Source organism: Leptosomus discolor, chromosome 8, assembly GCF_034619465.1.
Source record: "Leptosomus discolor isolate bLepDis1 chromosome 8, bLepDis1.hap2, whole genome shotgun sequence".
Classification (NCBI taxonomy): domain Eukaryota; kingdom Metazoa; phylum Chordata; class Aves; order Leptosomiformes; family Leptosomidae; genus Leptosomus; species Leptosomus discolor.
The window spans coordinates 31,680,507-31,752,595 of NC_141398.1; the positions used below are offsets into that span (position 1 = coordinate 31,680,507).

The 72,089-nt window shown below is 38.0% G+C and overlaps 1 protein-coding gene across 3 annotated transcripts; it reads right to left on the bottom strand.

The window, feature by feature from the left end:
• Positions 1 to 12,688: 12,688 nt before the first annotated feature.
• On the bottom strand, positions 12,689 to 34,676 carry SLC35B3 (solute carrier family 35 member B3). 3 transcript variants are annotated; one of them, XM_086469028.1, is made up of 10 exons: positions 34,649 to 34,676; positions 29,938 to 30,216; positions 28,481 to 28,602; positions 26,399 to 26,553; positions 24,786 to 24,893; positions 22,296 to 22,393; positions 19,421 to 19,513; positions 18,904 to 19,015; positions 14,479 to 14,548; positions 12,689 to 13,359 (listed from the first exon to the last, which is right to left on the bottom strand). In XM_086469028.1, the coding sequence occupies exons 1-10, from the start codon at positions 34,658 to 34,660 to the stop codon at positions 13,209 to 13,211; spliced, it is 1,200 nt and encodes a 399-aa protein (XP_086325154.1). In that variant the 5' UTR covers positions 34,661 to 34,676; the 3' UTR covers positions 12,689 to 13,208. The 3 variants fall into 3 exon arrangements, with proteins under 3 accessions (XP_086325154.1, XP_086325156.1, XP_086325155.1); XM_086469030.1 differs by lacking the exon at positions 34,649 to 34,676 and adding an exon at positions 32,162 to 32,277; XM_086469029.1 differs by lacking the exon at positions 19,421 to 19,513.
• Positions 34,677 to 72,089: the final 37,413 nt, after the last annotated feature.

Consider the following 72,089-nt stretch of genomic DNA (forward strand, 5'->3'; position numbering starts at 1 on the left):
TGAAGATAAAACCTTGGAAGCCACATACTACTTTTTCAGAACACAGACTTAAAAAGGAAGAATGTTTTTATGCAGTGCAAAGAAGACAAACAGCTATTAAAGAAGATCCACAGTTATAGCCAAATATATTAATGGTGGGGTTAGCTCTTGAAATGAGAATTTATAACATGCCTTAACCTAATCCCTCATTAAGATAATTTATTCCCACCCTCAAGGTCTCAATCACAGCTAGCACTAGGCAAATAATTAGTAACAAACAATTCATTTGATCAATTTCAGCTCCTCTTTTTTAATGACTTGTCAGCCAATGCAGTACAATTTTCTCAAATATATTTATAATTCAACATTATTTGCCAATTTTTGTGATGAATTTGTAGCCTGTTGGGTGCTCCATGGTAGCTAGTCAAGGCATTTTGAGTGGATGCAGAAGTCACGTGGCATAATTGTGTTCTCTGGAAAGTGGGATGTACAGATCACTTTTACCTTGTGAGTACTCAGGCTTTCAAGCTTTGAACATTATTTCTCCTAAATGAAGTTGAGCACAAGAACATTTTAATCCATAACTCACAGATGAGGATGGTTCTTTGCTTTGGGGTCACGATGCCTGAGAGACTCAGCTCCCTTTGCAGCTAGGTGGGAAGGGACCCACTTCTATCTTGCTAGTGTGAGAGAGCACCTTCACATAGAGAAGGCTGCAAGCCTGCGTGCTAATTAAGGTAGCCTTAGGAAGTTACTGTGTCAGCAGCACTTCCTGATGAATCTCCAGCAAGTATCCAAGCACCTGCTGAAGTACTGACTAAGCTCTTTGCTCAGCTGCCCTTCTGCCTGCTGTGGAGAAACCTGTGGGAGTCTACTTAGCAAATGTGGCATCCAGAGAACTGAAAGACTATGAAATGAATTGGGGTCTCTGACACAGCCCTATCTGGGCTACCACAGTAGCCCTCGAAGGTATTTTCAAACTACATTTTTCATGTTCTATCAGCCAGAATGAGAGCAGTTATCAAGCTAATGAAATTCTTACATCTCTGTCAGCTGATGGGAATAAAGCCATGCAACACCATTTCCTAAAACAGCAGCATAAAGCCACCAATCAAAAGTGGAACCTCTAAAACAAAGGAAGAGAAACACAGCAGTTACTGTACAAAGGCACCAGGCTGGGATCCAGCAGGCCCATGTGAGCGTCACCCCGCACAGCATTCCTGTGTGAGACGTCCTCTCTTCTTTTTCTGTGAAATGGGGAGAGATGTTTTGTCACTTCTGATGACTGCCTGCTGATTCTCTTTGCTTTCCACAATGAGGACAACTTTGGACTGCAGGTCTGTTGGGGAACCAGAGAGGCAGAGCCAGGTACATGTTACCCAAACACAAACAGCAGTAGCTACGCAGTTCAAACTCTCTCTCTAAACCAAGTACTCTAAATCCTGAAAACTCAATTACACTTATGAGACAACAGAGAATGTTAACTAAAGCTCTTGGTCTCACCTCAGCCCTGCTATTCAATGGCAGAGAGGCATTTAGCTCCTCAAATGTAGCACTTTTAAAACAATGCTATACATTTTCCTCCAATGTTTTATCCTTTGCATGGCTGGATGCAAGGCAGAGAAAATCGGGGGGGGATTGGGGGCTGCAGGGGAGGGCAAAGTGGCAAACTGTGCTGTTCTGGCTGGGGATAGTTACAACTTACCCATAAAATTTATGTTTTGTGCATTACATTATCAAAACCTGAACTTAATTTTAATTTAGCTCAAGACTTTCCTCAGGATAAACTATTAAAAATCTGTTACACGAATGCCAATTAAGAAACTCAAATAAAGTACTAGCAGTTAATATTCCTGATGAAGACACCATTAAAAATAAAAAAAAACCCTCCACAGTCATGCAGTTGCTTCCTCCAAACAAGTCTAGAGCAAGAGCAAAGAAAAACAAATTTGTATTTTGACATTTTTTCTCCCCTTTACTTACTGTTTTTGAGGACTTTCAGAGTGGCCAGATCTCTAGAGGACGGGTTAAACAGGACCCAATATTTCTCCACATTAAGAATGCACTCTTGACCTCCTGCTAAACTGCCATCCCAGCCTTACTTTGGAGGAGTAACAGAAGTGTAAGGAACAGATTCTCAGGTATTGGCACTCCCCCTACAACACTAGGGAAATGTAAAGAATAATATTGAACAGAATAATTTATAAATGCGTTGATTCAGTTTCGTTTTGTAAAACTGGTAAGATGCAATGCACTTATAGAAAACCTACATAGAAGACCAAATTATATTATTTCACTTCTCTACTAGATACAAAAATGCCCAAGCAGATTATGTTGTACAGTATAGTGGGATAGAGTCCCTCCATCTTTCCATCCTCATATTTGAACCTACTCTATGAATTAGTATTGTCTCTGGCAACATTACAGCCTTCTCAAGGAAAAGGGACTGAAAGAGACCCCAGCAGCCAAGATTACCTGTCTGGTAACTACACCACTGGATAAAAGTCTCCTGTTCCAGCACCTCTGTCAATCTGGCTTGTTTCTTTTGGCTTTTTAATGATACCATTAACCGAAAATGTAACATCCCATTTTAGATCAAACAGTATTTTCCATTAAGTGCAAACTATTCTTCCTTGGGTTTTGTTTTCCTGGAGAAACCTCTGCCTCTCCTACTACCAAAATGCTCCCTACACTTTCCCCAAGGATTAAATCTGCCCTCAGCCCAAGACAAACATCATACATGCAATTGCTTCAGTTTGGCTGTTGAGTTTGAATGAGTTTAAATTGCTGAAACTCAGACCCAGGGAGGAGCTAGTTGATTTTCTTTTGTGGTAATTTGCACATTTTTGGTTTTCAAGAATTTCTACAACTCTCTATTTGTAGCTGCAGTTTAAAAATTGTTGTTGTCAGTTATTCTGCATAAACCCCTAATTTCAGGCATATTAAACACATGAGCTCATAAATAGTGCCCTGTCCTCCATTTACAAGGAAAGGCCTCAAATACCTTTTTTTTTCAGGAAAGATGTTCTGGTTTTGGCAGAACAGAAGCACTAGCTCCACTGTTTCAACAAGAAATCCCAAAGATATGAGATTCTGTTATTCTGAGGTTTCTGTTCTCTGAAGTGTAAGTAGCAGTTACAGTCCCCTTGCAGTGGAATAACAACAGACCTGCAGCCCGTGCTGCTCATAGGTGTCAACAGGCTTTACAGTACATTGTCCAATGCACTACATTCAATAGAATTTGTACAAATTTATAGTTACTGCACTTCTTGCAAACTAACAGTATAGATTTTTATAGAAAACTGTGGAGAAACAGGGAGTTGTCACTGAATAGAACTTTATTAAGCCATTGTTTAAAAAATAATCTGAAGTAGTGTCAGTCACAGGCTTCTGAGTAACAAATCCAACTAAATCATTTGGTCTGCTGTTAGATAACAGCATTCCAGAGGCAAAGACACTGAATTAAGTTAGTCATGAGTGTCAGTTATTCCACAGAGTGGAAACAAAACAACAGACTACACACACTGATTGACAATTAAGAGTCAGGATGTAGCTCACACATTAATCGGGATGAAATTACACCTGTTAGAAAAATGGTTGCTTTTATTTATCAGTAGAATAATATAACAAGGACAAATTCATGCTTAATATTAACTGGTTTAGCAGAGAGAGAGTATGTTCACCCCTATAGCAGTGTGCAACTCATGGGCTACTGCTACTGATGTTTCAATAGTTGGACATTAATAGACTCTACAAGCAATGGGACTTTGCTATGATTTTTCTCCATCTTTTCTTGTAAAGACAGTTCTGAGGTTATGATGCTACTCTTGTATTCAAAGAATCACAGTTGCATCTCTCTGCTCAGTCCCAGATTTTCTTCAGCTTCTTGCAAAATGTGACAGAGTTCAGACCACAGACACATGAACCTTAATTCAAGATTAGGAAGAATGTGATCTTATATATCATCTATCCTACAGTAACAACCTATGTGCTCAATACAGACGAGCTAGATAATGGGGGTTTTTTCAGTAAGAAACATGGGCACATGAGCAGTTTCTACTGAATTTACTGTGTGGCAGCTTTCTGAGTTTCACATCACAGAAGTCTGTGGATGCAAACTCTCAGGTTTCTATCATCCATTTAAAGGAGCAGAATCTTTACATATTTGTTGGAATCTGGTCCTTATTTTTTCAGTAATTCAAGACCTTCTTTGCATAAAGAAACAGTATGTATACCCTTGGCTCAAAAGGATAACAAAAGAATAAGCCTATGAACACTCAATAAGGTCATAATTGTCACAGTGAAAGGAATGCAAAAGGATAGAAAAATTACTTGCATAGTATAAAACTAGTAACTAGGATGCCAGGCTTTTAACTGGTATTCTCCAGTTCTTAAGACTACAGGAATGAAAAAACCAAAAAGGACGAGGGCAGAGGAGCAAATACGGAGATAAAACCATAAGCAATCCAGTGTGGGTTGCTCCTCTGACTAAAAGGAAAAATGTTCTCCCAAAGGCCCGTGCAGCCATCTCAGCTCTTTTTCTGTTGCTGCCCTACAACATCCACATGCAGAAAAATTAAGCTTTTTGCAAGACGTAACAGAGGTAATGGATGTACCTCCAGCCCTCCCTGCTGTGGCAATTTGGAAAGGATGATGCATTGTGCACCATCTTATTTGCTGTTGTGATAAGCTTCAGACATGTACCATTATTTACTACATGAGGCTGAGAAAATAACCCAGGTTACCAATTCTGCTGAAGAGAAACTAGAATAATAGAAATGAACACAGGGAAGAAGAGATGCAGACAGCCCTTACTGTGAGTCTCCATAAATAAACTAAACAGAGAGGAAAAAAAGGTCAATATTGAAAATTACTTACAGAGAATCCCCTGCGCCACAGAATATTAATTAGGAAAAAAAAAGAAGAAAATCAACCTGAAGACTCCCCAAACTGTGCAAACACAGACGAATCTGTCTTCACAGTGGGTCTCCACAGATAGTGAGGGAAGCTTTGCAGAGAAAGGCAGCCTAGTGCTCTTCTGTGTTGGTTGAATTTGGTATTTTCTGAACAGTAAAGCAGTTAAGGCTCAACAGGATCTCAATTGTCTTTCATTGCTTTGAAAAATCCCTGTCCTGATTCGTAGTGCAATTACTGAAACCTGCTTTGTACCTATGGTATCCAATGTTATGTAGCGGAAAAGTAGGATAGCCAAGAGTTAATGCTATTGCTGTCCAATGCATCTTGATTATAATTTCTTTCCTCATCCTGCCACAGTGCAGCAATATAATCTGGTAAAAGACAACACATTGCACCTTTCTGATACACAGCTACACCCGTTCTTCATATAAATTTAGCTTTTAGTAGGAAAAAAAGCCAGCTCTCCCAACTATTTCTATTTAAAAGCCATGTATCATTTGTACACAGTCTGTGCTTCAACTACCTGGAAAAAAAAAAACCCTCTCATCTGAGAAAGAATAGATTATATTGAAGCTGTCTCGCAATGCAGAATTTACCAAGCCTAAAATGGTCAGTTCAAGTCGCCTTTACTTATGTGCCTGGGGATCCAAAAGCTTTAGGCAGTAACTGGTCTCATCCCTGCCACGCACACAAGCATGATCACTTAATCTCAAGCTGCTTTAACCCCAGGAAAGATGGAGTTTGCAAACCAAGCCTGTACAGCCAGGTGTGACTCATTTATTAAGAATAAGGCATCCAGAGAAATCAGGTGTGACTCATAGTCAGGATTAGCTACTTTTAAATCAGTTCTTACCTATGTAGTTATGTAGAATTTGTTTTCTTTTGTTAAAATCAAAGATGGTGATATTACCTAACAGCAAAAATACAGTCTTCATTTGAAGAGGCCAAGCACTCAGATGTTACTATTAGCTGCACTGCACAGGATGGTGTAAACTAGGGATAGAATACTACCAGCTGTTAACTTCAACCGCTTATTAAGGGCAATATTTAGCTTATTTCTCACTAAAATGATTTTCCAGTACCAGGATTTGGATAGTACACAAAATAAATAATCCTAACTGTAGGCTAGAGCAACAAAAGATTAAAGGCATGTATGTTAAAGCCTAAAGAGCTTAAATTCTGCTTAGTTATTGCCTGAAGCCTATATGAACTCTGCTTTATGCATTAAAGCCTTTCAGGGGCCTCAAATCCTATTTGTGGACATAGAATCACAGAACAGTTTGGGCTGGAAGCAACCTTTAAAGGCCGTCTTGTCCAACCCCCTGCAGTGAGCAGGGACACCTTTAGCTGGATCAGGTTGCTCAGAGCCCCGTCCAACCTGACCTTGAGTATTTCCAGAGATGGGGCTTCTACCACCTCTCTGGGCAGCCTGTGCCAGTGTTTCACCACCCTCATTGTAAAAAATTCCTTCCTTACGTCTAGTCTAAATCTGCCCTCCTTTAGCTTAAACCCAGTACTCCAATAGTTGCTGCAGTGCTGTGGAAACACAAAGGAGTTCAGGAATCTATAACGAGGCAAAAGTGAAAAAATAAGAACCGCAGCCTGTCAGGAAAGATTTATTCGTCTACAAATGCTACCAGTAAATGGATCCTCTAAGTGTGTCTGAATTCCCAAAGACTATTTTAGTGGCCTACTGAACTACTCACCGATTGCTTCACAGGCTATAACAAACTACAACCTTTCTCGTATAATACCACCATGCTTGTGCTTCCTAGGGAGAACAGGGAGAGCATCCTATTCCACCTCAATCTAAAAAACACCTTCCATTTTCTTATGAATGCTAGAGGCTTCTGGGATGTCTACATTTCCTCAAGACAGACTTCCCAGGAAGTAAACACAAATTCTCTTCTTAAACCACATGTAAGACTCGGCTTGCTAAATCCAGTTTACTGCTAGCGCTACCTAGAAAATTCAGTAAGCTGAGGACAGATAGACTTGTGGTCTTAAGAGCAAGCAAAGCAGCCGTGCTGGCAGCAGAGAACCTACCGTAGCGCATATCAAAGCCTGCTCTCTTGCGGCCCTTTCCCATGTCTGACGGGGCATTTCACCCTAAACATTTGTCACCAAGTCTATTCCAGGAGACACTTTGCAGCGGAAGCACTTTGTATTCAGATGTGCCATACTAACAGAAGCCCAGGGGATATTTATTTGATCAATTTTCCCTTTACTGCTGCAGTTACAGGTGAAGAGCAGATTACCTTGCGACAGACTGCACAATGGTTAACAGTGGCATGTATTGTGCACGCCCATGTGTGCACGTGTTCCTGTGCTGCTGGGGTTCGCGTGTTCAACCCGACAGCAATTCCGCTTCAGTTTTGCATGGAACTAGGACTGCTACAGCATAGACCACAGATATGCTCACGTAAATGCCTGATACTGCAGATCTGTATTTAATTCGAATTCGTGCCTAGGTTTTGAACAAGTAGGAAGGCATCTATTACAGCTGACCATGTCCATGCAAAACACTGACAACTAACAGGGAGCAAGCTGCGTAGCAACACGTCTAACAGACACATGCAGATCAGATGCTGTACTAAAACACCCAATAACATTGTAAGATCTAAGTGCAGAAAAACAAAAGCAACTTCGAACTCCCTCATGATTACATTCAAATAGTTCTGTGTTGACAGCATCAATTTCATCTACCAGTTTCTTGCATTTGCTCTGAGAGATTCCCATACTCTCATTTCGCATTTTATGAGGAAATGAGAACGTATGTTTAGTGAGCAGCAGTTACCAAATGAAGGTCTCTCGAGGGAACTGTGCTCTGAAGCTACTCCCTGTCCGGCTACCATCACACTATTGATGTCCAGAGGGAACCTCTTGTGTTTCAGTTTGTGCCCATTGCCTCTGGTCCTGTCACTGGGCACCACTGGAAAGTCTGGCTCCCTCTTCTTTGCATTCTCCCTTCAGGCATTTATAGACATTGATGAGATCCCCTGAGCCTTCTCTTCTCCAGGCTGAAGCCCCAGCTCTCAGACCCTCCTCATAGGACAGATGCTCCAGTCCCTCCACCATCTTTGTGCCTCTTTGCTCAACTCTTTCCTGTAGCTCCATCTCTCTCTTGTCCTGGGGAGCCCAGAACTGGAGACAGTACTACAGGTGTAATGAAAACTACAAGGTAAAACTTTACACTTAAAATAAAAAAAAAAAAACACAAGAGGAAGCATAAAACTGAGAAATCTATTTAAAAAAAAAAATTAAAAAATTTAAATTTCCGAGTGTAGAGAAGCAATACATTACTATCACAGCCCAGGAAAAAACAGCAAAACTGCAGGAACTGATCCAGGTACAGAAAAGCAGCATTAAGTCAGCATTATATTCTAACCTAAGTATTTGTGCATGAACGTTCTTTATTGCGTTACCGTCTGTGTTTCTCTATGAGTGAATGGTGAAAAGGTACAGATCCAGCATGACATCATTATGCTCAGCTCCTCACAGCTTTTCAATGGCAGCAGCTCTTGACCAGCAGCAAGGTGATCTAACTCCAGACCAGTCAGCTGAAAGTGAAGGATATTATGCTTCTCCTACGACTGCTACTCTCTCTGGCTTATTTCCATACCAGTGTTCACAGAAATCAGAACAAACCAACAAGACGAAGCACACAATGCAAAGAAGCTCAAAACAAAATACAGGAAACTTATTTTATGGCTGTCTTAATTTCACTTTAAATTATACTAGTATAGAGCACAGAACAGAAACAATACAAAATCTCTAATACTGGGGTAGAAGAAAACTGAGTTACATTGGTGCCATTTCATTTCAGGTACAGAAGGGCTCTGTTGGACTTTGGGCACAGAGTAACTGAGGGTATTAACATCTATTCCTTGCTCATCACAGACCTATTAAGGCAACTTCGGGCAAGTTACCATCTCTGCTTCATCAGTGAAAGAGAGATAGGATTTTTCTGCCTCATAGGCAAGATTCAAATTAATCTCTATAAACTGCCTGAATAGTCAGGAGTTTTATATTAAATATTAAAATTAATATAAAGATTTTTTAAACAGGTAAAATGTAAAAACCACAAACAAACTTCCACTAACAAGTTCTGAGCTATTACCTAAACCATATATAAAATCCCTCCAGAAAAAAAAACATGAGTCCATTTAATGACTTCCCTAACTTGTGAAGTTTACTTATTATTTCCTGCCCTCCAGAGCGCACATGCAATTCTATACCTCCATTCAGAACAGTAAACCACCCAAAAAGTTGCCATGACTGAACAAGCAGTGGTCAAACAAGAAAGAAGGGCTTGTTTGTGCCTGGGAGTATGGGAGGCAGAAAGCAAAGAAACAATTAAGACAAATCAGGTTAGTAAGGAAGGCACTTATTAAAGAAAAAAGAGCACTTGCAGTAATTTATTTCCTTTTCCTTTAGTTCTCAAAGGCAAGCAAGGGAGAAGAGAGATTTTCTCGGAAGATGGAATGAGGTCAAGGAGTTAACTCATACATGTACTCCTCAAGACCTTTCCAAAAATAACAGAAAGTATAAAAGGAAAGATTTTTTCCTGGAGAAAAAAGGATTTAAAAGAATCATCCAGACAGTCATAGCTGATTTGAAGCAGAAAATATGGAATGTGACCGATGTGCCCTTAAATGCATGATTAGAAACCTGAACCAATCCATAGTGCATCAATAGAGCATGTTAAAAAGGGAGTCAGCACCCATCAGACAGACAAGCAGGAATGACATATGCCTATGTTTTAGCTTAAAATGTCTGTTACGTTCAAAGCATGTGAGTTGTAAAACCAGATTAAGAAAAACAGTTTAATGCAGTATCAGGGAACACTGTACGTTTATGGGGGGTTCAGAGCATCGGTTCTTCCACACTTGTAGTCACATATGGGTATCTGAATAACTAGCGGTTTGATGATACTGATGTACCGAAATACTGCAGAAATCCACTGCACAGTCAATTACTTCAGTATTCAAGTGTGCCAAACGAATGCAAAAATGTAATGTGAAAGCAACTGCAAATGCCCACTAATTTAGGAAAACAGAGCTCCCTCAGTCCCTTGAAGGAGGCAGAAGTAGACAGTGTCACAGAGGTAGACTGCTGACATCAGTGGAGACCTTGGGCAGCCTTAAATTTTAGTGTGAACTTCAATCCCATGATAAATAATTCTTATATCACAGTTTTTCTGTAGAGAGGAGAAAGTTGTGTAGCATAAGAATAAGAAGCAACTAATTCACATTATATTTAGATAATAGGTTTTATGGTGACAGAATGCATGTGTTTTTCTGTAGTTTCATAATGCCTACTGTAGAGTCCAGGAGACAATGAGTGTAAACCACACAAGTTATTACTATCAGCCTACACAGCAACATTAGGAAAGGTTAACTGACGCCCCAATATAAGTGCTTTTACACAAAAAATAAAGAATTTGGAGTTACTTTGTGGACAAGCCCTTATTCATATTTCATAGACAACACAAAAACGACATATACAGTACAGAAGATCCTGAAACAAAATTTTGTAATAAGAACACTTGGAGGTTTGTAAGGTTCTCTTACTCGCATGCACTGTAAAACTTACAAAAAACCCCCAACCAACCAACCAACCAAAACCACGAACAGCAATTCACTGAAATGAAGGTCGTCTTAATGTCTCAATGAAAGCATGAAACTGTGCAGACCACAACAGGCGGCAAATTGTAACCTACTCTCACTTGTGCGGGCATTTTCTTTTAACACACTTACATACTGGTGATTTGCAAGTACTAGACTCACATCTATGAAAATAAAAACCTGACTCTTAAATTTATGCTATTAACACTAAATGTATAATATTCATTTGTGTATAAAAATAATTTTTAAAGCACACCTGTAAAACAAAACATACAGTTCTAGAGGTAAGAAAAAGAAAATTAATAAAAAAATAAATCGGAACTTCCCCTAATGTGTGCTCCATTAACTCAGTCTTGTACACAATAGACAATAAATTAAAAGGTAGATTATTGTGCACATTACGCTCTCCAAAGAGAGAAAATAGAGATAAAACTGGATTATATAAACAGTTTGGCAACCTACGTACTACACTCGAATTCTAGTGAGAAACTTTGAGCATCTCTTCTCATCTATTTATACAAACCAGATGCCAAATGAACTATATTTACTATGACTTTCTGCATGTATGGTAGCTTTCACATCATTTGGTTTCCTGAAGTTCAGTCAGTTTAGCAACAGACAGAGTTTACAGATGGCAAAACCAAGACTGAAAAGTTGTCAAAATGATGCTCAAATGCTAATTACGAGTTCCACCAAGCTAGTGAACAGAGCAGTAAGTGTTCTGTAACTACTTTTTCAATGGTTCAAAAACTGCCCCTTTTAAGCTTGATAGGCAACAACCTCAGTGGAAAGAGCAACTTCATTTAGTAAAAGAACACAAGGCAATATAAGAGTTGATAAATATTATGGGGAAAGAAATCTGTATCAATCCCCTTGATTTGGTCAAATGCAGTCTTGCATCAAATTTGAAATTGTGCCCCTTTTTCCTATCTTATCATAAAACTTTGGCTGTGACATGAAAATGAATAGCCATGGCAGGCCATCTTTCTCTTTCAAGGTGTATCTGTTTCTCAAATTCACACCTCTCTACCTTACCTAGGACACAATCAATCATGCAGCAGCTTGGAATTTAAAAAACCAAAATTATCACACACAGTAAATTCTCTTAACTTGGCAACACTGCGTGTGTATGGGTTGAAAGGCTTTGCTGACACATCAGAGCAGCTTGAATGCTGGACACAGCGCAGTTACATTAGCGCAGCTCTCCACTCCATTTATGTGTCCCATCGTGCTAAGATGGCTATGTTATTCCATGTTCTATTTTATAACATGCTTAATATGGCCTATGCTAGCTACCAACTCAATATTAAGGCACATTTTGTGTCTGTGCTTTGATTACAAGCTCCTCGGAATGGCAATTCTTTCTGAATGTCTGAAAAACATCTTGCACACTTTTAATACTTTCATGAACTAGTATTTTTGGCAGAAGGAAATCCTGTAAGATATTTCAATTCTTTGTACATTCTTCCTGACTATACAAATTCTATTATCCGATTTACTCTTGTCTAAGTTGAAAGAACAGACACCAAGATGCATCTAAGGGACACAACAACAACAAAAAAATCATGACCACATGAGAACAATGAGCTGTAAGGTGATTAGTATTTTTAAAGTGCTATTGTTAAATATATAAAATGAAAGAGATGGCAAGCGATTCAAAAGCGAGTTGAATATGAAAGTAAGAGAGACAAATGGACTTAGTCCTCCTAAACTCATGATGAAAAAGACAGACTGGTAGTACATTGTCTCCTCCTGTCATTAAATAAAGAAAATGGTAATCTGTACCCTAATCCTCTTAAGTTCATCACAGGACCACACAAAGACTGACACAATACATATCCCAAATACATTAGCAGATGCTGTTATTCTCCAATACTGAAAATGAAGAGTTTCGATTTGATGATACTAATTTAGAGGACTTCCATGTGCAAATAACAGCTTCTTACATCACTGTTTCAATCATGACTTTTGCATTCTGTGTTCTCACCCTGTTCAGGCCTAAAAGCCCATTCCCACCTTGTAAAAGCACAGGTGTCGACTGCCCAAACTCAATCTCATTTTTGTTACTTGCAAGCAATAATCAAAAAGAGTAACACCATTAAGATTTCCATAAAAATTTCAATTATTATAATAAATACCAAGTTCTGTGATGATCTGATCAACAATTTAAAAAAAAAACCCAACATTTTTATTTAAAGTGAAAAAGAGTGACAACATACCATATTCTAAACCTTCTACCTTTAACATTGCAATCTGGTCAACCAGGTGCTGTTTAGGTTCCATTAAATGTTAACACAGTACTACAGTTAAATTACCCCACCTAGAAAATTAACAAAGAACCACTAATCTCAGATCAGCCACATGGCCGATATTATTAAAATGCCCAAATCAGTCTTCTACTGTGTCCCAGTTGGAGCGCAGCTTCTCAGCAGTTTGCCAGGAGCTGCTGTCCTTCATCACCTGATAATGCCATCTGACAATGGCCTACAACACCTTTTATGACGAACTCAAGTGCTCTGAAGAAAGGGCTCACCAAAATGTGCATTTCAACCATCTGCGAGCAGACAATATGCCTTCAGCTCCTTTGGTTTTAATAATGTTCCCTTTGGAAAGTGAATCAGTTGAAGACTGTTCCCATAAAATAATAATAGTAAGTCATAGTCTAGACAAGGCATAAACCACTGTCTATACAGTTTGTGACAACGTCCTTGTTTTTCTTTCTTCCATGCTTTTTTTCCAAAGACCATGCAGTGAAGGCAGTTTGATTTTATCCATATTCTTACTGTAAACGTTAAGAAATATACCAAGGACAACCAGTAAGCCTGACCACACGTACCTAAAAGGGAGGGAGAGGAGGGGGGAAAAAAGTTACCATTAGCACTTCATCTGTAGCAATTACATACCAGTATTTGTGGATTAAACAAAAACAAAGCCCTTACACTAAGGAGAAAAGTTTAAGGGAAAAAACCCTACAAATCAGCAGACTGAGAAAGAATTTGCTTGAATCTTTATTATTGCTATCCCTCCACCCTTCTTCTTCCCATCCTGGCTGGAGAGCTTATTAAGGTGCATTTATAGTTAAATAATAACTAAAGAGTAGCTGTTCTTTCTCACATGAATAAAGTAGTCCTGAGGGGTTTTAGTATGTTTTTCCTTCCTACGGTTAGGAGAGCTACACGCTCTATTACTGGTCCCAAATGTGTTCTCACTCAGTGCCTTATATCCACACTGCCCAATGTAAGCACCTTTTTGTTTCAGCTCTCCATTATTTTAAGCCTCAAGATTTTTACCTGGAGTAAATTCCATTTGGTCATTTGGCTGTAAGCTTTGTTCTTAAATCTCAAATAAATTTATACATAGCACTAACACAGAATACTATTTTGTCTCAAACCAGAAGCAATTAGGATCAATGTATCAACTTAGCTGTATTTTTCAATGTAAGCTCTTCTTTGAATTTAAAAAAGATGAAGAAACCCAAGCTCAAACTCTTGCAATTTAATATATCAAGAGGAGAGAAGCTTGCAGTTATTCAAAAGGGCTAGCTAAGAACTCACACCTGAGCTCATAAAAGGGGAAACAATACCGTACTGGAGAAAATGCCTTCCTTTAGCCAAATCTTCCTCCCCAAAGGAAGTACCCAAACAGTTTATTCTCACAAGCACTAGATATCATGTAATATTTTTCTTAAAAAAAAAAAAAACAACAAAAAAATGCCAACACATGGAATAGCTTGTCTTCCAGACCTTTAGAAAAATGGAAACTATTTTCCCTAGCATGATTAGCATCAACAGGCCAGTCGTATTTACAGCAGATTGCCAGCATTTGTAGAAGATACAAAATGAAAAACATTAAAGACTGAATATGATTAATTACCGTTGTTCTGTTTCCATGATCAAGAACAAGATTTTTTTAAAATAAAATATATAAAATCCCATTTGAAACAACAAATACTTACTGTAATGTGAATGGCTTTGCAAAGAACAAAAAAGAAAGCACAATGGTCATTGCTTTTCTTCCCGTTGTTACTGCAGAGGAAAACAAACAAATATTCACTTCTTTAAGAATGCAGTTACAACAAAAGAACATAATATAGGCTTCAAGACTAGCAGATGACCTCACTATATAATTAAGTGTCTGGCTAAAACAATGATTATCCTTGGTGCAAGCACAGACTGCAGACGTACCAGTCCAGTGCAAAACCGTGCTAGAACCATACGCTGTTTGGAACAAGTACACCACGTCAGTAGCATCAGCTCCAGTCACAGTATCTGCAGCAGAGGAACTTCCAGAACAAGACTTACTTCTATATATTTAATTTAATAACTTCATGCTAATTAGTTCACAGTGTCCGAAAGCAACAAACAATCCTTGCAAGTAACTGACGATATAATCTAATCTGCTAAAGCAGAAAAAAGTGGTATCACTATCTGGGTCTCTTGCCATTTCCACCTCATGTTACTGCAGTTCAGTGGTGTTTTGGGCTTTATTTTTAAGTGGAATGGGATCGTCATCTTGTCATTCTTTTGAAGTTACTGAAAATTCACATAACATTGCAGAGATACACGATTTTGCTTAGAAACATAAGAGACCGAGGATGTCTGACTTCAATGATCGCATTAGGAAGTTTTCATCAAAATCATAAGAGACCTTCTCAACCTCCAGAAAGAGCAAGGTAGTAAGAAGAATTGAAAACACATTCCTGTTACCAAAACAGAAGTAAGCTGTCTGCTTGGGGTACTCTCAAATGAACTACAGCTCTAACAATCGTAATTGAATAATTTCAATGCTATCTGCTATGAACAAGAATACAGCATTGCCAGCAAATTGTGTACTGGGAAACCTATATAGCACATCACCGAAACAAAAAAAAATAAAAAAAAAATTAATAAATGAGTAAGAGTTATGGAAAATGTTTTAAAAAAAGTAACAATGCAGCCAGGTGTACAAGTTTAGCTATGTATGTTAAGGGCCTGAGAAGGTGTTCTTCTATATGATAGTGCAGGCTTCTCACTTAAGAAAGACCCCAGTACAATTGCCTGCACCTAAAGAAAACGATATTTTTTAATAACAGAAAATATTTTGCTTACCATGAAGTACTTTTTATTATACCACAATGGAAAGCTTTACTTCTATAACCACATCCGTATCAGTCTTACTGACAAAAGGAACCAATGACAGCTGCTGTATTTTCACACCATTTTGGCTGGTAAATCAAGTTTCATTCTCCCCAACCCTCCCCCACAAACGCATATTTACTTAAAAGCATGTTTTGTAGTGGTAGAAACAGCCTTTACTGTTGCTTTATCTGCCTCAATCTCAACTTTGCAGTAACAATTTTCTTTACATTTTAAGAAATTTATGCACATCAAATAAAATGATTTTCTATTACATGAAAAATTAAAGGAGAATGAAAAAGAAAATTGAGTTTTAATTAGAAAACAGTTTACAGATGAATTATTTAAAAAATGGTTAAATTACTTCAGTTTTTCTAATTATGATTATTTCGGTTCTTTCAAATCAGTTATTAATTAAAATATTTATGTAACCATTTCCTTCTAAATTAAGTGCCTTTTCTTCTTTTTCCCAATTAAGTCTGATAATTTCTCATTCTGCTAATAGAAATACAATTTTCATTAAACTCTTTCACCCCACTCCCTGCCCAAGAAGGGGGAGGGTGGATGAGGGTTAGGAGGGAGAGTAATGAATGTGGTGTTCTTCCAAGGCACAATAAACATTTTCACATTGCTACAGGCAAGACAGAAAGGGCTCAAGTGTTGGGACTGTCAAGGTCAGGCATAAGAAAACCTTAGAAGGGTTTGCTATTCCACAGCATTTTTAAACATTTTTTAGCACAGTAAGACTTTTTTTTTTTAAAGAGCTATTTTAATACATGAACCAATGCTCTCATCTGGGCCAATTTCCAGTCAGGAGACGTACTAAACTTCATTAAAAACAAATGCAAAACAGAAGTGCTGCAGAAGAAATAATTAATGGCAAGGCAGAGCATGCAATCCTCAGGTCGGAAAACAAGTGTCGTATCTTTTCCTCCACTACTGCAAATGAAGTAAGAGCATCACCTGACAGAAACCAGCTTTTAGGGATAGATGGAAGAGAGAAAAGTAGCTTCCCCCCACCAGTGCCTTGTGACTAACGTTTGCAGTTTTAAGAAAAGGTAACCTGAGGAAGGAACAAGCCTGGTGTAACTGTTCTTGACAGACTACTGTAACGACTACAGAAATGATATAAGAAGCTAAACAGTCAATGACTGATTTCTGAAAAATATATTCAAATTACATTTTAAGTTTGGAAGCAACAATTTTCCATTTTTACATTCTACAGCAGTTGCATATAGTGAAGAGTAGTAATTCTAGGGGCAGCCTGAAAACAGGTGTACAAGAAGATGACGAAAAATGATCAAGTGTCAGACTTTTCCTTTAGTGTTGTTAGATATATAAAAAATGTTAACATTACAATTAACTGCTGTTGAAACGAACGGCAGGGTCATCTCCCCTTATTCCAATGATTGAGGATATTCTGATACATAAGCACTTCAGTCACTTGACTTTCACAAACTCTAATAATACAGGTTAAAAGCCTTCACCTGTAATCAGTTATGTCATTTGGCTGTAGCTAGCTTTGCCACACTCAGGTAACGCAGCATATTAAACCATGCCATGGCCTCACAAACACAGATGCAAGCCAGAATAAACTAGTGCAAATCATTTCTGAGCTGCAATTTCTGTCACATCTTTCTTACTAGTGATTCCTTTGATTTAACCATATTCTATACTGCTGCTTCCATTAATGATCTCAGGCAGACAAACTATCAAAAGGCTCTGAAAACACTTCCTTCTCTGAAGCTTGTCCTTCCACAGAGTATGTTTAGTTGTAATACTTTCATTGCTTCTAAGGCGTACACCAGCCAACGCATTACTAAAGACCAAGCATAACCGATGACGCTACTTCCCAGCACAGTGCCGAGACTCACTGTGCTCAGTGGCTTCCTCATTCAGAGAAAGCCAATCTCAATAAGTAGGATTTCAGTCTCTCCACATGGTTTTTCCAGATGACTGATTACTCAACGTGAAGAATATGTCCAGTTCCATATGGGAGAAGAGTCAAATCTGAATAACTTAAAGGTTGAAAAATCTACAAAGGTTGTGACTGCCTCTTGCTTCATTTCCTCCTTTTCCTCATCCATCTGGACACATACCTGGTGCACGTCAGTGCAGATAGGTCTGACTTGCATTTATGATAGGAAATTATTATATTGTTAGGTGAGAACAACAGACTACAGAAACTTGTGCGTGAACTAACACACAAGCAGACAAGATGGCTTTTGGTGAACTTCTTAGCCTGGAGAGGATTCCAGTAACTTTTGACACACTTTAGGGACTTACGTTGTTGCACATCCACGTGCAGTTAGCAGTTACACCAGTAAGCGGCCCAAATCTTTTCAACATATTACTCATCAGAGTTCTTTACATTTGTTTCTTCTGACGTGGTTGATACAGTCATAGTGTACTACGCACTTAACAGAAAACATGACTGCTTCCATTATTTGGGGGGCAATTACACTGGAAGTCTAGAACAAGATCTGAAAGACTAGACAGAGTCTGCTTCTGTCATTAACAACAGGCTTGTACCTGTCTCGTGAATGCACAAATTACAATTTAGAGATAATACAGCAGCTGTTACACAGCCCACCAGAAGTTCGTCTAGTTCAAATCCTGACTTCCAAAACCAGTAAGACACCCTTTATTCCCTTCGGTTTAACAAAACGAGCTGAGGAGATCATCACAAAAGTCAGAATTTGTTCCACTTGAGTTCTTTCTGAACAGTCTAGAGTGTACGTTGAACTACTTAATGCTACAGTAGCACTCCACTGAGAGCATATGGACATTCAAAAGCTTTGGGGGAGTTCTTCACAGTTTTTCTGGCAGTACTGTTTCTTGGAAATCACCAGAAATTATGGGCTTAGAGACTATGACACTACCTACTGTGCCTTACTGGAACATCCTTACATTTGCTTCCACATTTCAGGTAATACCTGTCTTCTCCTTACACCCTGCTATACGTTTCCATTGCAATTCCTCTGTTTAGAACAGTGTAGTTTCTGCATTAAAACATAGCACAGGCTATATGCAGAACATTACATAACAGGCTCTTCAAGGTTGAAACTGTGGCACAGAAAGAATCAGGAAGCTCTCAAACACATACTACCAGGGAAGATCCACGCTACACAAGCCATGATCAGTCAGCACAAAGAACAGAAAAAAAGCCAGAGTAAGAACAATTCTCAAAAGCTCTGTCCTAAATAAGAGAACAGGATTACTTTATGTTTTATACCAAAAGCAGTAATGATATAATTTGTTCATACCTGTTACAGCCAGAAGGGCACCAAAGATTTTAATCAAAGCTAGAACAAAGGATATGCCAAAATACCCGGTCAGGGAGAACAGGAATGCATAACCGTAAGTCTGAACTGGATGCTGCAACAACAGAAAAAGCCTGTTAGGAAAATGTAAAACAAACCCTGAGGTATTGCAAAATGACACAAAACTACAGACTTTAATCAACTGCTTGAGCAATAATAAGCTGTTCAACAATGCATTCATGCAAAGATCCTTATTTAATTTTAGTTAAATAACGGGAAAATAATAATGAAATTATAAGCTTGTAAGTCTGGTCCTGTGATTTTGTTTTGTTTTTTAAAACATCACCCTATCTTATACATCAAAGACTGTAACAACTTGCTTAATCTATGAATCACACAAATTAACCAGTTCACATGATGAAAATGCAACTTTGGAGAAGCAAGTGAGATTTTCTAAACCATACAGAGCAATGTTTTCTAATGAGGTTCTTCAAAGGAAAAAGGAAATCTTTACACCTACCTTCGAGCAAAATGTTACTGCAGGGCTTAATCCACTAGTGCACGTTAATCCAAACAAAATATACACAAAACCTATTGAATAGGAATATAAAACCTAGAATAGTTTAAGAGAAAATAATCACCAGGTGATACTATACAAAAGGACAAAATTAAATGCTTTCAAATGCTTGGCCCTATTAATAAGTTCAAATTCTCAGAACTGAATTTGTAGTATTTGAAGATACTTTTACTAGTATTTCTACAACAGCTGATGTACAGTAAAAAGTGAATAGTAAGTGTTAGAGACGTTCTTCCTACCCACAACTACGTAAAAAAAAAAAAAAGTTTTTTGAGCTAGTCAGTTAACAATATCCTGAAGTCAACGCTGACTGTGGTAAATCCTTCAAATTCAAGATTTCACAGCCTAAATAAAACTTCACACTATGTAATTTAATAGTTTGAATAATGTTAAACATATTTCATTTTCTGCTACTTATCCTGCACAGTAAAGATACACATTACATTAAATACGCAAAGGGTAGCATGTAATCACCATGAACTGCCAGAAGTGTCACATAAGTTTCATCTGTGTCACTTCAGTTCCCGTACATAGCACACCTGCATTACAGTTATAGGATACAAGACTTTCAAATATGGCCAGCTCTGGCCTAGTTCAGTACCCAGAACAGATTATACTCAGCAAACAGGTAAGCTCTTAATTTTGTCTGTACACTTATTTAATTCAAAGCTTCATACAAAAAAATCTTCATCCCATCCTTTCCCGTGTATAGGCAACAACAGACGCTGGAGCTGCCCATCCATACATCCTCCCATGCAGTGTGACTGGGCAACATTTAGCAGCCTTTCTTGCGAAAAGGGAGACAGTGAACAGAACTGTTCTGCACATTGCTAGCTACAACACGGCGATCTACTACCCTTTCAAAACTTGGTGTCAATTACAGGCCTGCTTCTTTTGACACAGGTTTCATCAATTGTTTTCTCATTGTAGTACCTCAAATATCTGCAAAAATAAGTCTTAAAAATTGATGAGACAACAGAACACTTAAAACTGCTCTACAATAACTGAGGATGAATATACATTTCAAGAGCAGAACTGCTTTCAAACTCTTAAAAAACAAGGACCTGATCTTCAGAGCTCTTATTTTACAGTGTTTATACACAGCAGTTAGTCTCTATTTCTTCATTTGCCTCTGCATCGAGCTTTTCTCATGAACTACCAAAAGACCTCACCTTTCACAACCAGGAATGAGCACCGCATTGCCAGTTCCTTGTTAGGCAGTGCGACGTAAGTCACTTCCTTAGAATCACACACAAGGTAAAATCAGGTATAACCTTCCAGAGCTATGGCTACTATTTCAGCCCCAAGACATCTTTTCTCTTTTCATAACTGCTTAATCCAGGGTAAGTTCCAAATTCAGCAATGAAACAGAGATCCTGTGGGTGCTAGGTTCCTTTACTATTCCATTTTATTTCCAGATCACTGTTTATTAAACATGATTTCCAATACAGAAGACCTCTTAAATTTTTACCCACAGTCTCAAGTCTACAAAAATTATTTCTGAAATTCTGCTTGTAATTCTGCACTGAATTCACCAAACAAAATCCTAGAGTGTAATCACTAGGTCTCAAACAAACAAAACCTTTATATCCTTAATCACTACACTGCTTCTCTACAAGTAGCATGAGTATACAATAGAAAGACCAACGTTTGTCAGACTAACACATAATAAAAAACAAAGTTCTGCAGAAAACAGAAACTTCGTAGATAAGGCAGTTAACAACCGTCAGACGGCTGTTGGCAAGATGCAAAGCGGGCATGAAAGCAGTTAGACTGTAGTTTGCTCTCAGAGATTACAGCTACACAAGGCTGCACTGGGTCAGCTGAAGTCCATGTAGCTAAAATCTCTGCCTCCAACAGCAATCAACTGTGAATACTAAGAAAAAGTACAAAAATAAAAACAAGAATACAGTGACACTATTCAGGCGTATTCTTTCACTTTCCAGAAACTTGCAGTTCAAACTTCTTGAGCCAGCCTAAATCACTTTCAGCCTTACATGAAGCTTCCTTCTATCTGATTTTTTTCTCCATTTATGAAGTTATTCTCACAAATGGGAAATGAGATTTTCTAGTTAAATGTCAAATATATGCCAAATATGCAACTTAAATTTCAATAATTTTTTATTTGTGGCACATTCAAACAATGCCCATTATAATAAAAGATTTTCTTGTATTTACTTGACTTCAGAGAAAAAGATGCCAAATCCAAATGTAAGTTTTGTCTAAAAAGAAAAATGTCAAACCATACGAACAGATAATCCGCATTCCATATAAGTGTATCAAAAATACTGAGCAAGACTTTTTCAAAATTATGTGTTTCATCAAATCAGAAATACGCATATTCACTTGTTCTGAAAGTCAGAGTTTCACAGATTTCAAAAGCTTCAAGAAAGGCTGCCTCTCAAATGCTAGCACACTGTAGAATCAGAGGTCTAGTAAGTAAGAAAAGCAACGTGTTCCATGTAACACATACTCATCTATACCAGAATAGTACATATTTTTCAGAGATTAAGTGCATGATCATACAGGAAACACTCTGTTGATTTCTGGCCTGCAGGGCAGACAAAGAAATCATTGCTAGAAATGAGTGTTTCTGTAGTTGCAATATACATTTGAAGTTGCACACAGAAAGCAGCACCCTTGAAAGGTTAAAAAAAAAAACAACCAACAACAAAAACCCAGCAAAAGCCCCCAAGAATAGTACACCAGGACCTCTTTACATATACAAAAGAAAAGCAGATTAGTTTTCACGTTTTGTCATTGTATGCCTTGTCGATGATAGAAAATGTTCCTTCAAAATTGCATATCTGTTATTTACCATTTCTGAATTAGAGCCATTGTGCAACTTCATAGCTTTTTCTTGTACATTTCCTATAACTGCATCTGCGCAGAGGGCAAGGGATATTAGGACCACACCTAATATAAGAAACAAACAAACAAAAACCCGTTCAGAATATTTATCAGCAGAGTAGTGACAAAACCCGCTCTGTACTTATCCTGAAAAACAAATAAAATCTCAGGAATAATTAAAAAAACTCCTCTGTATCTTATTCTACATGTCAGCAAACTATTTCATTATGCCAGTATAAAGCAGCGAGTGTCCACCCCGCCCCACTCCCTCCACCAGTTAACCTCTGAGCACTGCATGTCTCTAAGCATGACTGGAACATCTGGACATTGCTATAAGAAGCCAGTTACTACTTTTTTGTAGTAACAAGAGTGAAAGAATGTCAATTGCATTTATTTAGGTATTTTTAATGAAGATAAATAACCAGAGAACATACTCTTTTGGGTAGTTAATCCTAGATTATTTTTTCCTGTTAGACTTGATGGCAAAACAAATACAAGAAGATTCACAGCGGAAATATTTCATTATTGAAATAGTAGTTTTAAAAAAACCCTACTGTTCAGGTACAAACCCCATAGTTTTAGGTCACCATATTTGTTCACAACAAAGGCGCTACACTGTCAATAACGTAATCAGGTTTCCAATAACAAAAATTAATAACTCTTTATCCATACCAGTCACAATTCATTTCCCAACCTCCAAACTTCAATTCATTCATGACTGTAGCAATTGTTAAGATTTACTGATGCACACATGTTCAAATACCACTTTTCCTAAGTATACAACATTACAGAAGGTATCAGTCATCAAAATCATGTCTACTGTCTGCTCTAGTCTTGGTTTCTTAAAACATCGTAAGTGTCAGCGAAGAATGAGGAGTGGAAGACTAGAAACAAATGGCATTATATTTTCTTAATATTATGTTCTTACTATGAGGCCTTGAAGTAGGCATTATGATGGACCAAAGGGAGTATAAGCTCCTGACAGAGAAGTAAAAAAAAAAAAAAAAAAATCCCAGCTCCTTGCATTTTCAGAACTGAAAGATTTATAACTTTTAAGACCAATGAATTTTAAGGTGGCATCTCCTTGGAAAACTGCTGGATATATGGGAACTTCCAAACCAGTGTTTTCGGTTTGGGAACCATTTCCTTAGGCAACTGAAGCAATAAAAGAAGACTCTTCACTATTCAAAGTTATCAGGCACTGGAAAAGGTATCAGTCAATGGAAACTACATGATAACCTGAATAACATTGGTTAGCTGAAGACCACAGTATAGAGTTATTAACTACATGGATTCACCTCTGGTCCAAAGGTCTAATAACACCTCCACCTCAGCAACAGCCTTGCTGGAGATCACTTCTGTAAAATGACTGACTACGTTTCCGTGTTCTCTATCATGCTTGTTCCAGCAGTGTTTAACGGCCCAGGCACATCACTGGGCAAACGCAGGGATTCAGTACTGGATTGAGACGAAAAGGTTACCTGGAATCTGAAGCGCAAGCACACAGGGGAAGGAGAAATGTAGGGAGAAGAAAAACGTTAATATTACGTACACCCTCCGTAGGCCTCCTTTTTATGTTTTGAGTTTGTCCAGGAGCTCCTTGTTCATTCACACAGGCATCCTGGTGTTTTTGCCCGACTTTCTCTTCATTGGGATGTATTACTCCTGAGCTTGGAGGAGGTGATCCTCAAATATTAACCAGTTATCTTGGGCCCTTCTTCCGTCCAGGGCTGTATCCTCCGGTACTCTGCCAAGCAGTTCCTTGACTAGGCCAAAGTCTGCTCTCCTGAAATCCAGGCTAGTGACCTTGCTGTGCACCCTCCTCACTGCCCTAAGGATCTTGAACTCCACCATTTCACAGTCACTGCAGCCAAGGCTACCCTTGAGCTTCACATTCCCCACCAGACCTTCCCTGTGGTGAGAACGCGGTTCAGCATAGCAGCCCTCCTTGTTGGCTCCTCTGTCACTTGGAGAAGAAAGTTATCATCAACGCATCCCAGGAATGTCCTGCATTGCTTATGTCCTGCTGTGTCAATCCTCCAACAGATACTGGGGTTGTTGATGTCCCCCATGAGGACCATGGCTTGTGAACACGAGGCTGCTTCTATCTGTCCATAGAGGGCCTGAGACAACTAATTTTTGAAGTTTAAAAATTATGAAACTGAATTTTATCATATTTATTTTAACATACCTACTGGAGGTAAGTATTTCTTGAGAACAGGTATGAGACATTTCAACCTAAAGGGTGGAATTTACAGAAATTTTAAGAACCTAAAAACTAACACTTAGAATAAAGGCCTCTTCTGCCACAGATATAGTTCTGCTACAATGAAACCTGCATTTTCTGTATGATACTTGAAGGCATTCCACCAAGAACTGTCAGAACCTCTATGGAACACGTATTGTAGGAAAAAAACAAGCATTTTGTTAAAAACTCTAAAATATAGTAAATCTTTACCTGTCAAGTTGAAGTTTGGTGCAATGGTGCTGTCAGCTAAAGTAAACCATATTAATCCAAGACTCATACATAGGGCAGCAGACACATCTGCAATATTGTAACGTTTTCCTATAAAAGCAATACAAACAACATGAACAGACTGTTAACACACTCAGAATTCCATGTTTATCCTGTTTAGCAGACTAGAAGGCAAAGGAAAAACTGTTCCAATGTCATTCTTTTACTTAGGCAGATCTAATGCTCTGGCCTTTCATGATGGGAATCAGTTTCTTCTCCAACAGCCATTCCTAACATGAAGGAGGATCTTAACAGATCATATCTGATTTTTGTGGTCAGTTTTGGTTTTACTCCGAATGACATAAAGCACACCCTCCCTGACAAAGCACCATCTCAGCAACTTTAGGAGAGCTTAGATGTTTTCTTTTTCCCCATGCAAGACATTACGGCTACCTTTATTGATTAAGAAAGAAGTCATTCCCAAACACTAACAAATGATTTCGGTACTTTTAGAACTCTACATTGCCTTTTAGTTTGGGAGAGATGGGATGTGGACGGAAAAAGAAAAAGAGAGACGGTAGGGAAATGAAGAGGCAGGAGTTAGTATATCTTGTTTGAAATAACATAATCCTTTCCCAGATGCTGTACTTTCAATATAAGCGTCCATGGGAACTTTTTTAAACTGAAAATTTTGTAAATAATTAAAAAATAAAAATCACAGCTTCTAAAGAAGCTACAACACAATATAAAGTTTCACAAAGCTTTAAGGGAACACCAGTCTCTCTGCATTAAAATGACACAAAATGACTCCTACTAAAAGGTAAATACTGTGGGTGTGTATGCATATGTAAACTTCCAACCTTCTCTGAAAGTTCAGCTTTCTGTTGCAATTAGAAGACCAGAATTAACTACAGAAACAGAAATACATCATTCTAGATTCTGTTCCACAACACCTGCCCATGCAGAGCTTTACTGCCTTAATGAATCCTTGTGTGTTGAACAAAGGAACTTTATAACACACTTAAGTCTTCTAAATTCAGAAATACTGAAATATTTCACATAATCATAGTCTTTATCTGTTGTCCTCCAAATCCCTTTTTCTGTTCTTGGAATACGAACTATGACTTTAGGACTAGCCAAAGACATGTGAAGTCAGGTGTATTTCTGATTAAATGTTTAATCACAATTTTGGAATTTTAATTAGGAATTTAAGAATCAAGCTTTTTAAACATGAAGAGTAGGGGATTTCTTCACAAATCATGGCTGGATTATTTTTTTCTTCTCATTTCAAGTTTTCCAGCTCAGTATTGAAAAAGTTTAATTTATGAAGTGATTTGGTTTAGAAAACAAAGTTTAAGAAAGCCTGCATAAAAATGAAGTTTTATAAGTGACCTAAACAACTTCTTTCCCCCCACACTTTCTGTTCCTCTAATTGTATTTGTACATTTTCTGAGAAGATGCTTCAGATATTCACATTTTTCCTCCTATAGGAAAAATGCTACTTATCCCTCTCTATCCAAAAGCCTCAGTGGAATTTAACAAAGTACAGGATTCCATACATTACTGCCACCCAAAGAAACAACAAAAAATCACCTAATAGCAAGACTAACACTTACCTTGTATAAAAATCCCGCCTATCATAACTGGAATCAGCTTACAGCACTTGAAGATGACTTGAGTAGGGTAATTCAGATATCCTAAAGAGGTATTTGACAAACCCATAGTTCCCACTGTTAAAAATGCTATTATCATGTAGGTTTTGCCAGGAATTCTACAAAATATAAACATAGGAATCTTAGTATTACAGACTCATTTAGAGAACATTTAGCTTGAAAAATTTAGATAAAGGAATAAGGATAAATTTAGATAAAGGATAAGACTTGACCACCTTTCTCACTGAATTTCAGTCTGTAATAGTAATTTAAAAACACACATAAATGACTGATTTCAAATCTCATGTTTTTCAGTTACTGCTAACAAACAGCATTCAAATACAAGACAAAAACTTCACAGCTCATGAAGTATTCAAGCAGTAATTCTTTAACCTCCCTCTGAGAAGGTATATTATTTACAGAAGAATCAAGACAAAGGCTTCAGGTTATTTGTCAAAGGAAACACAGAAGTTTGGTATAACAAGATGTCCTGAGTCTTACTCCTGTCATGGTCACTGGGTCAACTTTTTTGGTGAAGTTTTCACATGAATATTGACATTTTTAGAATGCAGAAAGTTGAAAAAAGTACCATTGTTTTATAAAACTCAACAGAACTAAGAAAGAAGTGATTCAGATACCATGAACAAAGGGGCTCGTTGAACACTTTCAGATGCACCGTTTGCAATCTGATGAAATTATCACCTGACAACTGATGATCCAACAGTAATTTTTAGCAACCACTGTGCTCACTTTGTGATTTTTTTTTACAGTTATTGTTGTGCATATGTTCAGCTATTTGTTATGCATAATCAGAGCCACATTAAGCAACATAAGGAGATGTCTTGCTGTAACACTGTCTTATCTGTAACTCACTGTGTGATGTAGGCATACTCTGAGGCATGCAAGAAAAATTTAAAATTTAAGAGACAGAGAATTCTGCATAAAACTTAGGAAACAGATCTTTTAATGTCTACAATAAGATGGCTAGGTTATAGAAAATAAAATATAAAATATATTTAAGATCTACATTTCCAACATAACTTACAGGGTCATGCTCCGTAAGCATTAGCAACTATTTGGTAATCAAAACCTAAATACTAGTTACAGAACGCACGAAAGGTAACTCCACAATATTAAAGTCAGATAACTTGAAATATAAGCTGTCAGTGTTTAAAATAAAGAGAATAATTTATCAGTTATGTTGTTTGACTATAAAAGCATTCTATTACCTAAAATCAGTATATGCAAAATCAGCAAATGTTGACTACAGGTAAGGAAAACTAGTTATGCTCAACTAGGATATAATGCTTTAGAGCAACTTTGAAATTCACGTACACCATGACAACCTCTATCCAAGCTTCCAGAGGGCCTCAATAAACAGTTTGCAGAGGCTGTAGTTGGGCAGGAAGCCATAGAATGGCCACACCGACTCAGATCAAACTATCCCATATCCACAGGATTCAAGACAGCAAGAATTTCCTTGGTCAACTGCAGTGAAAACAGAACAATTTTGTGGCAGGCTATCTTAAATGAAAAACGCAAAACCTAAGCACATCCTTAGAAGCAAACCTACACAGCCACATGGCGAACAGAGAGCAGACCTTTGACACTCTCCAAGATGCATAGCATGTTAGAGGAACCTCTTGGTGAGGAGGCGCCAAGGTCTGAGGAGAAGGTATTCAGTGACAGATGGCTTCAAGTCTTCAAGTGCTCTGAAGTGCAGTTGGCCCTATTCTAGCCGTGATAATCCCAAGCAACACATACATGAGTCAGTCTGTCTCAGCTACCTTAAGGACAGAATATGCTTTGTAAGTGGGACAAAGTGACAGTAGAGTCAACAAGACTACTTACAGGTCTGAAATCCAAGGGGCTGCTTATATCACATTTTCTAACATCATCCAGTAAATTCATGCTATTTTAACTACAGAACTGGTACCAATGCCTCACAGTATTCCCACTCAAACAAGAGAAGTTAAATTTGCCATAAATATCAAATGCTTCTAATTTGCTGGACACTGGGTAAAAGTCTTGTAAAAAAACACATACCTTCTCCTTTTGTCCTGAATCAACTGCAATTCTATTAGTCCAAAAATGGAGTAAAATCCAAATTGCACTAAAGTGAGGTACCAACCAAAAGGTTTAAAACCTTCCACCGAAAATATCAATTCCTATAAAAACAAAAACCCACTAAGGTCACACACATACACCAAAATATTAAATCAAAACAAAATCAACAGGTTTTTTTTCCTTCATGTACATGCAAATCTAGCCTTTGCAGCTGCTGGTTATTAACTAGACTCCACCTGCCGTACGTAACTTGCAAAATTCTCAAAAATGCAATGAGAAAATTTACTTCTGGTGTAAATCCACTGAAATTAATGGATTGATTCATCAGGCGAATACATTTGATCCATTAACATTCAACTCAAATTACAGATGGTTTCCTGTCTGCTTTTCAGTCAGTTTTCAATTCATTTACGTCAGTAGACTGGTTTTATCCAGAATTTACAAGTCGCTCACGATAAATTAAATACAAACTTTCTCTGACAGACATATTTACCGGTAATTTTCATCTCTTAGGAACGCGCACCTAATATTTTGAGTGCCTACATTAAACAGCACTGCTGAGCTTATAAATTTGCAGGCTATAGGAACATTAGAGCAATTTGTTATGGAAAAAGATATGCGATGCATAAAGAATTATACAGATCTGTCAGTTATAGAAACAAAAGGCAACCTAATATTTTCCTTTTTGAGATTCTGCTTTCAATTACCGACAACTTTGTCTAATTCTTTGGAAGTAACTTTATTTTAACAAATTTCTCAGCTGTTTTTGAAAACTGCATTGGAAACATGGTGATTTTTAATTATCAACTTTTTAAATCACTACTTCATTGACAAGACTCACTGAACTTAAAAAGAAATTTTAAAAACTAACAGAAATGTAGCTCCTCAAGATAAAAGAGAAGAGGTTAGCAGGAAGAAAAATGTTTAACTACAATGGCATAAACATTATGCTTCTGCTGAACAACCACAGTACACGTTTCAGCTCTGTCCTGAAGGGAGAGCAGAGAGAACAACAGGCTACTATTACTGTACAGCACTCATGGAACTCAAGGAGCTCTAAAGGCTTCAACACCAATGAAGACTTACATGTCAGTCCGTACGGTTCTACAATTTGTTTTCAGACAACTATGAGATCACATTTTAAATAATAAAAAAAAAAAACATTCAAAACAATATTCAAAGGTGTATCTTGCACAAAGAAGTAAAAGATCCAAGTTATAAAAGCCGAACTGAAACAAATCTTGTAGGCACGTGAACTATAACAGAATCTTACATTATAAAATTACTTACTGTTCTTGAATTCTGAAAGCTTGACTTCGCAATCAATATCTATTTTAAACATCTATATGTATTAAAATACATACTACATTACTATGCTATTGAAAAAGAAAAGGAGTAGGAGGAATTGGCCTAAGACACAAGTTCATAGCATTTACCTGTAAATATCCATAGATTAGATAAAACATAAAAACTCCAGAAACACAGATGAAAAATTGAGTAGGTTTGTTAAATTTGCTGAGATTCATGCCAAGAACTACAACATCATCTACTGATTTGATATGAGGAGACATAGTTTGAGATTTGGAAGGTACGCTGATGGAAATGTATTTTCTTGATGAAGTGAATTTCAGATCCATGATTCCTAGTTCGCTGCATTCGGTGCTGTTGTTACCTTCTTTCCCCTCTTCTCTTTCTGTGTGCCCTCTGTCTGAAAGCTGAAAGAAACACTAAAATCAGGTAAGACATAACATACAGCCTTCCAATAATAACAGTAAACAAATCTATCACTTATATGGAAAATACATATATGGAAAAAGGTTTAAGAGTTTGGATTGTTTTTATTCACAAATTTTATTGATCTCTTCTGATGTCCAAATTTGACATTGGTTAATATCAGAGGCCCACGCCACTTTATGAAAGCACTTTTGCTCCATATGGGAAGTGGTATTGCTACACTCTACAACAAACAAACCACCAGCAACAGAAACCAGCTTCACTTTCACAATAGCTCAAACTAGCCCTTTTATGCCAGTACTCACAGGAGTGACTGCCTGGGAGAAAAGTGATCCCCATGATCAAATCGCAATGAAAGAACTGGTATTGAAGCACTCTGGTTTTGACTACTTTACTTCATTTTCACAACCAAATATAGCAGACTAGTCCACTACATGGGAAGTCTTGCTAAAAAACTACAGATTTGAGCCTATGATTGGTTACAAGATTTGAACCGCAAGAAGTTATCCCCTCTTTCTCACATTCATTCACTGTTTCTCTCACATTTCTGAGGAAAAGAACATGAAGATGGAAACAAGAAGATTAAGAAGCCAGTCTCAGAAATTAGATTGATTATCTGATGAGGTCTATGGTATGGCAATCCCTTTAATATTAACCACATGCAGCCATTTCCACTTGTAATAGAAAACAAAATCGGATAACTGAAACCTGGATAAGGAATTTAACAGCTTAATAGACTGCCAGGCAAATGATTCTTTTCTCCAGCTCAGCAGAGAGCTGAGACTTTTTTTTTTTTTTTTTTTCCCCTTTTTTCTTTTCAGCCTCAAAACACACTGGACAGTCAGTTGTCCCAAGGCTTTTAAGTGTAGGTAGGTCAGTGTCTAGTTCAGTGAGCAGTCAGTAATTAAATTGTGTTTGTCTCAACTATTTAGTGGTTTGTTTTCCCCAGCTCAAAAATACTTCTCATCACACATGTATGAAAAATGCTTTTCCCACTGTTTTTAAATAGAAAATGTGCGAGTATATAAAAGTTAGATCATACAATAAATGTAGAAAATGTAACCTGCATGGACATCGGTAATTTATTATGCAATATAAGAAATGACAAGTTTAGCTGAAAAAAGAAGGCCTATATAAAACTTGCCATGTGGCTATGTTTCCTTTTTTTGATACAACCTACTATCAGGTTGGAATTAGATTCCTATTAAAGAAATGAAAGAATAGCTTGGGGATTATAACAGTTTAGAGACTATAATAATTATTTGTCTTTAAATTCAGAGCTCTTCAGTGGAAAATCAAAAGCAAGAGGTAGAAAGTTTACCCTTGTGGATTGTTAGCTAACCTCAAAATAAGGTGGCCACAAAAAAATGGAAAAATAAAAAATTTAAGTGGACTCTTTTCAGTAAAAAAAAGTAGAAAAGTACCAATGTCATGCAACAAGGCACTAGTGAGTCTTCACACACAGAGTTCTGACCACCCTCAAAGCTAGATTCAAAGAAAAACTGCTAAAGAGGTTATCATGATGGAGGAACAGATTGTCCATTTTATGAACTGAAAGAAGATGAAAGTGTAACTTGTCTAGCCTAGCAAAACCCTGATGAAAAGAAAATACACTTGCTTTCAATAAAAGTATCACAGAGATTACCATTTTCTGATGGCAATTCCGATTTTAAGGATGGTAGAATGAGAGCAAATGGGCACGAAGTGATTATGAACAAACTCTACTAGAAACTACCTTTTCATCCCCAGACTATCCGTATTCTAGAGCAGCCTAAAAATGAAAGAAGGAACAACTGAACGGCTTTTAAGGTAAAGTTTATGAAAGCAATTACATAGAGCTGTTAAGATCAGGCATGATGACTGAGCAGGCCCCTTTAGTCCTGTGTTTATAGCACTCCACCATTACGGAAAGCATAGTAAAGGTACCTGTAGAAAATACTCGTTGATCCTTACTTGGTCACTAACCAAGATATGAATTACTACTCTCCTCAGAAGAGCTGCATGCAAAGTCGGGACTCCCAAGTTCAAGCCCAAGGAGCAACCGAAGGAAAGTCAATGTATTTAGAAATCTATCCATTGCTGACATCTTAGCTGAACTTGTGTTTTCACTACTGCCTGTTCAGATTTTTCCTGTCCAGTGTAGACTTCTTTTTGATAGGCAGACAGCATTTGTTCATGTCACACCTTTCTCAGCAGGAACAAGAGCTGCAGAAGTAATCTGTGCCTCATTTTTCACCTAAGCTGAAACACAGGGAATGACATAGGCTCAGCAGAAGACACAGCCACGTACTGTCATGTGTGCTTCAAGAGTCCAAAAATTGAGTGAACTGTATAATGCATAGTTTTGTACCTACTTTTTCCACTGTGGCCACTAATTTAGATACTGTTTGTGGAATACCTGTGTTAGGATTAGAAGAAGTAGAAGTAGATGGAAGAAGAAACAGTAACAAGTGTATTTATGTATTGGATCTGGCTGGGATGGATTTAATTTTCTTCATAGCAACTTGCATGGTGCTGTGTTTTAGATTTGTGGCCAAATCAATGCTGATAACATACAAATGTTTTAGCTATTCCTGAGCAGAGCTTGCACAGCATCAAGGCATTTCTGTTTCTCCCTCTGCCCCACTGCACTGAACAGACTGTGGTGCATGCAGGAGGCTGGGAGCAGGCAGAACCAGATAGATGACCCGGACTAACCAGAGATATTCCAAGCTATAAAGTGTCATGCTCGGCTACAAAAAGTGAGAGGAGGGGGTTTAGGGAGGTTAGCTATCTTTTGCTCAGGATCTGGCTGTGCATTGGTCTACCTGTGGAAACAGTGATTGCCTTTACATCACTGTTTTGTTTTCTGTTTCTCTTTTTCCACTTTTCCTCCACTTAAACAATTTTTATCTGAACCCATAGGTTTTCTCGCTTTTACTCTTCCTTTCCTCTTTCCCCATCTGTCTGGGAGTGGGGGGAAAGCGAACAAGCAGCTGTGCAGTGCTTAGCTGCCTACCAGCGTTAACCCACAGCACAATTAACACAGTTTTTCCAATTGTCAACTATTTATATTCAGAATATTTCCTCAGGAACACCATGAGTTCTACAAACTGTCCATTTATTTTCTTGCAGATTACTGAGTCCATCACTAAAGGAGTAAGACACAACACTGATAACTCTAGTCATGCTCAAGGACATCCACAAGATGATGCACAGTAACTGTTTTGTCCTCTATTATGTTCCAAAGGAAACAAAAAAAATATAGCATGTTCAAGAAACATTTTGAGGAACATTATTTAACAACTGAAGAAACTGTAAATGAATGTATCCATTTGTAACACTCTCCACCAAGGAATGCCATTATCAATAGTGACAGAACTTTTCTGAAGTCCACTGTGACTTCTCAAACTGTTATTTTTCTAAGTATGAAAAATGTTATTCATCTTCTCACCAAAATCCCTCAGCAACTGATTCACCTTTTGAATAAATATGCAGCAAAAATCTGTTTTATGAAGAGTCAAGTGGCTTAAGAGCTGTCCCGATGTGTGTCAAATAGCATATCCCCCTCCTTCCTCCCCCCCCCCCAGTGTGTAAAAATGTAAACGAAACGTTCTTTAGATCAAAGACTTTTCGTTCCTTCCCGGTTGAAGAAAAGTCTCAAGCAGAGCAAGATTTTAACAAGTGAAATAGCATGACTATTACATGAAAAAGAAGAAAATGAACGAGTAATCAGAAAAGCAACATTTCTTTGGCCTCCACAAAGTTAATGACTTGCACCAAACACGGAAAAAACATTATAAAGGAGCTGGGGCTTTTTTATCTAACCCTGAAGAACATCCATTAAAAACATGAGTTTGGCAGAAACTAGCATCTCTGCACTCTTAGAAAAATCGCTCGCATGAGCCAAGCAAGGCAAGTTCCATGCTGGCCCTGGCCAAGGTCCATTTCCTTTGGAGCCAAGTGCACAAACGCTTAGTGCAGGACCGCAGCTGGCACCGTAGCAGGAATGCTCCGGGTTGCAGGGACGCAAATCTGTCGGAAACAGAAGAACCTTTGCTTGCTGGCACCTGGCTCCCGCCCCAGAGGCAAAAAAGGGAAGGAGGCCAGGACCAGAACGATCCTTGAAGCCTCCTCCATGCCCACTCGCCTGCGCCCAGCCCTCCGCCAGCCGACCTGCCGGGGGTTGGCCCACGCCACGCACCGAGGCCAGGGCAGACGTGGCTCTGCCCGAGCACCTGCCAGCTGTCCCGGGCAGGGCTGGGACAGAAGCTCCCGAACCGCCGCAGGCCGCCATTCCTCCCCCGGGGGAAGGGAACATCCCGCTGCTGACGGGCCCCAAGGGCCGAGCGCCGCGGGACACCGCCTCCTCAGGCGGGCCAAAACCCCCCCACCAGCCAGAGCCAGTCCCCACCGGGCCCCGGCGCTGCTCACCGTCGCGCCCATAACCCCCTGCCGCCGGGTGCCGCTCCTCGGGAAGCGACCCCGCCTACCTCCCCACCCGCCCCCGGTGCGTGCGTGAGGGAGGAGCAGCCCCGCCCCCGTACCTCTCTGGCGGGGGAGGAGGGGCACGGCTGCCGAGGCCAGCCAGCCCTCCTCCTCCGCCAGCCGCCGCGGCGCCGGTCCCGTTCGCCGGGCTGGCTCCCTCCAGCCTCCCGCGCCGCCGGAAGTGGCGATGGGGATACCAGGGATCGGTGCGAGCATCGAGTGCATCGAGAGAGCGCCGCTCGCTCGGCATTCCTCTACTCGGCCTGAAGCGGGTGGTGGCGCCCTCCAGCTCCCGCCTCATCCCGGCTGGGGGCGGGGCCTCATCATGAGGAACCGCCCTCCCGCTGCGGGAGTGGGCGGGGCTGTCCGCGCTCGGTTGTGGCAGCGGAGGGGCTTCGCAGCGGGTCCCTCCAGGCGGGTGGCGGGCAGGGGGCAATTCCGCTACGCGCTCTGCCTCGCCGGAACTCCGGCGGGGCGCTGGTCTCCCGGTGTGGGGAAGGAGTCCTGGTGGCGGGAGCAGGGGTGTCCGCCCACCCCCTTCTCGGGGTGCGCCGCTGAGGGGGCTCCGCAGCTGCCCGCACCCCCGGCGGAGAGGGCGGGAGGGGGCGCCTCGGATGGGGCAGGGGCAGGGGCGGGGCCAACGGCGGTCGGGGGTCGGGGTTTGGTGAGAGGCGCCGGTTCGGGTCCGCAGGGAGCGGGGCAGCCCGGAGGCGCTGGAGGAGCCCCAGGATGGGGGGGCGGGGGGGCTGCCTGACATACCGCGGTGAAATCGAGATGGTTTGGAGTCCTTGACAAGAAGTTCTGGTCCGAGGTTTGGCTGAGGCTCTGCTGTTCTAACGGGAGCGGTAAATCACCCACGGGAAGCTGCTGCCCTCGTACAAACGGCAAAAATGCGTTTTCCTCTGCGGGGAGGCCTTGTGATCTTTCCGCGTGAGGCTGCAGGAAACGAATAATAAAAAATACTTAATAATGACAAGCGGAAAGGTAAATGAGAGCAATAACAGCAAAATGCATAGAGAATACGAGAGCCAAAAGAACAGGGTGAAAAGCTCTACCAGAAAAGTAGCTGAAGGCATTTTTGGGAAAATATGTGAGTTGGATGCAACTTGAAAGCACATACAATGTAGTTATTAATCACATTGGGCTATAAAATGGAAGTTCTGTGTTTGTGGTAGCAACGTGCAGAAGTTTTTAACATACATAAATACATATCTATTCTCCTTTTGTGTTTGGGAAATTCGGGTTTTTATGACTGCAGTGTTTTAAAAGTTTTCCTTTACCTTTTCCAAGTGCTAGTGTAGTAAATCAGAACGTATTATGGATAGTAGCAACAAGTGTCCCAGCATTTATAATCATATTTTTAAGGGTATTTATTAAGTAGCAAACACAAAAAAGAAAGCTTGAGGTCAACTTAAAAAAAAAAAAAAAAATTTGACACATTCCCCCCAAACCTTTCAACAAAATAGCTGTTTCTGAAAATGGGCATTAGTGATTGTTGAGGAAAATACTGCAGCCATCTTCTTGAGAGGTTCCAGTGCTTCTTTGTTTGGGTTTTCTCTGTCTGGCTTGAGGGATTTCATGTTTTGTAAACAATTGTGCTTTCTTGCCACTATAGGGGTGATGGTTTTTGCTGTCTACATGGTAGAAGTAACTACCCCAGTAATTCAGAGAAATAAGTTCAAGCTTGCACACGTTCAGCTGGGGTTTTCTAACTTCATATAAGTAGATTAATTCTCTAGATATGTTGTCTGTAATGAACTTTACTACTGAGTAAAGTGGAGTGATAACTTGTCCCACTACTAGGTCTGAAACAGGTATCAATAGGGAGCACAAAGCTCCCAACTTTATGAAGTTTGAAGGCAAGTTAAAATACATAGGAGGCAAGTTTTGGAGTAGAGTGTGCCCAAATGACTCAGTGGAAGCAGGCGGATAGGAGGAAAAATCAAACTGCACTGCTAAATGGGATTGACTTAAGTAACCTATAACTGGAACGGGGAACCTGGGGCATGGAGCTCTTGACCACGAAGAGCTGGCAAATGTGATTCTGATAGTCCCTAATATCTGAAACTTGTTGCTGTCATATTGTAACCTTTTTTTTTATTCAGAAGTGTAGAAATTGGACTGCTTTGTTTCATCGTGGAAGGTCTCCTGCCTATTGGTAAAGAATGTGTGTTTTGCCATTTGCAATGCTTTTTTCTGTTTCTATTACCCGCGTTCCATCATTCAAACTGGAGAAAGCTAGAGCAGAGTGTGTGCTGGGGAACGTTCTCTTTAAATAAAGCAGAAGAATGAACGACGAGTAGGATGTTTATTATTGTTCTCACAGATGTTTTTGCAGTCTGCAATATGGACAAGTATGGATTACTGGTAAACCTGGAAGGCAAATTAAATTTTCTTTTATCATTTTTAGAAATGAAGTTAGGGCTTATGAAAGATGCTGGATTCAGACTCTGGGGACTTAACTTCTCTGTTTATCCAGGAAATAGATACTGTACATCACAAGAGGAGGCAGTGGAAGTATTAAAGATCTCAAAGTTCTCATGCTGCCTGTCTGTACTTCTTGACCAACTCAGGGTACCTACAGAGAGGCTTACTCTGGGCACAAACTTAATCCTGTGTGTTTCTTCTGGAACACATAAGTGAAGATACACAAGAATGCTGTTGGCTGTAGTTTTATTGACAAGAACTTTTGTTCACTATAATCTAACTTAGAAATGCCAGCTTCGTATTAGGGTTTGTTGTCTTTGTTGTCTAGCCTAGATTGTTTTCCAGCTCTTCGAATATGAGCACTTCTAATTTTTCAGCTGGGAAATTAAGCAGAACAAAGGTGTTATGCATTTCTTGTTTGTGGAAAGGAGCACAAATATGGAATGTTTTTAACAGGTGCACATCTTGCTTTTTGCTAGTGGATTATGGACAGTAATATCTCTGTGGCATAGCATGTGTTTCTATTAAGAATTTAAAGGAATAAACAGTATTTCCTATGTGTGTAAAAATTACCCAATACGGATATGTTTCCCCATGAAAGATGTCCATAGGTATACTATTAGTGACACAAGTATCCACAAACATTTTCACTTGGCTGATGAATAAAATGAAGTTAATGAAGGAAAATAATGAGGGCTTTTTGTTATATTTCAGCATGAAAGCAAATGAACAGCGCTTGCAAAAGCTTGAACCTAGCTCTCAGAGCTGCATCTTTTTTTACCTTTATACAAATGATTTTAGGATCTGCTTTGTTGACTGAAACAAGATATATGAAAATGACGATGCAGTTTGTGAGTCTTGATACAGGTAAAACCTATGTGATTTACTGATTTATTGTCTTTACCAAAAATGATGGGGAATTACATGCAAAGCCTCCTATTTTTCTATGAATTGTGCTTTAGGATTTGCACTTTAACAAAGTATTATGCAAAAGTTAAGTATTTTGGTTAGAAGAAAGTGGATTTTAACTGTTGTAACTTGTCATCTGCTGAGTTTGTGGGAGTTAAGAGAAGCTAGAAACTTGATTGACAAAAAGAAGAGAAGCTGTTTACCTCTGTAGCATGGGGAAGAGGGGGGTAAAGCAATAGCTCTCTTCTGTTGACAAATATAATGGTGTTACTGATAATTTAATACTGTGTGTTCCACAGTCAGATTTTTCCTTCCAGCTTTGTGCAGGTTTTTATTACTGTTATTCTGAGATGCTGTGGAATGAGAATAAAACAAATAAGGCACATGTAGAAGAAAGGCTTGATTGGCTTTCTGCTAGAAATATTTTTTAAATTGGGATAAGTGCCCATCCAAACCGGGGATGGCTAGTTAAGTATTACAATATCAATGCAATTGAAAAAGCATGTGATTTGCCTTAAAATGTGTATGTTATTTAGGCTTCTCTAAAAAATGTTTTCTGAATCCTTTCCTATAATTTTCTGTACTTCAATTCCAGCTACAATGATTTTTCGTAGTGAAGTTTTTAAAACCTTTTCTAATGTATTCGTTGTACTACTGCATTTTACTGCCTCAGAAACTAAACTGCACTTTTAACTATAACAAAAAGCTCTATGATTATAGAATACCCAGTTTCAAATGTGTGATACATCACTTCATATTCAAGGGAAAGCCATTGTATCTAGAATTACAAAGTTAAATTAAGGTTCTGCCTCTGCATTACAAAGTACTGTAATACTGATTTTTAAATTTTAAAATTGTGCTTAAAACATGGAACATATATCCAGACAGGTAATCTATCAAGTATTGATAACTGTCTAGATACAACTTCATAATTTCTGTCTTGTCACTGGTGCATATACATGCTAGTATTTGGAAATGCAAATGGTTAGCAATTTTTCCAAAGAGTGTGGGTATGCAGGTGTGTATTCTACCACTTCTTTGGAATAACATCATGGGGGATTTTGCAGTCGTAACTGGTTGAATTCAGATAAATTGTGCTTAAGCCAGGATGTATTGAAATTATTTTGCACTTTGTGATCTGAGGGGGTTAATGTAACTTTATCGGTCAGTTTAGGTCACAAGCAGCCTTATTTAGAATAACTTCTTTTCATTCATAAGCAGTTCTCGACAGGGGTATGGCACAAAATTGACAGTGTTACACTGATGACACTGCAGACCATGTGAGTAAAAACTGTCTCACTTGTGCCTGCAGGTCTTTCGTTACACTGGAGACAATGGCAGAGTAGTGAGGCGGGTTGATTGATAGAATATTTTCTATATAAAAAATTTCTCACTGTCCTGTCACATGATTTTTGTAATAGTTTAGGGCCTTCTAGACTGTAAATAATAGGGTGTGTCATGGCTGTGCAAAGTTCGAATTCGGGCCCTGCTTCTGAGAAGTGAAGATGTGATGGATATTCTTTCTTGAAGAGTAAGATTTGGGAGGTTTGCTGAGTAAGGATGTGGCTTTTTATACATTCTGGAGATATGTGATGTGAGCTTTGATGAAATGTTGAGGGATATCTAGGCTTGAGAGCTAACCTAAGAACAAATATTGGGTCAGATCAAAGGCCAGTTTAGTCATTCTGAGGGAGTCTAGGGAGCTGAGGATACACTAAGCGGTCTTCCTCCTAGCATAACACCCTAGCTTGTGCTAGTAACTTGTGTGGAGGTTGTGCCTAGATTGTTTAATGGCCACTAGTAGACATCTCCTCTGTCACTTTGTCTAGCTTGCTTTGAAGCCATTTAAGTTCTTGGCCTCTATTCAGTTAAGGAGCTGCTGTAGGGAGCTTTAACAGATTCTCAACTTGGATGTATCTGGGACTGGAGTACTGTAAAGGTTGTGAAATGGGTAAGTGCAAAGATTAAACAGTATTTTGAGGTACACGTGTCCTGCTTTGGCTGTGACAGAATCCCAGCCCAGCCATGCTAGGCAGGCCATTAGCAGTCTTTAGTGATCCAGGGCAGCTGACCTGAGTTAGCTACAGGGGGAGCCCATCCCATAATGTCATGGTCATTGTAAAGGGGGAAGGTTGGCTGAGGAAGGGGAGTTCCTGTGGGGTTCCTGCTGAAGTTCTGGCTGGGGTTCCTCCTGTTCCTCCTCTGGCTTCTCCCTGCTCCTGAGGACTGCTCTCCTGTCCATTGTGATGGCTGGGTATTCGTTTGGCTGATTATAACTCTGTGTATCTCTGTTGGTATTGGTGGTGTTTCATTAAATCTGTTTTTGCTTCTGTCCATGGGTCTGCTCTCCTTTTCCCAGTTCCCCTCCCTGGCTGGTGAGGGGTCATTGGGTGATAGAGCAACTGGTATAGTTTAGCTCTGGGTACAGGCTGACGTGAACTTGGAGGGTAGGTGTTTGACAAGCAAAGTATGTTCCTGGAAGACAAAACAGATAGGTTTTTTTGTGTCAAGTGGGTATGGGAAGGGAAGGATTGATATCTCTCGGGAGAAGGAAAGGAGAATACGAGGTCTATTTTATGCTTTGGATTGGTGGCTTTAGGGAGAGGTTTGGACAGGCTTGGCTGGAGAATGATACTTTTAGATAAACATCAAAATATTTTATATTGTGTTGAAATAAATTTGAATAAAAATTCCTGGGTTTCTGAAGTTCATTCATCATTATAGCTTAATTTCTCTTAAAAGAGAGTTGAAGTAATTTTTACACTTAAGTGGTTTCTTCTGCTGAATTAGTTAATACTAGTTAATAATTTGAGTCAAAGAACTCTGTGTACTTTGCTGATGTGCTGGAAAAATAAAGTCAGCTGGGAATTGGCAGCAATTGCAGTTAAAAGCAGTATACTGTATTTGTTACTAAAGACCTGGTACGATAAGTAATGGATTTCATATGTATTCTCAACTTTTCTGAAAGCAAGAAAGATCGTGCAAAACTCCATAACATAATGGAATCAGAAGAAACTAACATGTTACGCATGGGAAGGTTTTGAAATGAATTCTCGCATCACTTATTTTGTACTCATGGGTGTTTTTATGGTATTTTTATAGTGTCTTATGAGTATCTTTCAAACATGAATTGATAAAACAGCACTCCTGTGAAGTAGTTTTGTTGCTGCTTTATGGGCATCAGAACTGGTATGCTACAAGATACAATCGTATGTCCAGGTTTATATGGACTTCAGTGGCTGAGGTAAGAAGGCAATGCAGCTCTCCCTCTTGTGTTAACTCTTCCTTGTGTTTTACAAGGGTTGAGAACTTGTCAACTTGTCATCCATGTGCCAAACCATTTTTATGACAAGTTCTATTAAGCTATTCTAATCCCTACTCTGCAGTTACCTGAGAATGGATCCATGTGGCACACTATGGCAAAGAGCATCCACTGAAAATGTTTATGATTAAGCCTATTTCTCCCTGCCCCGTATCAACATAAAGTTCTATCTTCCATGCCTGAAAATGTGTTTTGGAGACTACAGAGAATTTACTAGAGTAGCCACAGAGTCACCATCAAAGATATGCTTTACTTGCTGTTGGATGGAGTCTCTTTTGAACGGACATGTGCCAGATTTGGCTTCCTCTGATCCTGTTGGTGACAAACATAGCTGAATTTCTGCAACAGGCAGATGATTAAAGCTGTCAAAGCCAGAGACTTCTGTAACTGCCTGCTTCACCCTCTGGCAACTTCCTTGCTATGAAGTTGCATTTTGGTTTGGTTTGTAGCATTTGGTGTCATCAGCACTGTTTTCTGTTACAGGAAGTGTCTCATCTCTGGTTTCCCACAGTGTGGAACTGATAAGATGAGAGTGATGTATTGAGCATATCCTTCCTTCCATACAATCTCACCATCGTTTGCCATATGTTAACAGGCCATAGGGAAAATTTGTGTAGGCTGATGATTGTGTAATGTCCAGATGTCTGGATCAGTGGTGCTGGGTCAGCATAAGCATTGCTTTCCTTCAAAGTATTTTTCTTACTCAGAGAACCTAGTATTCAAGATCTTACCTGGTCTTTTATACTAAAACGGCAGGAAGACAATGAAACCGACTAAAACGCATTTAGAAATGTGAATTGTTCAAGTTTTGGAGCTGTACAGAAGAGGATTAGGGGCAACTGCAGAGCAATCTTTGTCCTCCTTCTGCCCCAGGAAAAGTATAATTTCCCTCAAGAAAGTTGTACTTAATCTCCCAAGTGCTGCATTGGCTTTTGGTTTTGTCTGTGTGATTTCAGTGTTGCTATGATGTACAGAGATGGCAAGCAGGGTTAGTTGATGCTTTTCAGTATTACATTGTCAGTGCACATTTACTGGCACAGCCTGCTTTCCACTGCAGTGAACAGGACCTCTGATTTATTGTGCTAATGGTCTGGTCGAGCCAGTTGGTGATGCTCTCGTAAGGCAGTGGGGTACTGCATGCTTCCAGACACGCATGTGATCATTCTGCAGCTGCTGACTACTAGACTCCTGAAGAACCACCTCTTTCCCATCTAATAGCAAACAGCTGCCTGTGTTTTCTGACTAAGTGAAACCCTGTGTGTTGGAATAAATAATCATTAATCCTATTGGAGACTACTACCTTAAGAAAGTTATGAGTGGAGAGGCATGTTTTGATTTCAAAAAAACCCAAACCACGCCCCCTGCCAAACCCCAAGAACCTCCAACCTTATTTTGCAAGCTTAATTGTAGCACCGACATAAAGTGTAATATGTTTATTATGTAGCTATTTCAATGTATGTCAGAAAAGACCTCTAAGCCTTTTATTTCCATTATACTGTCTCTTTATAGCAATATTTTTTTTGAAATTATGCACATTTGCCTAAGTATATTCTTTCCATTAGTAAGAAAGTCTCCTAATTGTGCTTGAATCTTCTTTATTATTACTGCTATAGCGTCTAGGTTCTTCAAGCAAGGCAGGGCTTAGTTTTTTATAAACTTACAGTAAATAAACCTCTCTGACCAGGAGAGTTTATAATGTGGAATAACTTTGGGGAAAAATAGAAATAAATACTAATTCATATTATGTACAGTCCATTTGGTACAATACACCTTGTGTGGCGTCACTTTTTGTTCAGGCATCTACTGTGTGTGGGGAGAGTGCAAGCATCTACAGCAATTATCAACTGCTAACATGCGTGGTGGATACCTAGGACTAACATGCTATGAAGCGTTGATATCTCACCACTTTCAATGCAGACATTTGATGAGCTTTCCAGAAGGTATGGAAGTGTTGATCTCCGTTGTTCCTCGGAACAGGATGATCCTTAATCTCTCAAGTGTCTCTTCTGACTCTTCAGGTATTTTTGTTAGGTTTTTGTACTGTGTCATCCTGGTATTATTCACTTGAGCTCTTGAGTTATTATTACTATTTTGGCAGTTTCACTTTAGTTTGTGTTTTCCCTTTTCCTTTCCTGCGTGGCTTTAGCTTACACAGTCTTTCACAAACTAGTAATCCTGAATAAACATTACACAGTGTGCTGCTTAAAACCTGGTCTTGTATCACAGGTATCTGAGCCCCTTGCTGTGGGTAACACTGGGAATTTTATTGCTTCAAGAAATAACCAGTTAAGAAATATGGTTAGATCCTTCAGTGTACTGACAAACGTTACAGTTCTTAGCTTGTGAATATGTGATTTTTAAAAACCGACTAAATAGAAATCAACCTTTCCACATGTTTTGGTAAATAACTGGAAGGATAAAATTTGTATGTATACCTTCAGGCAAAAAGCACAGTTGTCTCTCTGAAGGTTGAGCTTTCTCAGCATTATTTGTGTTATGTTGATTTCTTTTTATTAGGATTAAGTATATTGGTAAACTTTCTTTTCTCCTTTTAAAGCATCGTGTATTGGCTCTTTGAAATAGGGCAAGGTACAATGCATCCAGAGTCTATCTAAAAGGCTTGAATAGAAAAATGTTTTGTGGCATAATTAATGCAGCTGACAAAGATAAATTGATATACGGAAAGTTATCTTCAGTACCCTAAAAATTGTCTCATGTCATATGTGACTTCATTGCCATCATTGGAAATTGCTATGGACACATCCAGCGTCTGACTACACAGGCATGGTGCCCAACTTTGGGCTCAACTCATTACATAAACATTCAGGAGAGGACAGGATAAGAACTGTTTTAAGTTCTAGAAGATAGCAAGAAATTGGCAGAACAATAGTAGAGTCATAAAAACATTTGGATATTATTTATATTAAATTCTCAATGTTCTAATTTATAATTTCATTTGCGTCATTTTTATAGCAACTGAGTTACTCCTGTAGGCATTAAGTAATTAAAAAAGCATTACATTCATTTGAGTGCTTATTGAGTCATCATAGGTACTTCATTTTTTATTTCATTTTTATTAACAACTCATGCACTAAATAGAGGGGAAAAGTTTACTGATTTTGCATGAAATTGCTAATTCCACATTCTGTGAGTACCCATTACACCATGAAGCAAAGAATACAATTCTTTTCAACCTTCTAAAAAAATGAATACCTTATCTTTTTGAAAAATCACCAGAATTTTTTGCCCTTAATTTTTTGCTGGAAATAGTAATTCCAATAAAATAGCATACTGTCTCCAAATATGCTGAAATGTCAGACTGTTTACTGCCATAGTAGAGATGTATAAAGAAACCAGTTTTGCTTTACTGAGTAGACTACCAAGCACATTTTGATTATGAATATGTAAGCATCATTTATATGTGGGGTCCCATATGTCAAATCTAGACAGATTAAGAGTCTGATGTAAATGTCAATATGAATCCAGGTATGACAGCTCTATTTCTAAACATGATGTACAGTGCTGTGCCTGTTTCTGTAACTTGGTTTCACAACCAAGTGTGCCTGAAAATTAAGTGTCATATGCATTCATTTAAAGAAACAGCCTACAGTCTGCTAACGACATCATATGAAGAAAAATATCCTTTTCAAGAAGGGAATTTGTTACCTGGCTATTTTAATGTGACTTGTTTCTTCTTTGCAGCATGTCTACTATGGCTTTGGTAGCCAACCTGATTACCCCCTATCATAAAAATTTAGTACCTTTCTACTGCAGTAGTTACTGGGTTATTGTTCATTTTGAAGGTATAATCAAGTCCATAAATTGCTAACTCTGCTGCTGAACTTAGGCCAATAATCTAAAGTCTGTCTTTTTTTTTTTTTTTTTTTTCTCCCTGTGGTCCATCTCACAAGATTTTTTTCCTTTGCTAAGCAGTTTAAACTGATATTTACAAATAAGTTAAGTAGCATTATAACATGTTCATTATTCTCACTTTATTGCAGTTATATTCCAGTTGCTTGGTTATGTTGAAGGTGGTGTATTTTTGTGGGTTTTTTGGTGTATGCCTGTTTTTTTCCCTGAACCTATACAGTATTGTTATTTGGGATTATCCAGCCAATTCTGCCAAGGACTTCGGTATGTTCTTTATAGAGCCAAATCACATTGCAACATGGCTAGCTTGCAGTGTAGTTGGGCTCCATTAATTATGTTGTTTAGTGATACCTGGAGCAGTAGCATTATTAATGGTGTGTGAGAAAGGTGAAAATTACCTGGGGAACAAAAGCTGGTGGCAGAAAATCCTTCCATGAGCAAGAACCAGCAGGGTTCACTGTAAAGGATTAAAGGTAGTGTTGAACAATTTTTGTTTAGGTAGCAATTAGTAGCCTTTAGTTCCCATGTACCCAATGCATTTAATTTTGAAGATTAATCGATTCTTTTTTTCAGGGAAAAATAAATTTTGTAGATTTACTATATGAATAACTGTTCTTATGGTATTGGCTGTTGCAGATGCCTTGACTGGGAAGTTTATGTGAGCCTTAATTGCAACCGGCCATTCTGAAAACATGCTACACTGTGTTTGTATTGGAAGACCAGCTGGTTCTATGAAAATGTTCGTTTCATGGTCCTTTGATTGTAAGATTCTATGCTTTAGCTATTTTAAAGGCTGTTCCTTCTGGGAAGTAGCTAGAAATCTACTAGTTTTGAACTTCCCTCTTAGGAACTCTTCGACAGTTCTCACAGCAGCACAATTATTCCAGGGCTAACTAACCAGAATCATTGCTTTTGGCTGAGGTGATCTGTTTCGGTGATCTGTTCCAAAACCAACAGATAATTTTTTTTGGATCAAAACAGAGTTCCATTCTGTAACTTTCCCTGGGATTCTTCAGTCTCATGAAGTTCAGTGTTTTGCATGCTGGAGTGTCCATGTAGATGTTTAAATGCTATGACTACAAAACTGAACTGAGCAGGAGCTCAGTTTAAAGTGATTGAGTGTGGTGGCAGACGTGACCTTAAGCAATGAACAGTGATGTTTCATGACTTACACCATCCATTTACAACATTTTCCTTTATGAAAAAATGAAAACAGTTCTGTTGGCTTGTTTCCTGAAGTGAAGACTCATCTGCAAAGAAATGTGGTCTTTTATTCCAGCCATTTATCTGTAATACTCTGAACTAGTACAGTGTTTGATAATTTCTGAAGATGATGTAAGGTCTCACAAGTAGTCTCTCAGCACCATGCTGTCTTTATTCTAGCTCCTGTTTATAGGTGAGAAAACTGGAGAAATGAGCGAAGTATTTATAACACAGTGAGCACTAGTACTTATACTGTTAGAGCTCATTAATTTCTTTCACAGCTCAATGATCATTGTCCTGGAATGCTCCAGCTTTGAGGAGATTTTGACTTCATTTTGCAATCTAAAATGTAGGCTGATTTCTTTTTTTTTTTTTTTTCTTGAAGACCGACAGATTTGTCTTTGTTCTCAAAATTTTGCTGGCTCAGTGCATTTGTCACTTTTTTTATTTACTTGTATGTTTCTGTTATGTGAATTATTTTTTTTTTTTTCAGAAATCTTTAGGCATGTAGGGTAGTCAGGGAAAAAGTTTAATCCAATCTGATTTTAGTTGGATGAAATTCAAGAGTTAGTCAGGATTAGGAAGGCTCCTCTGATGATGAATGTACATGAACAGTACTATGGGTTAAGTAAATTTTCCTCTGAGTAGTTTGCAGATTGAAGTGCCTGTTCCATAAACAGAAGATGAAGCCCATGGGTTAAGTCAGAAGTTTTAAGAAACAAAAATGCAACCAAACTACTAAACAAGCTTTTCAGACAGGTGTCAATTTTTGTAATGTTTGTTGAGGAGCAAGGTGTCTGTTTCCCACCCAACTGAGAGTCTGAAAAATTGATCTTTGGTCTTGCTCTTTTTGTGGCCATGTGCTCAAATGCCATTAGGCTTAGCAAATATTGCCTGAATTTAATATTCTTTGGCAAAACTATTTTTCATTTCAAGCAATTGGATTATCAGCGTCACGTTACTAAAAATGAGGAGGTGTTTTCACCTGATAGTGAACTGGAAGTCTGGGAGTAGGGTGAATGGTTTCTGTATCTGCTGCACACAATGCTTGGCAGTCTGTGCCTGGACTTCTGGTAGATTTAATTTGCTTGAGCCTTGCTTGGTGCTCATGCTGCTCTGCAGACCTGGAGAAAGACTCTTTCATTCAGCTGTTTTGTTGGAAATACTTTTTATCTTTTTTTTTTAAGTGAGAGTGCTTTTTAAATCTGCTCAGTGCTGCACAGTTTGATTCCATGTTTTCTTGGGTAATAGATTTGGATACAGTATTTGTTGTTCTTCAGAGTCAGGAACTAACCTAATTTCAGCTTTGACTGTATTCTCCAGTATTGCTTGTTCACTCAGGTGCTTTGGATATTTGGCTGGTTGAACAAAACGGACAGAAAGATTATGGATACATTTTTCCATACCCTGGAGAGATGCTCCTAGAGGCAGCTTTTGTATATTTCTGGTGGTAACTAGTAGTGGATGTAATACTGACAGACACAAGGTATTTTGCTGTATGTTTGCCGTGAACATATAAGAGTGCAATCTTGAAGGAGCAGAGAAGGGTAACTCAACAGTTATATTCATAATGTAATCTTTTTGTTATATAAGCGTGTCCACAGCTTTCCAAACTCGTTCAACTCCTGCTATTGTTGACCTGCTGAATAGAATTTGAGGAAGAGAATACATTCACCATGAGTAGTAAATACTTTCTCTTTATGAAACTAATTGTTCAATTTTATATCCCTTTCTACTTTTGGTAAATTCCCTGCCTAAATATAAACGTGGTGTTTCACAAAATCTAAGAAGTGGTATTTACAGATATGTCCGTTGCAAGGTTTTTTTCCTTCATGTCAGTTTAAGGAAAGGGTGGACTTGGAGAGCTGCAATAATACTTACTCTAGGCCCTCTGAAAATTAGATACAATGGTAGTTATTAATAAACCTTCTCTACTAAACTGTGTTCAGATTCTGAGAGTCAGAAGTGCTAGGGGCTGGACTGGGGAGATTTGTAAGCCAAGAGCAAGGGGTATCCCCAGGAATGTGGCTGAACATGTCTATTGAGAGAGGTAACTTATACCATAAGACCTGTGCCCTTCCTCTCAGGGCAGTGGCTGTCTGTGAAACACACTCCTTTTGGCAAATTCTGTTGGCAACAAGGAGACCTTACATGCTTGTATTTCTCAACCTGATTTTGATTGCTAGATGGACTAAAGTATGCTGGAATAGATGAGAACTAAATCTTCCTCACTAAAGTAAAAATTCTTGGACAGTCATAGCACGTTTTAAAATCTTTGTTAAACTTGCATATTTGCAATTATAGTTATTTCTAATAGTCAGGGTAAGGATTTGTTAGGCCTTCTTTAAAGGGTGTATTTCTTGTGCCCAGTTCATGTAGTATTGCTGCGACCAATTGCTTAGATGGTCTTTAGCTCTTATTGCACTGCTACGTGGTCTGCTTTGAGGTAACAGTTAACAAATTTGCTGTGAGGAAGGCAGCCTTAAATGACAGTAGAAAATACAAAAGATACAAAACATCAAGTGTGAGCCCATTCTGTGTGTAATTTATCTGTGTCTTTGTGGGTAACTTAATGTGTGTGTGTCCATGCATAGTTTTTTTATACTAAGCCTCACTGGTGTCACATCTGATTGTGAATGACATATATGTAAGAGTCTTGTGCCCAGTAGACCCATCTGGTCCTAGACTGTGCCCATCACTTCCATGAAGAGTGGTCCAAGGAAAATTTTTGTCTTGTGTAAGGAGGGAAAAAAAAAAAAAATTTGCATACTCCTACATGACAGAAGTATACTGTATGACTTTCACTGCCTCTTGCTTGATTAGCATGTTACTGAAGACATTTAGGTCAAAGCAACCTTGTTAGACTTGGTATGGATTGTTTCCTCCTTGGTATAGTCCCCCCATATGGTTGTGTCAATTCCAAAAGTGCAAATTTCTGCAGCTTCTTATTTGCTAGAAATGCCAGCAGAACTTCATAGGGAATTGACACCAAGGAAACCAGGTTAAACAGTGTGGTGCAATATAGACATATGTATGAATGTAACATGGTATATAAGTCTTCCATCCCTTTTTGAGCATTAATTGCCCCAGAAGACTATCCATGTTCTATCACAAGGATGGAAACAGAACTTTTATAGAAATTAATGCTGTGTGGTTAGCCAGCACCAGGACCCTAAGAACTTTAAAAGTATGAATAAATGTATTCCAATTACAGACTAATGCAGGTAATGGGTTTATGGTACTTAGAGGGCTGGATCTGTTCCCTGACAGCTTGCAGACATTAGGGGCCCCTCATGACCAGCCTGCAATGTAGGCATTATGGAGTGATTTTTACTTTACTGCCTTTTCCATCAGATCATCCCCTTTCTTTCACACACAAGGTTAATTCACTTCTTGATCACATTATTTCCTCGCTGCTCTTTGACAATATAAAAATTCTGAGTGGACAGCTCAATCCCTCTTCCATCTCAGATTTGATTGTTATGGTATTGCCTGGCGTCCCTCTGAGGCCTCCAGCAGCCTTTGCTGCACTTTATGACACTTAAATGGCTGGGCTACAATTTCTCCATCTATTCACGAAATGCTGTTAATAACTCATTTCCAAAGAGGCCCTTCTTTATGTCTTGGCATTAAAGGATTTTTTATTAGGTGCCAGGGTAGGTGACACACAGCCCCAGTAACCAAAGAGTTAATTAATCTGTTGAAATTTATTGCCTTTTATACTGCACTCAGTGTGACAGTCCCTAAGAGAAACAGATACTATATTTACAACTGAGCTGAAATATTCAGTAATATAGTCTGCATACTGACCCGCTCCATCAGTGTGTGCCTTTTGCTGGAGCACCCATTAATCAGCTAAGATGGATTTGTGTAATCTGTCGTCTTTCTTATTCTGAGATTCCAATAAATATTGAAATAATAATTTATTGATTACTCTGCAATATAAATGTGTAGTAAAGGCACCCAAGATATTGCATAGTAATGCATTTCAAAGCTCTTGATGTTCTGTAGGTATGAGGGAGAAAGAGATTGTAATGGTGGTTAAGAGTGAGGGAATTCCTTTGGAATGCAGAACACCCAAGTTCTGCGTTAACAGAATGTATGTGGTTGTCCTCTAAGGTCATTTTTGAGATTGGTGAAGTATAAACAGTAACAGGGTTATAGTTGTTCACTACAATCTGTATATTAAGGGTAAGCTGATGTTGTGTTACTGGCCTCTCATTCGGGTACCGATAAATACAGGGGCGTTTGACTGTTTTGTAAACAAAAATGGTTCAATTCTTTTCAAGTGAGGTGTTTATCAGAAGTACTGGCTTTGTTCTTTCCAGAAATAACAGTGTGGGCTGCCCACCCTATTGAAGTCCTGCTGTAAAATATGTGTATTTCTATAATGTACATAACCCAGTGGGGCAGAATGTTTGATGCAACTCTCCTGAGAGGTGAAATACAGAAAGCTCTGTCAAGGGAGGGATTGTGACAGTTTCTGGCATAAATTAGAGGGTTTCTGGGGACTGCTGTAATTCACAGCAGCCTTTCTTTAGCCAGTGGGATGCAGCCTACTGTCTATTTTCTATAGCACTCAGATCCAAGGTTTCCACACACCTTGCCATGCTCTGTACTAAGGCCTGGCATGGAGTATAAGGCAGTTTTTGTTGACTCTATGCTGCCTTCCTGTGGTAATTTCTCCCTACCTCCTTTCAGCGTACTCTTTTGTCTTATCACTTCAGTGGTGCATAAAGGCCATGCCAGAAACCCAAAGTAGCTCTGCACAACTATTGAAATGTCATGTACGAGTAGAACAGTTTCCATTCATTTAAAGAGCAAATCTTTGTTGTTTATAACCTTGTATGGTACCTGGGACTAAATAGGACTGAAATGGTGATAAATTTTAATTCTCTTTTTAAAAACTGCTGCATCAAAAGGTTAAGGATAGACAGTCTATTTGCAATATTACTTGATGAATATTGAATGACCCTTGTGAAGTAGTCACAATTTACCTCTTTATGCTTTCTCTTCTCCTTTTAATTTCTTTCTGATGGTAACAGCTAGAAGCAGCCTTATAATACACAGTAAGACTGTGGTATTTCTGCCACAGAAAGTTGCAACAGAAAAGCTGAGCAAGTTTTTTGGATCACTCTTGGAGATGTGTTCTCTTGCTAACTCCAATTACAATTTTTGCCCTTACTTCATAAAGGCTTCTGCCTTTGCAGACAATGCTGCTATAATTAGACAAGAGGATTTCCAGGCCACTGTTCAGGAAAAACAGATCATTGTCCTTTCTTTGAGAATGCCTTCAAGAAAACAAAAGTCTGCTTTGACAAATCCTTTTCCCTAAGGAATTAGAAGAACCAATCAGTGTGGCTGATGACTTGCACTTCACTTCCAGTTTGTTATTTTAAATTTTCAGTGGCCTGTTTAGGAGACTCTAGTGTCTCAAAAACTGAGAAGGATCGATTTTCATAGAATTAACACAGAAATACATTCCTCTAATAAAGCAGCTTTCTTGTTAAGAGATTAATTATGGTTATCAGCATGACTCTGCCATGTAGTGTATGAGTTATTTAGTTTTGCTTATTTCTTACGCTGTAAATACGAGGTTTTTCTCTCTCATATGTATATGGATAACCACTGTGTGCGACTTTCAGTGTAATTGTTCTGTAGGATAAACATGTCTATCTTGCCCTGAAGATTCAAATGCAAAATTTGATGGCTGCTTATTTTTCCTAGATCCCATATAAGTTACCAAGACTGGAATATTTGGGGTTGTTTTTGCATAAGAGAAACTTTAACCTGCTCCTGGGTGCTCTGCTTTCCCAATACCTTGGTACCAACCAGTATTATCTGTTTGTCTAGAATCTGACGTAGCATATTCTTGCTCATGAAAACCATGATCATGAGCAGAGTTTTGTGGAATAAGTTTTTTCTTTGATAAGTGCAGGAGCCCTTAGTTGAATTCAGTCACAAGTAGTTTATGCAGCACATTTCCAGTCTCCATAACAATTTTTCATAGTTTTGGGTAATTACTTGTGATCAGAATACCTGAAGTATAGAAAAAATTATACTGCACAGGATTTGTTTTCTAGTGTCTTGCTGATAAAGTTAACCAGATGGTGAAGTATAATCATCTAGGCAGTACCACAGATCATCACAAAAAAAAAAAAAGGACAATAATGGAGGAGGAGGACAAATTTTCTGTTAGTTTTCTTTGTACGTAAACTGAAAAAGACTCTAAACCTGCAGGAAGCCAACCTTCTAAAACTGAACAAAACCAGTGCTGTTCTTTTCTGTATTTCTGTCTATAGCACAATATCTCAAGAAAGTCTAAACCTATTGGTTGCACTTTTTAGTGAAATTTCACCTATTGGGAATTTCTTATCAGTTTTAAGGAGTGCATATTCTGTTCCATAATTCATGATGTTAACTGTCTTAAGATCACACACAGAGGTTTAAAATATAAACTACTTAATATGATTTTTTTATACTACTTTTCTTTGGGTGATCTGAAGCCAACTGTTGTAGGAAGATAACAGAATTAAGCTGCTTTGCAGCATGATCTGGCTGTTAGCCCACAATTGTATAATGTTATGAATACACAATTTATTTTATTTTAGTTATTTGATCCCTGTCTTAGGAACAGGGACTTCAGTGACAGAGATTCTAGTCATTACAAAAATGCCAGCATGGTCCTAGGGTATCTAGTGAGTCCTCTCATTTTGAATATTAAGTTATCTGTTGTTTCTTTAGTCAATAGTGTTCCCCAGGGCTGTCTAGTGATAACATGGGTTTGATATAAAGTTGATTGCAGCACGCAGCATTGCAAGATCTCTCAGTGACTGCGCTTCTTCAGTCACAAATTAAGTTGCCTATCACTTGAATATGACAGACGTTGGGTGTTATGAGACGTGTTGCTGTTTCTGTTCAATATGGTGAGAATTTTGGTTCATTGAAGCACTTCTTGGAATGCAAGATCAGGTCTGATATCACATATTTGTGATTATGTTAAATGTTTTGAGACTTGGGTTTGCAGGCTTTTCAGGGGTATAAACTTGGTTTTTACTGTGAGTTTGTACAGGAATTAAAACAGACTGCTTGACTGCTGTTTCAGGGCAAATGATGAACAAAATGAATGGAAATAAACTATAGCAGCAAAGCATCTCGCCTGTGCAAGAAGTTGCATGACTTGGCTGTTAGGAATGTGCTAGGGTTTGGCTAGAGCATAGGAGTCAGAGCAGAGGAGTGTTGCAGGGGTAGGTTGAGAATTGTGTAGTTGCAGATTGTCAAAGAATTTATACAGGTTTTATATCTGGTGATTTTGAGGCTGCTAGTGTAGATGAGGGATTACTTCTGCATCTAGCCTTTCTTTGTGTTTGATTTGCTGTTGGGTCATAATCTTAGCTATGAGACTAAAAAGTAAGTTGTTTCAACATAGTTAGGACATTGTAGCCAAGCCGTTACTATGATCAAACTGATGGTCTGAAAAAACTTAAGCCTCTCAGCAGATATGTTAGAAAAGTCATTTGGTTGAGCTCTGTATGTTGAATAAGATATGGTATATCTTAATAAAGATAGAAGTTGAATAAGAATGCAAGTGTAACAATGTACCTGTGGGAAAACATAAGGACGTACTGATCGGTATACTAATATTTGATGATGATTTCTAGGAGGAGAACAGTTATTTAAACTTTATAGCTGACTGTATTTCTAGAAATATTTCTCCAGTTTTATGCAGGACTTTTTTCATTGTCATCCCTACTCAGATTAAAAATATTATAACTTCAGAAGTTTGTGTATCTTTTAGTACTTTCAGCAGTTGCTATCTAGTATTCGACTTGTGGATGAAGAATCATTTTCTAACCAACTATTTTTGCAGAAAATTTAGTATTTCTATATCCAGATGTGTCTGTATAGATGACATTTTTATTTTACTTTTAGAGAAATTATAGCATAGTAAGAACTGTTGTGGGTGATTGAACCCATCATTTAGACACTGAAATAGTGTATATGTTGAGGGAAGATATGAGGAAAAAGCTGTTAAATGGCTTAGAGGTGACTTTTGCTTCACTCTTTCAAGTGTTTTCATAATAATTCTGAAAGAAATGAAGGTTTTATTTTTATATATATATATATGTTATGTCTCTGTTTTATGTGTGTTATGCCAGTGATTAACTCAAACATGAAGTTTTTTTTAAATTGATAGTCATTTGGGACCATGTACAGCTGTGGTTAATAAAGTGTTTCACCATTCAAAGTCAATGGCAGTTGTGCCCTTATATGCCAGGCCTGACTGTGCCTCTGTCTGTTTAGCCATACTGCATTAATATCATTTGGATAGTCCCAGAGGTTATGTTTTCTTACAAGCTACATATTACGGTTGGCAACTTGTGACAGGTGTGTTCTGGTTCCCATATGCCTTATGCAAAACTGCAGGAAAATGTTTCTGTGCTTTTCACATCAATATGCCAAAATGTCAAGAGTCACCTCTCAGCCTAAAGACCTTAAGAAATACAAAAGAAAAGTGCTTGGCATCATCCCTTGTAAATGCAGGCCTGTCTGAGAAGCTGTCTGTAGAAATCCATCTGTCAGTCATTGCAGAGCATCATGTATGAGGGAACACCATGCAATGCTGTCGCAGCTTCAACATTGCACTTTCCTTCCATGTAATTGTGCATCTGGCATGAATGCCAGTTGACCACAGAACTGAATGACTGAAGGTGAGTCTGTCATTTGCTGTTGGCCTTTAAGCTGCCTTATAGAGGTGTAGAATTAAAGCTGGGTAAATTGTAATGAATCATCTATGAGCCTACAGATGGTATTGCAACAGATCTTCACCTTCCTTAGGTTTACCTCTTCTAGTTTTTGTAAATTTATGTATGCATCTGAACTGCTTTTCCTGATCTTTGTTCAAGAGAAAACCTGGTAAGTTTGTGCTATGTAGAGTTGCATTAGACCCCATTTGGAAAAAGAAAAAAAACAAAGCTGTGTGGTAGATGATCTCTGTATCTTACCCAACACCAAGTGGTGGTTTTTTTTTATGTTTCTCCATGGTTGCTACTAATTAAAAATACTTTATATTACACTGTTTAGAAAGTCAAACTGAAAGGCAGTATGATAATATGCATAATATTTAATTTACATGTGTCTAAAGAAATTTAACTAGTGGAATCAAATTATAGTTCATGTTGATATCAACAGGAATTAGAAGTTGAATTATAGCAGACTATAACATCCATGAACTTGACAGAAAGGTGACCTTCTGCCCTTTAGAAGTCAGGGGCAAACCTCTCAATGTTATCTCTAGCTCTGGGGTTTTTTTGGTGTGTGGTTTTTTGTTTGTTTTCGTTTTTTTGTGTTTTTTTTTTTTTTTTAAGGTATGGTTTAGTTTTTTCTTGAAAGCTATGAGAAACTGTAGTACGGAACATATAAGGGACAAGTAGTGTCATGGCTGTTTAACAGAATTATGAGTAACATTTCAGAATATTTTCAGTCAAGTATTGATTGATAGAGCCTTTTCTTAAGAAGCGGGTTTTGTAGGTTATAGAGGCAGATCTAAATACCAAGTTTTTTCCCAGAAATTTGCTGCTCATGTGACTCAAGTTTTGAGCCTTCTGCTTATGAGATCTGCCTCAAACAACACTAAAATCCTCATGTACTAAAACCTGACTGTTACTTGTTTTTTTTAAAAAAAATTGAAATATTGCTTGAGGGTAGCATGTAAAAATTTCAGATTGCACAAGTGTGAAATTCTGTCTTTTGGATTTGTTGTTCTTATTTCAGTTGCATTAATAAAATTCTGTGTCTATTTGGGGAAATAGGAATATTGACATTAATACATTCTGGTTGACTATTTTTCCTGCACCAAGAAAAACCTAGAAACTAGGTATAGAAGGGTATAAAACACCTGATAGTACTATAGAAAATGTTCATCCTACATTGAGAAATGTAGAAATTTAGGATTCAGTTTGCCCATACTTACTTTCGCGAACTATCGCTTTCTTGCCTTTATTTTTGTCAAGTCAATGCCTTCCTTGGACGTACTGCTTATCATTGTTGAAGTTGGCAGAAATTTTCTCTTAGTTTTTCTTTATTCAGCTGGGCTCCATGTGTGGTGAAAGATTGTATGTTGGCTAGTGATGTTACCGTTATTAATGTGAGCATTGTTGGGGAACTTAAGATTCAGTAAGCAAATCATCTGAGACACAGGAAATTTACAAAAGCTTGTTTTAATGTTCAAAAAATTCTAATTCTCTGTGCTCTGTAAAAACTTTCTCTGTCCTTCCTTTATATAACAATAACAAGTGATGAAGTCAAGGTTACACAAAAAGTAAGGTAGCATTTTATTTATAGATTTATTCAAAAAGGCCATTTTTTTAAAAGCTTGATATTACAAGAAAATCTCAGTGCTGTGTAAATAGCATATGTTTAAGGAAAACATTTTAATGTTAGATCATTCTAACATTAAAATTCACTGTAATTCAGTGCAAGAGGAATGTAAAATGAAGTATCATTTAAGTCTTATTTTGGCCCGTAACATAAATTTCACCTGCAAAATACATTTTCTTTCTAATTTTTCTGAATATTTCATTACTTTTTCAGTGAAAATGATTTTTTTTTTAAAAAGAAATTACTGATTGCCTTGAACTTCCAGGACAAAATTATTATGGGCAGCGGAGTGAGGTTTTTTTTCCCTTCTCACTTGATTTTTTTTCCCAAGGGGGAAAAAATAGTGATGTATAATCTACTGTTCATATTGAGAGTGACGGTACCCTAATATTCCAGAAACAGTTCTAACTAAGGATCTTTTAAATAATTTGCTGGTATGAACGTTAATAAATGAGCATTCACAGCACCCCTGTGAATGTTGTGGCAGAACTGGTTAGAAAAACTGCAACGAAACACTTTTATTCAGCTCTTTTAAGATCAGTCTGCTTCATGAAATTATTTTTTTTTCCTGAAAGCTTATTTTGGAAAACAAGGTACTTGAGTGGCAACACCCTGCTGTGGTAGGAAACTTTTATTTTAAATGTGTAGACAGACACAGCCTGTACTAGAGGGGAGAGATTTAAGGCAAGGAAGTGTGTTCTTAAAGAAATGAATTTGGACTTGTCCCTCTATGATGATATAAGAGATGGTGCCTGTGGCCTCCACTTCACACCAAGGTGCACTTGGCCCTCAGACCAAGTCTGGGCATTGTCTGGGAGAGTACTACTTGGCATGGCATGAAGCTGTAGTGACAACGTGCAGCAGCTAGATATTATAGATGATTATAGGTTAGTACTCAATCCTGTGCCATGGCCGTGCTACTGTAGATGTAATTCTTCATTATAAGCAAGACTTGCTTTTTCTTACCACAGTTTTTTTTATGGAACTATCTCAGTGGCAACTTAATTTTTTCCTGCTGCATGTACACAAGATTGCACCTTCTTCAAAGTCTTTCTTTTCTCTATCCATGTTTTTGCTTCCCAGTTCTCAGTGGGCTGCTTCAGAGCCAAAATGGTATGCCCCGTTTGCTTTTAATTCTGCTGTTGTTACTGTTTTAACACTAAGCTTTGGTTGACTTGCTATGATTTTCCTGGAACAAAAAAAAAGCAGGGTATGAAACAGAGGTAGTAGACGCAGTGTCTGAATAATAAATCATTAACCAGGTAGCTCTTTGGTTTGGGTGACATGTGCTGCACAGTGAAATCTCTCTGTTGTTTTTTATTGTAGCAGTTAAGGCTGATAGGATTTTCAGCAAATGAGCAGCTGCAGGTCTCCTAGGAGAGACAATATGATGTCCCAGAAAGGTATCAGTTTGGAAAGCGCGTTGTTTCAGCTCCAAAACTTAATGTTGGCTTTTGTCAGGAATGTATTACAGTAGTTGGGATTGCAAGGAAAAAAAAAAAAATATTAGGAGATTTCTCCAGGGTGCAATTCAAAAAGAGGGATGAATATGGGAGAAATGGTGCCCAGAGACAAGTACATGGTGTTCAAACTAGACAAATGTTTCAACTTGGTCCGCTTGTAACTAGCGTGAAGCATCAAATACACTGTTTTATATCTATCCTTCTGCGTGCATTTCAATAGAAGAACCTGACTGTTAGTGTTATCCCCAAATTCTTCATTATCTTACAACTTTAGAATCAGAATAAAACTCTGGATCCTGTGGAAGTCCTGTCAGTTCCATTTTCCCTTCATTTGATAGGAGCTAACTAGGAAGTGTTTTGTTGCAGCTCTTCAGCTGTTTCTCTGTTGGTTCTTTGTCCACTGTTTGTGCATTGTGCATGTGCTTAGCTGTTACCAGTTGTGCTCTGAATGATGTCTCAAGCAGCTTTAACACTGTTGCAAGATGTGGTGATTCTTAAAATGAGTTTCTTTCTTTAGTATTTTATAAAAAATGACTATCAATAGTTCTCGCATTTTCTCTGGTTTCTATGTTGTTTATTTTGCTGATCTTATTTCCTTGGATGAAGTTCAAAATAGCCTCTGACCGTATAAAACCAGGCAGTTAGGTATTCAAGTCTAAAATTATATTATTAATTTAAATATTTTTACCGGTTGCCCTACGAGTCTCTCTTTCAGTTCAGCTTGGTGTTTCCTGACTTCTTGGTACAAATTCATATATTAAATTATTTTTGTATTTACCTTGTGGTAAAAAGATAATATATGCTCTTGAATGAGCACTGGCACTGTTACTAGTATAGTTAGGTTCTTAGGTGCGATATGTAGAAAGGAGATATTCTGGTTTGGGGCCTGGTTTTGTGTGTTGATTTTTTGTTCTTTTTTTTTTTTCTTTACATTTATCATTATTGAGCTTGCATTGCTGTAGATACCAGCAGGTGTTTGGATTGGAGCATTGATGGAAATTACAAGCTTAGTCAGGGTCAACAAGGGAATGACTTTTTTTTTAATATGCTATTAAATTATATTTCAGTTTAGCTTTAAATGTTTTTTACAGTTTCTTTCTTTTGAAGAATGCGTATTCATGACGAGAACAGTGAGTTGGACACAAGTTTGAGACCTATGCTTACATTTGCTTATCAGTAAGGTAATCTAAACATGCAGTTCCACAGACCAGATATATGACCTTCACTGAGGAGTTTTCTGAAAATTGCATGATCTCTGAATTAATTTCTGAAAATATATTGTAAAAATGTTTAGATGAATTCGTTGTAAAGTAGAATTAGACTGATGTTTTTATTTTTAGTTCTACAGGTTATCCCATTTCAGTTTAAAAACAGCTTCGTTGCCTTCAGCTTTGGCCAGAAGAGGGAACCATCTCACTGTATCAGCACTTCTGTGACTTAAAAACTTTTTGCTTTTCTTTTTATTCCTGCATTGCAACTAGCTATGAATCTTAAATGCCTAGCCATCTCAGGGCTCCTTCAGAATCATGAAGATATTTATTTACCTTCAGGTTTATTAACACCTTGTAAATCACGTTGAGCTTATTGTGTTCTGCATTTACTACCAGGAGAAAAAAAAAAGTTGCTTACTGTGGGCTTGTTAACTCGATTGCTTTGCACATTAAGGGCTTACATGTACATTGTTTATGCGCTGCTAAAATAATATTATTTTCAGTAGTATTGTCTTTAAGAAGTGCAGTGCATAAAATAAAAAAAAGTTAATGTGATGGGTCGAGTCATGCAGGGTGTGTATAAATGCAGGTTTTGTTACACAACTAGTCCACACTTCCAGAGGATTTCCAGACTGCAGAGAATGGAAAGTACTCGGGAATGACTGTTACAGTTAGAGGCTTTAAGCATGGGAATCTTGCTGCCAGAAACAAGTAATTTCTCTTCACTACATAGAAACCTCCTTGTAGATAATTGCAGATACTGATTGGATATTGATTGGAAAGGGACAAGAATTGTATTTTCCCTCAGCACACAACATTATTTTTAAAACATACTGCAATCTCATTTCCTTTGCTTGGGTTTTGACGCAGGGAACCTCCATCCCCTTCCTGCAGTTGTTAGGAGTCAGGCAGGTAGAACCATACCAGGTGTGATTCTCGGGCTTCCAGCAGCTGCCTGAGATTGTTACAGCACCTTCTCTGCAAGTAGACAGGTGGGGGGAGAACTAATTCACAGGTCAGTTTTTCCTGTCTTGGGGGAGGATGTGACAGGCAGATAGGCAGAGGGATACAGTATTGTTTCCTTACTCTTTTTCCTAGTATGTCATGACTCCCCACAAAGTGCTTTCGGCCCCTGGGAAGTGAAACATGCCATGGTGGAGTATTTTGCAAGCTTTCTAGCTTTAATCCACAGCTTAAGTATTGGTAGTGCCTAAATACCAAGGTAACAGTTAAAAAAACCCAACCAAACCAAAATAACCCCCACCATCAGCTTTGAACTGGTCTTTACTTGTTGAGTTTCATTGTGTTCCTGAGATTATTCACTTGTCAGGATGCCACTTTGGTTCAAGATGAGTTGCAGAAGCCCTTCTGCATTGTGCCCTTAGGACAGCAAGGCTTTAAGTTTTTGATGACAATGCAATGCGTTAGTGTGTTATATCAAGGTGTCTTTTGTTTTTAATTTTGGTTTTGGGTTTCTGTTTACTACTTTGCCTCAATTTGAAACTGCGGGTGATAAGAGATTATCAACACTGAAATGTATAATTTGACTGATCTGCTGTTTCGTATGGTCAGTGGCTCTGAACTGAAAGCAGATTGATCAGATTGTTGGCTGCTAAAATTCTGTCATTGCATTCATTGCATTGAAACGTCCCAAATCGCATGAATAAGTAGTATTTGGACTGAGGTTTTGTCATTCAACTTTAGATTTTATTCATAGTACATCAAACTTATTTTAAGAGAAATTTAATTTTTTGATTCAACTGACTATATCTCCCGTGTACTTTTACTGGGGTCAACTGGAGCTGTAATGCCTGGCATTCAGGGGAATAAAATTACTCTCAGGTCCTTAAACATGACTGTAGAAGTATAGCTTTAAGCACCTCATTGTAAAAATGTTAAACATGCTGATAGACATAATATCATGAAGTCACACAGAAGCACTGTTAGGAGGACCATCCACTTTAAGAAAGTGGAGGCAAGGAAAGGTTATGACCAATTGAAAATGCTGTACTGAGCATAAGCAGGAGAAAATTTAATTGTCTGAGATGTACATTTCCTAGGGCACACGATTAATTGTGGTGGAAATGTTCAATTGCTTGTAATTTTGCAGAAAATTCCCTCCTGGGCTGTGAAACTTTACATGCTTAGTCATAGCCTAATGGAGCATTTTCTTAGAAAGTTCAGCTAATTTTTTTTAGTTATACGTATGGGAATAAAAACAGGTTTGGGAGATATTACTGAAAATGGCTTAAACGGACAATGAAAGCTTTGGGTTTAAATGAAACTACTAGAGATCAGAATTAGTTTTTTGGGTTTGGGTGGGGGTTTTTTTATTATTTTTTTTAGAATTTGATGTGTTTTCTGATGCAGGAATACAATTTTGAGGAAAAAGATTAAGCAAGAAGTAATAAATATAAATATGCTTGTCTATAACATTTAGTTCATAGCTACAGCAACTTCACAGTGTTAATACGGCATATGTTCAACTGTATGCTGAAACATGTACTTGGTGTCTCCTAGAACAACTTAAAATATTTAGAATCTTTATATTAGCAGTATCAGCATGCAGCTCTCACTCAATGTGCCTTTCTTTAAGAAAGTTTTTGGCAAGTTTTGCTTGAATAAAGGTAGTGGCTAGAGCAGCACACCTTGCAGAAGGTAGCTTGTTGGACTGTTCAAATGACAGTATTTGTTTATAAGAATACTCAGAATGGTGACCTTGGGTTGAGGCATGGTCTTTGTCCCTCCACTGATGTGTGTTCCATTTTCAGTTCATATCACATTGGAATTAAAGTTGCAGTTACTTCATGATTATTCTCTTTGTAGTTATTTTATTTTCCTGGAGATTTACATATTTAACAACCATTCCATTGTAACATTTGTTTATCACAGAACTATTCAGTCTTCTCCTAAAAATCATTGAGGCTGTATAAGTAATTGTGGGAACTGATCGAGTTGAGGTGTACATGTTTGCATGTTATATTTGGATTTTGCAGGATATTTTCAGCATCTAAATTGAAATGTTTTTCGTCTTCTAATGCTATATTTAACTCACATTTTTACTCTTCTATTACATTTATAGTATTTTACAATGGTTTTGGTGGCTCATTGAAGAGCATCCACAGTAGACTTGCAGACAAATTGTGTACTTTTAATGGTGAACTAATCTTTTATTTTATTAACTCGAATTATGAAAGCAGAGAGCATGATAAGTTGAAGTCCCTGTATTTGTGATGCACTATATCAGAGTTTATTATTTGGTATTATATAATTCTTCTCTTCCTCAGAGAGTATGCCCATATGGAATAATTTTTATTATCTACTTTGGAAGTTTTCACAGTAATTTTGCTACAACTTAGTTAAAAATGACCTTGGATGAAGCTGGTGGAATTTTTTGGTCCTCCTGTGGTTACCTAAGGCAAGTTTCGTTGTATATCCTGCATCAAATCTTGGTGGCAAATCTCTAGTTAATGGAAGAGAGAATTTTGCTCTAAACGCCTGTAATTGTAGTTGTTAAATACACATATGTTAAAATATAGTTAGTTTTGTATTTCTTGTTGCTGGTTGTAGAACTCTAGTTGCAACTCTTTTATCTGACATTTTTGCAAATTTAGGTAATGGAGGATTTAGAATCAAAGTTGCCAGTATTTATTGGAGAAGTTAAAAGTGGCTGGGCTTGCACAGAGATTAAGGATGGAGAGAGTAGCTGTGTTCATAGTGGGGGTTATTTTGCCTCTCTTTTTCAAGTTGCTCTTTTCCCAAGTGGGGAGCTGTAGAATAAATTTTGACCCAATGAGACACCATGATTCATGAAGCCTCTGTAACCATCACCTCCCTTTACCATCTTGTTTGTGCCTTTGCTGCATATATAGCCATAAATACTGAGTACCACACTGGCTTAAAGTAATATTTACTCAGATTCTGAAAACGCAGGAAACATTCATCAGCTGTGGCTAATGTTTGTGGAGGTAAAATATTCTATAATTTGGAATTAATTTCTTTCTAAACTTTGCAAAAGCAGTTTTGCTGGTTAGAAAGAAGGCTGAACACCTAGATATATATTATCTACTTCATCTGGGTTTAAATGGCTTTTAAAACTGTCATTAGCACAAAATAAACTTCTTTCCTCATAGAATATTTGTTATATGCTAACCACTGCAGAGAATGGAATAAATGCAGAAGAAAAAAGGAGCAAATAAACCAGAGTATTTATGGTTGTGTGAGTTTTACTTTCCTGTTTAAAATAAGGAACAGTGATTAATAATGGAATCGGAAACTAATATGCATAAGTAGTTACACAACATGCAGATATGATTTATATAGTAAATATGTGAATTTTTTAAAAATATGTAAATTTTAAAGAAAAATCTTTTACATACAAATCTTGAACATAGTATTTGCTTCTCTTTCTGTGCTGTTAATTTATGTTAGAGTGGCTAGGAGGTGGTTTGGGCATTTTTTTTGTAAGCCAGTAATTAGGAAAACCTGTTCAAAAGGGCCCACTATTTTGTGTGCTCTGCTTCTTGTGTGCCTGCATTGAGAGGTCTTCAGTGTGATTTTTCACAGAGGGTGAATGATCTTAGCTCCTGTTGAGCTCAGAGCAGTGGGTACTGATTACCTTTCAAAGTTATGCTTTGGGAGTCCCAAAATGAGAATCCAGATACTGAATTACTCAAATTTAGCAAATGGTTTTAAATGCATAGACTGTGATATCTGTCTGTCAGTTTCTTCATTTACAAGGAGGCAGAACAGCAATTCCCCTGCCTCATTAGGGTGTTAAAAGGTTTAGATGGAAGTCTCTAGGATACTTTGAAAATGTAGAATATCATCAAAGAACAATTTAATATAAGCTAGAATCACTTGTGTCCTGCTTGCTGGTGCTATAGAATAGAGAGGTTTTTCCTCCTCTTCCATGTAGGAGGTATCAGTTTTGCAAAGTCAGGGGAGAGTGGCAGTGTTTAATAGTCACTGAGTTTAAGGAAATCTCTGCAATGAGTTCTGGTTTGCTTCCCTCCTTCATTGAGAAACAGGGACCTTGGAGACACCATTACCTCCAATTATTCTGTATAACAAACTCATTATATAGCTTCTATATTCTTTATTAATTCACATTAAGATTGAATGAAAGAACGTATTGACCAAAGCCTAACCCCTTTGTCTTAAGACCTCAAGGTGGAATTCATCTTGTCTTTAGACTATAGTGTAGAACTCTGAACCTGACCCTGTAGTTTCTGCTCTTAGTCAATGTAAAGAAATGGGCATCTCTAGGTTATGATTCATCTTGACCTTCATCTAAATATGAGATGGATCAAACCTCCTAGACCCACCACCATCAGTTGGCTCATGAGCAGACATCTGCATTGTGAATGTTCAAAATTGGAAAAGAAGCATCCTATCCTTACTTTCTGGAAATCCCCTGAGTTTGATAACTGGAGAACTGCCTGATTTGTGCATCTCAGATGGGCTCAGGTATAATAACATCAACGTTGCCTTGTTCAGTCTGACCTGACCATCTGCAGGGGGAGAACTACAGTTGTCTGGGGAACTTCAAAGGCAAACAGGCTGGCTTTACTGGGTTTAGCTTATTAACTGGTTGAGTGGGAAGGTATTTCAGCTTTTATACTGGAACACCTTTGGTCTATCTAGGTTTTGTGCTAGCTGCTTACATTTTGTACAGGATTTGGACCAGTTTGCTTTTCCTTCATGTTTAGAAGCCAGTACTTGCATATTGAAACCTAGAGTCACTTGAGTATTTTCAGTGTGGACTCTGAGCTCTCTCACAGCCTGACAGTATCAAACAGGAGCAGGAGTCAGTCTATGGTAATCTTGGCAAGATATATACTAAGGAAAATGCAGTCATTTTTACCTGCTAAATAAAATTGCCCATCAAGTGTGCTTGCACACCATTTAATCTTTTTTTCATTGATTGACTTAAGCAAAACCACTCACTTGAATACCTAAAAACTCAGTAGCATGAGTAAGGTCTCTAGGATCTGACCTGAGTTCTTATTACTCTTGTGAATGGTTCATGAGAAATTCATTCACTAAAATTATGAAAGTATGAAGCCAACATTTCTGAATAGTATACAGACTTTTAAAAAAATTAATCTAGTCAAGAATGATGTATAAGCAGGGCTAAGATTGAAGAAAGGTTGAAAAAAAAAAAAGCCACATAAGAAGAATTGTTTGCTGTTAGATTCTAACGTGAGTTTCCTCCAAGGACAGACTCCTATTCAAAATTTCTATGAAAATACTCTTATACTGTGAAAGTTGCCTAAAAGGGCCTTTTATTTGAAAGCCTTTTGTTTAGTACTAAATTACAACACAAACAGACAAGCTACGAACTCTTCTGAGAAAAAGAAACAGGAACATGGGAGGATATTCTGTGTAGGGTCCGTGTGTGCTGCTCCAACATGTGAGTATATGAGAGGATACCTATCATTGAATTAATAGCGCGAGTTCTTAAATGTGTGATGCTAGGTCACCGTTTTTCACATTGTCTTTTACAAGTAGTCCAGATCTGTCAATATTGTGAGTACCTATGCAATATTGCATGCTGCTTGTCTGCTTAAGAGCTAGATCCTGCTACCTTTGCGTGCCTTGCAGGAATATGTGGCTGATGGAAGCTACCATGCACAAGGTCATAGTGGTGGTTTCTACCTTAGCAGCAGTCTGTTCATGATAGAGGCACCATGTCCCACATACTGTCGCTTTTATTTTGTTGTGAAAATCGTTGAATATGTTGTTATTTAATGTCAGAGTGAAAGACAGAATCTCACTCTTGGAGAGTAAAACAAAAGTAATTTTGATAAATCAGATAAGAGTTGATGACAGTGAGCTGTGAAATGCAAAGACAGCAGTTGAATGTTTAAATTAAATCAAAAGAGACGAGTAAAAAGTTTGAAATCATAAAGAATTTTTTTTTTTCACTCCTCTGATACCTTATGTTGAATAGCCAGATCATTTTATTATTGCGAATACTGTGGCAGTAATCTTTTACTGCTTGCAGTATAGGCCTACAGCATTAAGTTAGTATAAAATTACATATAGTTTAATATATCTGTACAACACCTTTAAACAAGCTTCTCTAGGCAGGAAGGTTATCCGTCTTATAAATCTATTATTTCATTGTACATCTTGATAGCCTAGCATTGCTCCTAGCCATGTTTAAGCATTAAATAGTGCATTATTATTTCACATAAATCAACCAGAGATGTGTGAATTCATAAATTTTGCATTTGCACAGACAGTATTTTAAACGTTTTACGGCTTCGTGGGAACTTGGTATAAGAGCCTGTACACAAACCAGTGCACAGGAAATTTCAATAAAATTTAATATCACAATTACTGCTTTTTAAAGTCATTGCTTGCATATTTTAGAAATGTTTTAACAGGGTCTAAAAATAAAACCAAAACTTGGTAACAAGCTCTTTGGTCAAATTTTGCTGGATAGCTCCTTTGCTGCAGTGGAGTGGCTGATTGTTTTTACTGATGTTCCTTCAGTTTTCATCTGCGTTTATTTGTCCTTTTTTGACATGCTCCAACTTTTTGTTTCTTCTTGTCTTTCACCTCAGTTCTTCTAGGTTACTAAACTGTAAAGAATCATGCGCAAGCCTCGTTGTATTCATTAAAGAAACTCCACTGATGGGAAATCAAATATCTGAGTGAGGTTTTTCAGGTTTGGATTCTTTTGATTAAAAACCTTGAAAATACCTTATCATGAGATAATATTCTGGTGTCAAAAATGACAATGTCAAGAAAGAGGAAAAAAGAAAAGGAATGAGCTATGTATCATGTATTACGCCCTTGTATTGTATGATAAAGTAGCTTTATGTTCTACAGAGGAAAAATAAGCATGTTGGGGCAAGATGTCCACAAAACAGCTGAATTACTGATGCTTCTGGAGCCTATTATGTTTCCTGTGTAAGGTTTTCAAAATTTGATGATTGCTTTATTTATCTTAATTAAGCTTAATTTTGGGAATTCTCCATTGCAGTACAACTGCAAGGTAACTCCGTATCCACTTCCTTAACAGATGGGAAACAGGGACAGGGAAATTAGAAGCTATATGGTCCCATGACCGTTCTGCCACAGGAACTAACTGCTTCTTTTGGGTAACCCAAAGAGCACCAAGAAGAACTTTGTAGGGAATGAAGCCCAGCTGTGTTTGATCTTCAAATAAGTGGAGATGGGAGGAACATGAGAAATCACTTACAGTTGTATGTACATAGAAAGGGAACTCCTTACAAACCTCAACTCCAGATTGTACACCAGCAGGCTGAATCGGGCTCTGAGTGCACAGATAATTTGTTGCAGAGCCAGCCAACAGTGGAATCTGCATTTAGAAAGACTGAATTGTTTTCTCTTCTTGGGTCCATCTTTTTCTTCCTTATCACTATCTCGTTTTAAACTGAATGGGAATTTTGCCATAAAATTTAAAGAGAGTAGAATAATATCACATTATTATCCTTTGTATCTATGCAGAAATTTTGTGTCTATTTAACTACATAACTAGAGCAGTTTTGACTCTTTTGTTGGTTTGTTTTGTTTGTTTTTCTTTTGCACTCTTCTTTATGGGTTGTGTTCTTTGTGTTCTTTGCAAATTGTTGTAATTGAAATGGAAATACCTATGCATGTGTAAATTCTACCTTCATGCAGTTAGCTTAAACATTCTGAGCTTTAATCATTTTAGCTGTGGTCAAAAATACGGTTAAATTGTCTCTTACCAGTTTGGAATGCTTTTTATCTTACTTTCCCACAAATAATAAATATATGAAGGGAATTTCATCAGATGTTAATATATTTCAACTTTGGCTAAAGACTTAGCATTGACACTTTTACCCCAAGAGACAGATGATTTGGAGAGCATAGGAAACTGGTTTTTGGTGTTCATTGAGCAGACATAACTGAAAAACATATGGTAGACTACTGGCTTATCTTGGAGCTACACATACAGTACAGAATTAACTTTCTACAGGACTGAGATTGTGGAGCAAATTTGATACAGATGTTGCTTTTGGGTAACTCTGGGCAACTCTTCTGTATTCTACTAGTTAAACAGGCAATAACAGTAAGAAAGTGAAGACTTTGCTCTAGATTTTTTCCAGTCTGTCTAACTGGGAAGCAGGAGTCTTCATTTACAATACTTGGGAAAAGTCAAGCCAAAAGTGACTCCTAAATGTTTTCTCCTGAGCACATTGGTCTTTCCTTTTCACTTCTCCCCAACAGGTGTGTGGTTGCTGGTGAGGAGAGAGAGAGAAAAATCATCCTCATATATGTGTTTGAGTGGGATTAACTTTACTTGTAAGAAAAAACCATTTAATATCTGTCTGGACGGCACAGTATGAGAACTTACCTGAATGTGAAAGAGTGGATCCCAACCAGGCAGTTATAAAGGGAAATTCACACTGTTTGGGGACAGGATTTGTGAAAAGTGTTCTGAAATTGAATAGTGAAAGTGGTAATACTTCCCTCGGCCATAAGTTTTGAAAGTTTTGTTTGCTGCCACTAAAGTTTCATTACCTTTGTATCAATTTTCTTTTTCAAAGTTTGTGTTGTAGTGAATGTACTGAAGATGATCTGTGCCTGACATACAGATTATTACGTTCAGTTCTCCATTGCCTGGAACTCTAAGGAGCTGAGAGATACTGAATAGAAGAAAAACACGATTAATAGTTTTTCCCTGCATGAGCTTAGCTGTATTAACACAGCATCACCAGCGGTTCTGAGGAGAAGCGCTACATTAGCTCATGGAACAAGCTTAGATTTGGAAGCAATATCATTGTTTTTATCTGAGTGAATAGTCCTCTGCTAGATCTGGGCTAACCAGGGTGGAAAAGTATTGCTGTCTGGAGAGCCAGATTTTCCACTGAATTTTTATTTTAATGAAAAAAAAAACACCTTATGCTTGAAAATTAAACTTTTCAGTTTTTAGTGGGTTTAAATTTCTGCTAAATATAAATTTGTGGTTTGGTTTTTTTTTTTGGTGTGTGTGGGTTTGTTTTTTTTTTTTTTCCTGCCTGGAAGATGCAGGCAACAATTACTTGTCGATGTTTTATGGAGCAAGGAATATTTTCTTATTTCTAGCAAAGATTATTGTAAAACAAGGGAAATGATAGGGTAGGAGTGACAGAATTTTCATAGAGAGGTAAGTTCTCGAGTTTTTACTGAGGAGGAATATATGAGCAGCTGAACATTTGAGTAGTGATTCTAGAAAAACTTATTACCCCTTGTCAGAGAAAGATTCTCTCTTTTTCTGTAATACTGAGTTGATGAATACATTTTCTGATACGCTATTGACCTACACAACCTTCTGTGTCACCGAGTGTGTGTGAAACCCTGACACTGTAGTTTTCTACTCTGGCGGCAGCAGCTGTAATTTTATTAACATAAATGGAGTTGGCTTGGTGTAAAAATGGGGCAGTGCTGTAGAGAATAAGGCTGTCTCACCTAGGCTGCCATTTTACATCTGTATTGTGCTGCAGTGAAAAATTACTCAAAGTGCAGAATCCGAACAAATCAGGTCCCTGTTGTTTTTTGAAGACAAGGCTTATTTTGTGGTACTGCTTATTACTGGGCAAGAACAACAAAGAAGTTCAAGACTAAGATTAATGGTATCAGCAGATCATTGTCTAAAGATTAATCTTTTTAAAATGATGAGAAAGGGATAGATACAGTGAGCCTCTAGCTGCCTACAGCTACAAAGAGTAATAATAAATGTTACTATGGTAGGGCTGGCTCAAAAATACTAACAGAAGCATATCTAATTATCGTCAGTAAACACTAATGGTGGTTTTGTGTTGTTTTTTGGCTACTGATGACTATTGAAAATGGCGTGGCTTTTTTTCCCCTTCCTCAAGCAACAATTGTGTGCTTTCTTTTGATGTCTGACTATTTAATATTAATTTGTTTGGGATCAATTCTCTCTTTCATGGTATTGCTACTGTACTACTTTCTCTTCTGAAACTTCTACGTTATTGCCTGGGTCTAAAACTATCAGGGATTTAAAAAAAAGTTCATTATAGAAATTACATTTGCTCAGTAAACCCAGGAGGCATTGTCTTTCTGTTAGCTCCTCTATAACTAATCCTTAGTGCACGTATCTTTTTGTGCACGCATGCTGGTTTTATATTTAGCAGAATATGTATTTATACTGCACAGGAGGTCCATGTAGCAATTGCATAAATTTGTTTGTTTTTCAAAGGCTGTAAGTCTGCAGCTGATGGTATAGGAATCATATGTATAAGGTAAAACACACTAATATTCTCTCTTTATAATCTCAGCACTATTTATGTATCTCTTGTCAATATTGCAGACTTTGTGGCTTGAAAAGGAATTGTCAATTTGTGTTCAGAACGATTACAGCTGAAAAGTCTGAAAATTTTGGAATTCACTTATACCAGTTCTTATTTCTCATAAGCTTAAAAAGGCAATCAATGATAGAAGCAGTCTGCTTTCATATCTGACACTGGCAATGACGGTGATGATCTGAATGACAGTGAGGATCAGATTCTGCCAGCCTCACTCAGGCTGAGCACTGTATTACTGCAGGAGCCACTCCGCTAACTTCAGTTAAGCTCCTGGGGTAGTAAAATGTTGTTAGTAGTTTAGTAGTGGTTGCTATGGGTGCCCTATGATGTGACCAAGTGTGGAGATTATTTTGCTAAGTTGCTTCCATGAAAGCAGGCTTCTCTTCTTGCGTTAAGACACAATTTTGACTCAGGTTTAAAATCTGGGCCTGATGCAACCAGATGTTTATGTATTATGAAATTTGAGTGTTATCTACATGATGTCCTAGGGGCTAAGTAGTGCTTGCTATCTTTCAGAATTAGGCATGATGCTAGACTACGCAATGTAGTAGCTTGATGATCAACTTTGAGCCAAGTATGGGAATATGTGAATGAATATAGTCAGGTGAAAGTAATTACTGTGATACCTGTGTACCTATAATGTATCAGTGGATATTATTTTTATCAGGGCTTGCAGTGTTTTCCAAGTTCTGGTAAGTATCATAAAGTAAGAAAGTTTCAATACTTGTTTTCAGAGGGGCAGTGTTGCAAAACCATATACTTTCTTCAGGGCTGGATGAAGGCTGTTGCTCCCTTTGAAATAACTTGAAGGCTAATTGCTTTGGTTTTGAACAAGGAAAGCTTAAATTTGAATTGTTACAGCATGCTGAGTGCTTAGCTATACCTGACTAACTCAAAGGAGGTACCCGATAAGAAACTTTATTTATTTGATTTTAAAAGTCTGTAAATTTATTTAGGATGGAGGTTGTGCAACGTCTTTCTCTTATGGCTAAAATTTGATTCAGCATTTCATTGTAGGGGTGTGTGATAGTGAATTCAGCGCAGGGAATTGCTTCAATAAGGAGTGAGTAAAGTTGACTTGGGGGTCTTACCTGGCTTTATTGTAGGTAGTCTTAAAAAACTGAAATGCACTTTTCATTTTGTTGTCATTGATGTGGAATTAGGTAAATTATGTACGTGGCTTATGTCCTGTGAAGACCTAGAATTTGTTTTAAAAGCCATCAGGGTGGAGATATTAGGTAATATTGGGAAGACATGTCCAGATCATTCCAAAGCTAATGTAGGGGTCCCTTT

What these genes read in the sequence shown, in the direction of transcription:
- SLC35B3 (XM_086469028.1), bottom strand. An exon ending in ATTCAGGACAAAAGGAGAAG is followed by an intron (nt 26,554 to 28,480) that starts GTATGTGTTTTT and finishes TATATTTTGTAG; the next exon opens with AATTCCTGGCAAAACCTACA. An exon ending in CAGTAACATTTTGCTCGAAG is followed by an intron (nt 19,016 to 19,420) that starts GTAGGTGTAAAG and finishes CTGTTGTTGCAG; the next exon opens with CATCCAGTTCAGACTTACGG.